This window comes from Diceros bicornis, chromosome 17 (genome assembly GCF_020826845.1).
Source record: "Diceros bicornis minor isolate mBicDic1 chromosome 17, mDicBic1.mat.cur, whole genome shotgun sequence".
Lineage (NCBI taxonomy): Eukaryota > Metazoa > Chordata > Mammalia > Perissodactyla > Rhinocerotidae > Diceros > Diceros bicornis.
In genome coordinates, this window is record NC_080756.1 from 56681716 (window position 1) to 56753804 (window position 72089).

Here is a 72089-nt window from a genome sequence, read left to right on the forward strand (position 1 = left end):
CATCTATTGCATTGACTGTTCCCCACAAGCTCGAGCATCCCCAGGTTGTGATCTGCACAGTGCTCGCTGCACTGGACGTAGGGGACAACCTGGTGTCATCACGGGCTTCTAGGCCAGTGCTACTCCAAGTGTGGTGTCCTGACCTGCAGCATCAGCCTTACCTGGGAGCTTGACAGAAATGCACGTTCTTGGGCCCTTCTCAGACCTATTGAATCAGTAACTCTGGGATTTGGAGCCTAGGAACCTGCATTTTTACAAGTTCTCCAGGTGATTCTGATCCACGTGAGAAATGAGAAGGACTGGCCTAGACCAAGGGTGCCCTGGTATTTTGCTCCTATTTTGCCCAGAAATCTTTCTTGACTATTAAGGCACTGGACAAAAAGAAATCTGAAAGACGCTTCTTCCTTATTCCAGTCAATACACTATTGATTGGAATAATGTATTGATTGGAAGAAGGAATACCTTCTCCCAGGTTTGCCTCTAAGGAAACTCCCCCCTCCCCTCCCATGGTCATCCACTTTCTTTTTCATCAAAACGCAGTTTGGAATGGAGTCTGAGTCACTGAGGCCTCTGAGAGACTAAGCAGTGCTTGGAAATTTAGGGTAATGAGGATGCTGTCACCAGGATGTGAAGCAACCTCCCAAGCCCCCAGGAGCTGGCACTAGCCCATCAAAGGTAAGCAGGACCAAAATGGAAACTAGATGGGAGGTAAGTGATTGTTGACTTAGAAAGTGTAGCCCTTAGCCCTGCTCTCGGACTTTTCCAGACTATTGCTGTGAAATGCACCAATTATTGTCGACACTGTTAAACACGGAGGGCTCAGATGAGCTGACTGGTTCTAAGAGGTCAATTAATTTTATTTTTACTGGTATTTTTTAAAGATCCTTATGTGGGGGAGGGAAACCACTTTTAACATGCTTCAAACTGCGGAAAGCAGAACGTTGGTGACGAATGAGCCATAATGCAGAAGGACAAACTGAACACACACTGTTTCTTGCAGGAGGGGTCCTGGAGATCATTAAAATCAACTCCTTGCTTGACAGGAGGAAACCGAGGCCCAGAGTTGAAGACTTGCCCTGGAGGAGAAAGGTTGTGTACAATGTCACCTATCCATCTGTCCCCTCCTAACTCCAGGTCCAATTACCAGGTAGGAGTTCAAGATAATTCAGCCTGATTCTTAGCCTGGTAAGGTTCCAGAAAATCTCTGTGACTGAGTGGTATCTGAACTGGAAAATCATTTTTCCAAAAGACACCTGATGTCTTTGCCCTGTCATCTCCTAGCCTCTACAGATAATTTCCCTCCACAGACAGCAAATTAGCAGAAGTCCCCAGCATGGCGGGCCTCTGTGTGGAGTTTCCAGGGAAGTTTCCTGCTGCTTCCCTCTGCTCTGTTGCCTCTTCCAGGAGGTTGGGGACACCCCACAGGCAAGAGCCCCTCAAGCTGCCCACTTGACTTCATGGGCCAGGGCATCAGGGGGCTTTGAAACTCTGGCTCTCTCCCTATCTTCTCAGCATCTCTGAGCAGCTCTGTTTACTGCTGCCATGTGCCTGCATGGACAGGGGTGCAGGTCATTGCCAAATTCACTGGACATCCAGCCACATCAGGACTGTTGGGGAGGAGAACTCGACCGATTGCCCTGGAGGGAGGGCAGTGCAGACTCCAGCCCTGAATGGATTCACACGGCAAGTTTGTTTGGTCATGCGAGGACCCTGTGGAATGACCTACGTGCTGTGTCAAGAGCTCTTCCAACTAGGAGGTGCCATGGGCAACCAAGGGCAGCTCTGAGGGTCCTTGCTTCTCATCAGGCCTATGGGAGATATACAAGTGGTGGTGGCTCCCTCTACTGGAGTTGTCAGAAATGGAAAGTGGCTCTGGAGCTTACATGCAAGGGGCACCTGCTGGAAGACACTGAGCTGATGAGTGTGGCCCAAAGGTTCTCACACACATCATCTCAAGTAATATGTAGTTTTTGGAGGAAGTCGGTTTTTGTTTTGTTTTGTTTTGTTGTTGTTGTTCTTGTTGTTGAGGAAGATTCGCCCTGAGCTAACATTCACGCCAATCTTCCTCTAGTTTGTATGTGGGTCACCACCACAACATGGCTGACAAGTGGTATAGGACCCCACCAGGGATCCGAACCCTCGAACCTGGGCCACTGAAGCAGAGCATGTGAACTTAACCACTACAGCACCGGGCCAGCCCGTTTTTTTTCTTTTTTTAATCACCTCCAGCACAGGAGGCTGTGGCTACAGGGACAAGCATGCTTCATCTCTGGCTGTAGGCTTCAGGGTGAGCAACAAGGCAGAAGCCAGAGGGCCAGGAGCACTAACTTCCTACCCAGGAAGCCTCTTCCAGCCCCTGCCACACTGGGGACAAACCCCTTTCTCTTCTCCAGAGCTTGTTTCCCTCCCTACGTTGAGGGGGGTGTGTGCAGGTCAACCAGCTGATCTCCCGTCTCTGAGATGCTCTCAGATGAGCTCACAGTCGACTGCTCATCCAGGAGGAAGCCACAGCTTTGCTCATAATCTCCCACACCTGGGGGGAGCCTGACAGCCACCCAGCACCTTCATGAGCATCACTGCACTTTGCTCTCACCACGACCACGTGACACACCTTATCCTGATCTCCCCCACTCTGCTCCGACCACCAGGTCGGCTTTGTGTTCTGAGACTGAGCTGAGAGATGAAAGGATCCTCCTCTCTGGCCCAGAGAGCCAAAGATTCCAGGCCTGGGGTTCAATCCGGGTTGTTGGCTTGAGTTTGGAGCCCCATGAAAATGAGACTGAGGAATTCCACTCTTCCTTAGCAGGAAAAGAATGTCCATGTGACCCATCCCATGATAGTTATGATAATAGTAATGATGGTTAACACTTAAACATGCCCACTACAGGCCAGACACAGGTCTACACACTTTACTTACATATTAACTCATGTTATCATCACAACAACCTATGTCATAGGGAATCCATAAACTGGCCATTCTTGCACAGATACCAGAATAATTTTAATAAGAGCCAAAGTCATCTGGTTATTATAACTGTCGGCCACTGAGTATAGATGTTCTATAAGAATTGAATCGGGCCGGCCCTGTGGCTTAGCGATTGGGTGCGCGCGCTCCGCTGCTGGCGGCCCGGGTGCGGATCCCGGGCGTGCACCGACGCACCGCTTCTCTGGCCGTGCTGAGGCGGCGTCCCACGTACAGCGGCTGGAAGGATGTGCAGCTGTGACATGCAACTATCTACTGGGGCTTTGGGGGAAAAATAAATAAATAAAATTATTAAAAAAAAAAAAAAAGGATTGACTCAACATGGATCTCCCCAGGCAAGAGGGAGGAGAGGGCTTTCATTTTCCATCAGGTACCTGGAAATCAGTCTACCCTCCATTATCCACGTTGTGATACTGTGATTAATAATAAAGAATACATATTTGGTCTTCGTCCTGTTTCTGACACAGAGCTCCTAAAAGGTTGACATTTCCTAAGTGATGAATGTGATAAACGTGTCTTTTGTTATCTTGTTGAGGTGACATGTGGACTGTGCCTAAGGATGAGGCTGGTTGCCAGGAGAAGCTACCGTGTGATTAGAGGGTTGGTACTGATGGTGCTCAGGGCAAGCTACCCCAGGAGGCACCACTCTGGTATGCGGATTATTTCGAGCTGAAGACAATAAGGACTCAGAGAACTCAGGAAGAATATTTGAGTTTCCCCTCCCAAACTGCCTAAAGAATTTAAAATAAAAGATCTGTTTCAGGAAGGAGTTATTATCATGATGGCTGTAAAGATAATGTAGGATAGAGGTTACAACAGGAAAGGCACCAAGCCTCTTTTATCAAAAACTCTGTCTCTCCCTGACCACATTATCTATAGATGACCCTGAAAAGAATTGTCTTCCTGGCCTCTGAAGTCCCAGACCACTACCCACCCCCAACACGTTCCTCGCCTTTAGTTGCAACACTTAAGCGGGCAGCTTAGACAGAGGGACGAGTTGCTCATTTCTGAGTTTCTCCCATGTATACATGTTATTAAACTTGGTATTATTTTCTCCTGCTAACCTGTCTTGTTGATTATTTGGCCAGCCATAAGAACCTTAAGGAAAAGGGCAGAGGGAGATTCTTCCTCTTCCCCCGACAGTACTTTCAGTCTCCCCCCCTGAACTCTGGGGAGGGGAGAGGGGCTGGAAGGAATCAGTCACCAGTGGCCAATGACTTAATCAACATGCCTATGGAATGAAGCCTCCATAAAAAGCAAAAGTACAGGGTTCGGAGAGTTTCCAGGTTGGTGAACGCGTGGAGATTTGGGGAGACTAGTGTGCCCTTTAACCTGGGGTATCTGAGGCTATCTCCAGGTAGATGGTGTCAGAATTGAGTTGAATTTTAGGACATCTTGCTTGTGTTGGAGAATTGCTTGTTGGTGTGGGAAAAACCCACACACATTGTAACTGGAATCAGAATCATACTTGTGATGGAGATAAAGATCTCAGAATTACTAAGTGGGAAGAGACACTGGAGATCATTTGGTCCAATTCTCCATTTCCCAGATGAAATGGATGACTGGGGAATAAAGAGGTGAAACCTCATGACGTGCATCACGCAGTCCTAGCGGCAGGACTAGGCCTGGCCCCCAGGTCTCCAGACTTGTCCCACTCTACCACGTCGTGGTGCCACACACTTGAGCAGATGGCAGCACTGAGACCTCCCCTTTCATGGCGCAGGGGGCTCCCTAGTCATCAGCCAGCCAAACAGAGCTCAAGAAGCAGAATCCTCCTAATACTAGCCTAAGGCACCCAACAGTGGCCTGGTAAATAGGTCTTCTGCTACCTCACCTAAAAACTAAGACAATAGTCACCCCTGGAATGGTGACTTCCAAAGGCTGACAGATGTCAGGGAGCAGGGACAGTCTGAGGGCAGCTTGTGACATCAGACCCCCTGCTGTCCTTTATCCATCCACTCTGGACAAGGCATCCATGGTCCCTCTCTAGGAGCTATTATAAAGGCATTCTCCACCTCCCACTGACTTTTCTTCTTCTCTCAAAGTGATTTGGGGTTCTACTGCTGGTGCTCTCCATGCACCCCACCTTTTCCTTCCCCCATTGTCCCTGCCCTGGGGTATTTTGGTCTCCTGCTTCCCATTTTGGTTTGGTTTCCACCAGGATGTGACAACACCTCCCCTGTCATTTCCAGCTGGAGCCAGTGCCAGACATGTCCCCAACTTCCCTAGCAGTGGGCTGAGTGGAAAGAGAAACTTCTGGACCATCTCTTTTTACTGCTCTGTGACCAGAGACTCAGGTGGCAGTCTCCTGGTTGGAAGGTACTGGAGAGTTCTTTGGGCACTTTGCTATGGGTGTTCTGTCACTTGGCTGAGAAGCAGGCTTCTCTGTTCTAGTCTCAGTGGGGAGGGTGAGGAACGTGTAGAGGGTAGAATAAAATCAAGGGGTGGGTGTGTGGAGGGGAGAAGAGTGAGAGACTGAGAATGAATCATGGAAACAGAGATGCAGCCCATCCTAGACGTGGGGTCAGGAAGACAGCGGGGCATGGGCGACCACAGCTGCTGCTCTCCCACTGGCTTCCTCCAGAGAAGGATGTGGGGCTTCGAGGCAGAGTCACACTCCCGGGACTGCTGAAATGGGGGAGGAGTCGGGCGGCACAGCTGCTTAGCTGGATGAGGGGCATCCTGCCGGCCAGCTTCTGGGACGGGGTCACCGGGCCTCCAGCCTCCAGGGCTTTCCTTTCTTGCACACAGCCCTCAAACCCACAACATGGAAGTTATCCTTGCCTTCACTCTTTCTCTCACACTCCACTCCAATTCCTCCTGTCGGCTCTCTCTTCAAAATTATCCAGAATCTGTCCACTTCTCACCACCCCCAGTGTTGACAGCCTGGCCCAAACCACCATCTGCTCTCACCTAGATTATTCAAACAACCTCCTAACTGGGAATTCTGTTAAAATTGAAGGCCAGTCCTATCACTTCCTTGCTCAGAACCGTGGAAGAATGGCTTCCTCTCCAATTCCGAGTACAAGCAACGTCCTCTCAGGCTCTGCCTGCTCAGCCCCACCTGCCACCGCCCAGCTCTCTGGCCTCATCTCCTGCTCCTCTCCTGCTTGCTCACCTGCCCTCCAGCCACACTGGCCTCCTTGTTGTTCCTGGAATGTGCCAGCGACACTCCCACACCAGGGCCTTTGCACTTGCTGTTCCCTCTGTCTAGAATGTTTCCCTCCAGGTCCCTACCTGGCTCACTTCTGACCTTGGCTCTTTACTCAAACGTTACCTTCCAGGTCAGGCTTTCCCTGTCTCCCCTATTTTAAGCTCATCTCCACACAGCCCCCTTTCTTGATTTTCCTCTCTTGTATTATACTCATCTAGCAAACAATATATTTTAGTGATTTATTGTATCGATTGCCTGTCTCCCCCCATCAGGGCCTAACCTTCACAAGGGCATGGGTTCTTGTTGGTTTTATTCATTGGCCCAGTGCATAGCAGGCACTCAGTAAACACCTGAATGAAAGAACAAACGAATGATAGACACAGCTTGGGAAGTAGACCTTCACAGGAGATGTCAGAGTTACAGGGTCTCTGTAGTAAGAAGAGAAGCCTGGGAGAGAAAAGGGTGTCTGTGTGCATGTATGTGCGTGTGTGTTTGCACATGTGTGTGTGTGTGTGTTGCAGGGATCCTTGACAGCCACCTTCACTTGTAGTAAACAATTTGTGAGTCCTTGCTGATTTGTACCTAAGTGTTTTAACCGTATGGACTAACCAGAGCTGACACGTCGCTCATCCTCGTCCTCACTCACTCACTCACCAGACATTTTACGAGTGATAACTCTGTGTCAGGTGCTCTGCTAGACATAGGTGGGCATGTGGCTAAGAATATGGTCCCTGCCGTCAAGACTTCTACAGTGTGGTAACCAAGCCCGGGTATGCAGAACATATCTGGGAGGGCCTGGGCATTAAAGCAAATTGTCACTCCAGCGACCTCTCATTAGGAAAGTAAATTCAGGGTGAGAAAATCAGCCTTATGTGTTTTGCCACCAAGAGGAAAACATACTTGGATGAGTGGCTGCCAGTGGGAATTTCCCTGGAGCACACCCGAAGGGTGCTGGAGAGAGGCAAGTGGTGAGAAGGAGGTCTCCCCAGGAGTGACCTTGCTCTCCTGTCCCTGAGGACAGGCCAAGAGCGAAGAGCTGTCAACAACAAGAAGAGCCATGCAGGTTACATACTAGAAAGAAGTCCTTCCTGCTCCTGGGATACCCACACACAGCATCATCTGTGCCCTGGGTATGCCACGGGGAACACGACTCTGACCTGACGTTTGCCAACAGGTGAGTATATGCAAGAGGCAGACAACTCCCGGACCACGGGTTACACATTTTGCCCTCTTGGAGAACATCCCCTGTCCAGGGTGGGGTCGCTGCAGAGGGCAATTAAGCACTTTTCCTGATGATCTGTGGGTGGCACCTGGAAAGCTGACCACTGCTCTGGCATCTTAGATACCTGCCTGCTTTTGTGGGCTACGACTATGTGACTTGTCTGCCTAACTTAGCTGTTGATGCTTTCATGCAGTGAAACATATAGCCTGTGAGACTTTCCATATGTTTATTTGTTAGTCTTCCACAACAACCCTCTTCCTGGGTGGGTCTGAGCACAGCCATGCACTTTCTGGCATCTCTTGAACCCTGACCTCCCCGTACCTGGTCTCTTTTGCCCACACCACCAGCTTTCACCTTCCCTCTACAGCCTCACCCCAACATCCTGGGCCCCATCTTTAATGCCAGCGGGTCCGGTCTCAACTTTTTCTAGCCTGGTCACTGCTTGTGGGAGGCCACTGGAGGGGTGTCAGGCCCAAGGAGCGGTCTCGTTCGTCTTCTGGAGAAGCTGAGGGTCCGGGCCCTCTCTGTCCAGCTGCTACCAGAAATGTATGTGTAGGTCTCCTTGCTTGGACCTCTGTGCCAGCCTTTCCCTGCCAGGGAGGAATCAGAACAAAAGAAAGTGTAGTTAGTGATATGAGGGTGAGCTGCATGAGGAATGGACCAAAAAATGGGAATGCCCTCTGGCTTCTCTGCTCAGCTCCTGCGGCATTCGCATAGTGGTCCCCACCCAGCCCTTACTTCTGGGCTTTCTGGTTTGCTCAAGCCATACCTCCCATGACACAGGCCCTACCCGGGCCCCTGAAAGGCATCAGCCACTCCTGCAGAAGTTGTCTTTATAGACTGCATCATTAACTCTCCACTTTTAGTGGCCCGTTAGTCCTCCAAGAATCAAGTCCAAGCAATTTACTCAACCGCCAGGCCCCACAAAGTGAAGCCTCATACAATCGACACAGCTGGGCTCAATGCACTCTAACACCCAGCACTATCCACCTTGGTCCCAGGGGCCCGTCTCTGACCCTCAGCATACGTCAGGCATGTCCTCCCTCCGTGAAAGAGTTCCTGCCGGCCTCCCTCCTTACCCACCACCAGAATGTTCTTGTTCTCCCTCCCACATTCCTCAGTCGCACCATCCCCCAGGCCCAGCCCAGCCCCACACCTTCATGAGCCTCTCCCGCCATCCCAACACGATCCATCTCTCTCCCTGATTTCCTGCTGCCTTTACAGTCTGGCCCACAAGACAGTGTACGTAAGTGTTTTCTACTGGAAAGTAAGTGAGATCTGGGGCCCAAAGTCCTGTGTTCAACCTCTGCTCTACCATGCCCTGAGCAAAGAAAGTCAGGCCCCTCCCTCACCCATCCCGATGCGCTGCATGTCTGTGACTACCAAAAGGCCCTTCAAGAGCCGGCCAGGGTTTGGCTAAAAATAAGTAAAACCAATAATTGCTTGCACTTCTGTTTCTGTGTAAAACAGGGATGACCTTGATGAGGTGTGTTCTGAGCTTCTTAGGGTCACCACCATGAGGACCAGATGTTTGCGTAGCTGCTTTGGAAAAGGTAAGAACTTACGAAAATGCCGGTAGACACTACTGTGCCTGTGCAGTAGACCCCTATGGAATGAAAAGAGTGACTATTTGTAATTTCTGTTATTTGGGAGCAAGCCCCAAGGTCCGTAACATGGAGTAATTTGTATTTTACTAAAGCACAAATGTGACCCAAAAGCGCACGGAAAGCCTTCTGTCCTGGGGCAGCGTTCGCCCCACAGCTGGATGTCGCTGACCAGCTAGTGTCAGGCTTACAGGACACCTCCTGAGGGCTCTCCCTTGGCTCCGTCCATGAGCAGTAACTTCTGCAGAGTAGTGAAAAATGAAATGAAACAAAACAAAAACCTTTGTTTCTTTGTGAAATCCCGATGATCATCAAGTGAAAGATAACACTTTAGCACATGGTACAAGTGCAGTTTTGTTGTTTCAAAAGCAGTAAACTGCTTGCTCTCCTCACACATTCATGACCGAGAGGAGCCCGTACAAGCACTTCTGCATCCAAATACGGGCTGTGTTAGGTGTCTGCACACAGCTTCCAAAGGCCGAGGTCTGCATGAGGCTCAGTCCTCAAGATATGAATGTAGATTATACCCCGTGGGCTTTACCCCAGGGCTGCCCTTAGGCTCCACCTATAGCTCTTCCCATGTTCTCAGGGAACTCATGACGCAGGAAAGCCCATCTGACCTAGAGTTAAAAGTGGCAGATTAAAAACATGGATTTTTTTGTTTTTTGGTTTTTTTCTCCCTCCTGAAACCCTACTAAAATAACAGTGAGGGAAATTTTTAAAGGGAACAGGGAGGTAAAGTTACAAAGACAAATAAATCAAGCTAGTGGATAAAATATAATTAAAAGCCAATTTGTAGATGACAGAGAACCATTGGAGGAACAACATCTGACTTAGAAGAGGGGAAAGATTTGAAATCTGAGTGCCCGCAGATGAGGGGCCAATGGGATATGATGACTTACCCCCAGGGAACCCATGGAGGCTCAGGAGTTGGAGGCACTGGGTACCACAGAAGCAGAGTCTAGGGGCAGGGCGAAAAATTGGTTGCAGTTAGACATACTCTTCCGGATCTCCTCTCCAATTCCACGAAGCCAAACACCTACCCATCTGCCATCCCAACAAAAGAGGGGAGTTAAGAACAAACTTGACTGGACAGGGCTGGACTCAAGGTCATCTATCATCATGTAAGGCAGGGATGTGGCACCGTACTGAAAGTAGGGGGGTTACATGCGATGTGAGTGACTAAGTACTGGATGGTGAGATTGCCACCGCCCCTGCTCCGCTCTTCAAATACAATCAGGCAGGCAACTGGAGAATTCTTCCCAGGAGAAACCAAAGATTCCAAGAGAAATGCCTACGGACATTGATATCTAGAGTTCCCCAACCAGATGGCCTGGTCCCAGCCTCATCGCCCTGCAGTGAGCTCACCACTGAGTGAGCCTCACAGACACAGAGCTTCCAATCAGCCTTTTAGCACTTCACTCTTGAAAATAAACCAATATCCTCAAATCACAGACATCTGGGGAAGCCTCAAACAGGTCAAAACAGACAGAAGACAGAAACTCAGAGGAAACAGAAAAGGCCAGAAGCAGGGGGAAAAAACTTCAAAATATTAAAAATCCTCAGTTAAATAAGATGGAATACTTTGTCCATGAAACAAGAACAGGCTGCTATAAAAAAGGAACCATCCAAGGAGAAGAAAAGAATTCTTGGAAATTAAAAATATGATAACCAAAATAAAACTTAAATAGAAGGTCTAGGAGATACAGTTGAGGAAATGTCCCAAAAAGTAGGACAAAAGTATAAAGAAAAAGAGTAAAGATAAGTGTGATGTTGTGAATTATAATAAGAAATATATATTTGGTCTTCCTCCATGGTTCCCAGTTCACAGCTCCCAAACCCCAAGTAGTTTCCTAAGTATTAGAGCAATGGGGCATCTCTTGTTATAATATGTGGTTTCTGTCCTAAATCCTTGAAATAGCTTTAGAGCCATAAAGATGAAATGAGTGTCTGTTATTCATAACAAACCCATTTCAATCATACCTAAGTTTATGTTAATGAGGCGACTTTTGGAAAGCCCCTAAGGATGGGGGCTGGTTGCCAAGGGAATGAACCAGGATTAGAGGGTTGGAACTGTCAGTCCCCGCCACAACTCGGCCTACCTTCCCCCACCTCCAGGGAGAGGAGGGGAGCCGGAGGTTGAATCAACGGCCAATGGCCAATGATTTAATCAGTCATGCCTATGTAATGAAGCCTCCATAAAAACCCAAAGGATGGGGTTCAGAGAGCTTCTGAGTTGGTGAACATGTAGAGGTGCTGGGAGAATGGTGCACCTGGAGAGGGCATGGAAGCTCCAGGCCCCTTCCCATATACCTTGCCCCATGCATCTCTTCCATCTGGCTGCTTCTGAGTTATATTCTTTTATAATGAATCCATAATCTAGTATGTTAACTTTTCCTGAGTTCTGTGAGCCACTCTAACAAATTAATTGAACCCAAGGAGAGGATTATGGAAAACTTAGATCTATAACTGGTAGGTCAGAAGCACAGGTAACAACCTGGACTTTTGACTGGTATCTGAAGTGGAGAGCGGAGCAGTCTTATGGGACTGGGCCCTTAACTTGTGGGATCTGAAGCTGTCTCTAGGTAAATACTGTCAGAACCGAGGTAAATTGTAGGACATCCAGCTGGTATCTGGAAAAGCTGATAACTGCTTAGTTTGGGAAACTTCCTGCACACACGCACTTGGTGACCAGTAGTGCTGTGAGCGTAGTGGCAGAGTGGGGGAGGGCTGGCCCTGCGGCTTAGCGGTGAAGTACACGCGCTCCGCTACTGGCGGCCCGGGTTTGGATCCCAGGCGCGCACTGAGGCACCACTTCTCCGGCCATGCTGAGGCCGCGTCCCACATACAGCAACTAGAAGAATGTGCAACTATGACATACAACTATCGACTGGGGCTTTTGGGGAAAAAAAGGAGGAGGATTGGCAATAGATGTTAGCTCAGGGCCAGTCTTCCTCAGCAAAAAGAGGAGGATTAGCATGGATGTTAGCTCAAGGCTGATCTTCCTCACAAAAAAAAAAAAAAAAAGAGTGTGGGAGACACACAGAGGAGTGCTCTCCTTAGAACACAGAAATTTGAGAACCAGTCCAGGAGATCCAAAGTTGATTAACAGGAGTTCTAGAAAAAGAGAACAGATCAAAAAATAATGGAAGAAAATCACTAAAGAGAGAAGTTGAGAAAATGTCCTAGAACTGAAAAACAAGCATTTCCAGACCACGAGTGCCCACTCAATGCCCATGAAAATGGATGAAAGTAGACCTACGTGAAGGCACAGCATCATGAAATTTAGGAATTAGGATGACATCAGATTTTACCAAAAGCAAACATGAGAAGCTGGAAGACAATGGAGGTGATTTTCAACCTAACATGTTATACTCATCTAAGCAAGAAACTACCTGTCACAGAGACGTGAGGGGAATCCCTGGGTACTAGTGCAGGGCTGTGCCAGGACGGCAGGTGTGTGGTGGGCCTGAACCACACTGGGCCAGAGGATGGAGTGGCCCAGGCCGTCAGGACGAAGGGGAAAGATAGCCTGGTGTGTCTGCAGTTAGTAGGGAGAGATTTACAATTCTGGTGGTAAGTTTACTGAACCTCATTCTCCTTTTGGGTATCAAATAGTGACAGGCATATAGAAAATTAAGCAATGAAAAAGAAGATATTGAGTAACTCCAGAGGAAAATAAAAAGTACAAGAAGTGAAATGTAACCACAGCACACACACTACATAGCTCAAGGAGGAACAATATTTACAGTCATAATAAAGTAGGACTGCATATAAGCTAATAAATATCATGACACTTACACTAGCGTGGGTTGAGAAGCTAGCGTCTATATTGTGGAGAGTAATGGTGGATGGTGTAAGAAAGCTAAACCCTTATCTTCCATAGTAGTAAGCTGAATTTTTTAAGATTTAAAAAATAAGAAAAAAAAAGCAATGTTAGTGCATTATTGAGAAATACAGTGGTAAATCTAGAAGAAAGAGCTAAAGAGTTGAAAGAGATTATTTCTGGGAGGTGAGAGAGAGGGATGGAGAGGGAGGAAGCCGGGGACTGCTATTTTTAGTTATAAGCCTTGTTGAAATATTTTATCTTTTTTAAGCTTAGACTAATATTTTAATTTAAAGGAAAAGAAATAATATGTGAAAATTTCCCTAAACTTGAAGAAGAGTCTCCAGATTGAAAAGCCCAAGTTCTAGGGTTGCCAGATTTAGCAAAAACAAACAAAAACAAAAGAGGACACCCAGTTAAACTTGAATTTCATCAACAGTGCATAATCTTTTAGTAAAAGTATGTCCCAAATATTGCAAAAATTACTCATAGTTTATCTTAAATTCAAATTTAGCAGGGGTCCTTTATTTTATCTAGCAACCCTATGCCCAACACAGGCATACTAAGATACATAGCTGTGATATCACAAAGCACCAGGGATAAAGAGAAGATGTTAACAACTGCCAGACGGGAAAAAATGTCACATACAAAGAAATCAGAAAAGCATCGACTCCTCATAGAAAGACTGGAAGCTTGGAAGCAGCAGAGCAATGCCTTCAAAATTCTGAAGAAAAATGATGTCCATCCTGGACTCTTACATCCGTCCAACCATTAGTGAAGTCTGAGAATTGAATAAAGGCATTTTTAGGCATGCCAAGTTTCAAAACCATACCTCCCCTTCACCCTTTCTCGAAAAACCACGAGGATTCGCCCCGTCAAGAGAAGAAACAAACCAAGAAAGAAGAAGACATGCAGTGCAGGAAAACAGAGACCCAGCGTGGCAGAGAAAGGAAATGAATCCCCAGCACAAAAGCTGTGAGGAGGCAGACACAGCAGACAAGGTTAGAGGGGGAATGCAGGGCTCCAGAATGCAGGGCTCCAGAATGCAGGGCTCCAGAATGGAGGGCTCCAGAATGGAGGGCTCCAGAATGGAAGGCTCCAGAATGGAAGGCTCCAGAATGGAGGGCTCCAGAATGGAAGGCTCCAGAACGGAAGGCTCCAGAATGGAAGGCTCCAGAATGCAGGGCTCCAGAATGGAAGGCTCCAGCAGGAGAAAAAAAAAGACCTGAGAGAGAGCCTGATGCATTTGATCACATGGAAAATGGTGTTTACACGGGTTTTCCAACTCTGTTGGAGATTTTGGAAAGAATTTCAAATAGATACACAGAAAATTAAGCAGGTGAAGAAAACGAGGCAATTATTAACAAAATGTTTACAAGAGATTAAATGAACATTATCATAATATTCTGCTTGGCAATGCAGAAAATAATATTTGACACTGATGAAATAAACGCTGAACGCTGATTTAACTGAAAAATTATGTTGGAGGCAGAGAAAGTGGGTATATGGTTTCATACAAAGACGAGAGGTAATGTTCCATCACCCAGGGTAAAGTCAAAGTCCGTATAGCAGCCCACAAGGCCCTGCACAATCGTGTTGCCCCCCCTTAGCACTCTGATTTTATCCCTTACGGCTCCTCCTCGATCACTTGTTCCAGCAATAAGGCCTCTTTGCTGTTCTGTTCCTCAGTTACACCACATGTCCTCCCACCTCAGGGCCTTTGCTCTTGCTGTTCCCTTTGCTTAGAACGCCCTTCCCCACACATCCACAGGGCTCTCCCTCGCATCCCTCAGGGCTTTGCTCCGATGCCACCTTCTCAGTAAGGTCATTCCCTTCCCCCACTCCCTTATTTGACATTGCATTTCTTCCCCCACATTCCCTACATCACTCCCACGGATGCTCATTTTTATCCATATCGTCCATAACCATCTCTCTATATAGAGATGATATAGATATCTTATTTAAATGTTTGCTTATTCCCCCACTGCAGGGAAAGCTCTGTGAGGGCAGGGAATATTGGTCCCTACATGTATCCATCATTTGTTCACTAATGTACCTATGCTGAGTGACCAGCACACAACAGGAGCTTTATAAATATTTGTTCAGTGAGAAAAGAAATCAAGAAATAGCATTGTAAGCATTTACTGAGAAAAACAAAGGTAAATACCAGAAACAAACTGTTCAAATAATTGAAAGTAGTTGTCTCTGAGGACCTGGTCAGGAGAGAGGCAGGGTCTGCTGGTTTTCCTCGGAAGCCTTAGAGTACTATTTGGCTTTTCCAACCCTGCACATGTATTACTCTAATAAAAATTTAAAAGATTTTTAAAATATGCTGAGCCAGCTCTGATGGCCTAGTGGTTAAAGTTCAGTGCACTCCGCTTCAGTGGCCCGGGTTCGGTTCCCCAGGCGTGGCACCACACCACCCATCTGTCAGTAGCCGTGCTGTGGTGGCAGCTCACACAGAAGAACTAGAAGGACTTACAACTAGGATATACAACCACGTACTGGGGCTTTGGGGAGAGGAAAAAAACCAGGAATATTGGCAACAGATGTTAGCTCAGGGTGAATCTTTCCCTACAAAAAAACAAAAATAAATAAGGTTGTTCTTGTCTGTTAGAAAAAAAAAGAAAAATATGCTCGCTGTTTTCACCCCCCCAACCCAAATCATATTTCATTCCAATACCAAAAGGAAGTGACTACTGGACTTCCTATTCTTTTGTATTATTAATCCGAGAAGTCGTCCTTCTCCTCTCACCACCTCTTTCCCTCTAACTCATCACCTCCAATTCCTGAAGCCTGAAGCTCTCACCTCCTCCATAGCTCTCAAACCCATTCCCCTCTTTCTATTCCCATCACTATTGTCCTAGTGTCATCTTGCACCTGGATGTTGGCAAAAGTGTTGTAACATCCACCTACATCCATCCAGTCCATCCAATCCATTACACTGCGGTCAGCCTGATATTTTCAAACACAAATTTGATCCTACCACTCCATTGCCACCTGCATAAAACATGCCTATGGCATCCCATTGCTCCCAGGATAAAGATAAAACTCTTAACCCTCCAACCTTGCCCTATGCTTGCCCTTTCCCTTACCACCCCAGTCTCTTGTTCTCACCATGTTAACCCCACCACAGGGCCTTTGGACATGCTGTTTCTAGAATCTTTGCCTATTTACCTCCTGCTCATCATTCAAATATCAGCTAAAAAGACAGTAAGTCAAATCCCCTTATTTTAGGCTTTCGTAGCACAGGTATGTGGATATCTGTACTTTGTAATACTTGTCATGGTTGCAATTTTATATTTGGGCTTATTGGATTAACACGTCTCCACCCCCACCATCAACACACACACACACACACACACACACACACACACACACGCACTCATAAGTTCCATTAAAGGAGGAAACCATCTGTTTCACTTATCATTATATCCCCATTGCCTAGTACATACTAGGAGCTCAATAAATATGTATTGAAGAATTTGTTGAAACACTACCTTTTCCTACTGCAACAACCAATATGCACTGCTTGGGTGTAAATAATATTCACGGGCCAGCCCGGTGGCATAGCAGTTAAGTTCGCATGCTCCACTTCTGTGGCCCAGGGTTTGCAGGTTCGGATCTCGGGTGCGGACCTACACACCGCTTGTCAAGCCATGCTGTGGCGGCATCCCATATAAAGTAGAGGAAGATGGGCACAGATGTTAGCCCAAGACCAATCTTCCTCAGCAAAAAGAGGAGGATTGGCACAGGATGTTAGCTCAGGGCTGATCTTACTTACCAAAAAAATAAATAATAATAATAATAATATTTATTCCTCTGTCTCATCTCTACTCTAAAATTCTAGGACTTGGAGACTGCATGTATTTTTTAAAGCCATGCCACTCCCTCCTCTCTCTACTTTCACATCCCATCTTCACATATAATTTCTGAAAATGTGTATTGACATAAAATGTACAAGATTATGTGCTGTATGGGGTTTCTATCCTGGAGAGCTAACATTATAAAATCCTTCCTTATACTTTGCCTTTTAGACACAATCATCCCTGATCCATTTCTAGCACTTCACATATGATTTTGAAATATGTCATCTTCCTTCACAATTGGCTGAATTCCAGGGAACATCTGATTGAAACTAAAGATTCAGCACTTTAGGCAAACCTAAAGATTTTCATCTTGTCTCAATTCTATTAAGTTTAACATCTATGCTTTGTGCTATAGATTTCTCCGTTTTCCCCTCATTTTTATAAAATAAGGGCAAAAAATGCAACAGAAGTAGCCAAATTATTGCCCATACGTTACTACACAGAAAAGACAGTGACACTGGCTGGCTGACAGGGCCACCATGAGAAGGACCACTTGTCACTTAATGCACAAAATCCCAAATCCAGCATAAGACAGGGCACTAGGGTTCTAAATTTGAGCATCTAATGCGGGGCACCACTTGTTTACACTTCCTGTGCAATTAGAGACTGCCTGATAATCCAATATTAATTCAACCCTTTGCTGGGTAAAACAAGTCTAAATTTATCCATTTTTTTCTTTCTATTTATTCAGAGTTGTATGAAAAACCAAATATTCTTTAAAGTTCCTTCTAAAGAATAAGACTATCAGGCTGTCTTCCTTTACATTAACTCCTCTTCAGACACAAGCTGCAACACTCAGGGGGAGTCCTAATTTTTTATGTCTGCAATTAATGCAATTGAACAATTAAACTGGAGACTCCTCATGCGTGTATTTTTAAAGCATCCTTTCCTTTGCCCCCCAAATCAGTCTCTGGCCATAACTATGTGAGGTCACTCCCCAGAGTGTGGGTCATGCCACAACAGCGGGAGAAGGCTGGGACCAGAATCTGGGCGATCCTGCCTCTTGCTGGACCCAGTGTGAACCACTGATCATCTCAATCTTGTGTCTACACTTGCTGCTCTTGTCACTGTTTTCAGAATTAGGCTCAACAGCTGTTTCCCAACCATTCTTGCCATTTCTGTGAGTGATGTGAAATTTGGAATACCTGGAAACCTTGAGCTTGATAAAATTTTCTGCTCCTCTGGGGTATGTCACCAAAGCCCCGTGCATTCCCAGAGAGGTGGAGCAGTGGCATTCAATGAGTGTAGGGCTGTGGCTGATGCTGCAGACACCATAGGAAAAGTGCCAGGATGCTCTCTAGGCTTAGTGTTCACCATGATCTCTTTTTTCCAGTTTTATTGAGATATAATTGACATACAGCACTGTGTAAGTTTAAGGTGTACAGTGACCTCACATACGTATATTGTGAATGATTACCACAATAAGTTTAGTTAACTTTGTGAGGAATCAGAATTGGCCACCTCAAAATACGTCTCTTTGGGACGGCCCCATGGCTTAGCGGTTGAGTGCCCATGCTCCGCTACTGGCGGCCGGGGTTCAGGTCCCGGGCGCACACTGACGCACCGCTTCTCCGGCCACGTTGAGGCCACGTCTCAGGTACAGCAGCTGGAAGGATGTACAACTGTGACGTGCAGCTGTCTACTGGGGCTTTGGGGGAAAAAAAAACAAGGAGGATTGGGGGAAAACAAAAGGAGGAGGATTGGCAATAGATGTTGGCTCAGAGCTGTTCTTCCTCAGCAAAAAGAGGAGGATTAGCATGGATGTTAGCTCAGGGCTGATCTTCCTCACACACACACAAAAAATACATCTCTTTACCTTAATTATTTTCAAGAACAAATGACTCTGAAAGAAACTTTAACCTCCCACCCATTAACTGCCTAAAAGAATTTAAGATAGAAAGCCTGTCCCCAGGAAAGGCCATCACCATAGATAACTCTGGGTATGGATAGACTGGGAGTGTCCTTGCTAAGCCCATTCTTATCAAAGTTCTGTTTACCAAACATTTACATTTGTAAGGGAATCTCCATTTGTAAAGGTATCTCCCCCTCTGTACTGCGAAGAGGGGGGATGACCTCATCTCTAGAAACTTGTCAACGGGGAAGGTGAGGCCTTAAATCTGCATAATAACCTTACTCATTTACTGTGCTTTTCTGGTAATCTCCTATAACTGACTCCCTCCACCCCCAACATCCTCTCCTAAATATGCTATTTAAGATGAGAACCTCTGCCATTTGTCGAGTTACTCAGTTTCCCTGCTCTCTCCCATGTATACATGTTATAAAGCTTTGTTTGATTTTCTCCTGCTATTCTGTCTCATCTCAATTTAATTTGTAGCCCAGCCAGAAAGGACCCAGAGCGAGTAGAGGATAGTCTTCCTTCCCTTCAACATCATCTCATAGAGATACAAAAAGGGCTTTTTTCCTTGCAATGAGAACCCTTAGGATGTACTCTCTTAACAACTTTCAAATACAGCATACAGCAGTGTTAGCTATAGTCAGTCACCACGTAGTACATTACAACCCCAGTAATTATTTATCTTATAACTGGAAGTTTGTACCTTTTGACCACCTGCATCCAATTCCCTCCCCCACCCCCCACCTCTGGTAACCACAAATCTGATCTCTTTTTTTACGAGTTTAGTGGTTTTTTGTTTTTGTTTTTTTTAATTCCACATATAAGTAAGATAATACGGTATTTGTCTTTCTCTGGCCAACTTATTTCACTTAACATAAGGCCTTCAAGCTTCATCCATGTTGTCACAAATGGAAGAATTTCCTCCTTTTTACGGCTGAATAATAATCCACCATTATCTTTAAGAGTGAGTACATTATCATCATCAATAAAATGCAAATTAAACAAGATACTACTTAATGCCAATCAAATTAACAGTCCCCACTCCCAACTAGAATATCCAGAACTGACTGGGTGCCATAAACACTCGTTCAGAGCAAGTGATTTCTTCTCTCTGTTTGTCTCTCAATTTCTACAACCACCCATTATCATTTTTCAAGATGGAAATAATTTTTTCTGACCCTAAAAAATACATACTCATTGTAAACAACTCAGGCACTGCAGAAAACTATTAAAAAGAAACTGAAGGGGGCCAACCTGGTGGCATGGTGGTTAAGTTTGCACACTCTGCATTGGCAGCCCAGGGGTCACGGGTTCAGATCCTGGGCATGGACCCACCCACCGCTCATCAAGCCATCCTGTGGCGGCATCCCACATAAAAAATAGAGGAAGATGGGCACAGATCTTGGCTCAGAGCCAATCTTCTTCAGCAAAAAGAGGAAGATTGGCAATGGATGTTAGCTCATGGCCAATCTCCCTCACCAAAAAAAAAAAAGAAAGAAAGAAACTGCAAATCACACATATCCCTTCAACACAGAAAAAAAAACATTGCTGTTGGAGTCATGCAGAGCTGGTCTTAGCCCAGTTACTTACTTGGAGGCCTCTTCTGATAAAAGGAAATAGTAACTGAAGCTGCCTCACAGAGTGATGACTTAAGATCATACTTGTATATGGCCCAGCGTTCAGTAACTGGTAGCTGTGACCATTACTGTTATGGATATACTTCCAGTCTTTTCTTATGCATATTTGCATATATGTCTGTGCACTTTTTATGTTCCCACAAAGTGGCTTTTGTGTGTCAAAAAGATTATTTAGAAGATACATCATTTTTATAAATAAATATTCAATTTATTAAGGTTATAAATCTTCACACTGAGTTCTTCCTGAAGCTCTTGAGTTCAACTGACAAATTTTATTCCTCTGTTCATAAGCACAGTTTGCCTATTTTGCTTTTCAAAAGCCTGAACTCCTTGAGAGTCTCTGAAAGCAACAAGAAGAAGAAAATACCTTAAAGAGTCTGTGTTATGCACTAAACGTTTGTGTCTCCCCAAATTCACGTGCTGAAGCCCCAACCCCCAGTGTGGCTATATTAAGAGATGGGGCCTTTACAGAAGTAACAAGCTTAAATGAGGTCATGGGGTGGGGCCCTGGTCCCCTGGGATTAGTGTTGACAAGAGAGTCTCACATATTGAGGTAGATGGGGTAACTATTCCGGGTCAAAACTGATTTGGCGTGAACTAAAAAGCCTGACTTATGGCCTATCAAACATACATTGTAAATCTGCTTAACCATTAAAGTAAAGAATGCCCTCTGTGAAGATAACAATGCATACTTCCTCTCCTATGCCCTATTGGTAACGCCCTAATTAGTCACTTTCCTGACATCAGTCATGTTGACCTGCTAATTTGCAACTAAATATCTTTGAAATCTTGATGAAATTGTATCCTGGGTGTGTTTAATGTATGTTCTTTGTTCTAAAAAGATATAAGACTGTACTGAAAACCATGTTTCTCCGGAACGCTTTCTAAGGCCTCCCCAGGTTATAATCCTCACTCTGGCTCAAGAAACTCACCTTATTTCTCTTATCTATAGAATGGTCATTGGTTATTTTGTGTCGACAGTGTCCTTACAAAAGAGGGAGAGACACTAGAGCTCGCTGGCTTGCTCTCTGAGTGCAAGGAGGAAAGGTCAGGTGAGGGCATAGCAAGAAGGTCAAAGGTCAGCAGTAGGGCAAGAGCAGGGACCCGCACACCACCAGATGAGAGCATCCCTGGACGTGCGTGGCCAGATTTTAGAGCGAATGGCTGTTGGGTGCACTAAGGTAGCCAGACGTGAGGCACAGGGCTCCCAGCCCAGCAGTGAAGCCACTACCACGTTTGCCAACTGAGATTTATACCCATCCTTGGAGTTGCCAGAGTAAGTAAATAAAAATACAGGATCCACAGTTAAATTTGAATTTCAGATGATTTTGCAACATTTGGGACATTCTTATACAAAAAATTATTCACTGTTTTCCTAGAATTCAGATTAGCTGAGCATCCTGTATTCTCTCTGGCAACCTGACCCAGGACAGGCACAGTCTCCTGGGGGGCGTTTTAGTAATACAGGTCAAAACATTTAAGGCATATACAATTGTTAGCACAGCAATTCCACTTCTAGAGATTTATTCACAAGAAATCATGAGATAGATAAATATGTACAGGTGAGGATAGTTATCAGTGTATTGCTTATAATCATGAACAACTGAATTACTTGAAGAGTGGTTAAATAGTTATAGTATTTTTGTTCAAATGTATGCAGCCTTAAAATGATACTTTTTTTAAATCCACATTTACTAATACGAAAAGATGTCCAGAATATATCATTAAATTTAAAAAGGTAAAAAAGCAATTTTAAGTTGGATTTCATTTTTAACTAAATATTTTATATGTACCACACATATACACACACAAAATATCTGGATGATTATAGCAAGATGCTGACAGAGGTCATCTCTGGATTGTGGGATTATTGGTGACTTTTACTTTGCTCTATACACCTTTATGCATATATTATCTTAATTATCAGAACAAAACAAGAAAGTATTACAATTTTGAAAAAAGTACTAGTAACTTCAAAAAAATTATGCAAAAGCATAATTCTTTGATAATTATTCTTTGATAATTCTATGATCTTAAAGCCTGAAGCAGCAAGTCCATGTACGGATTCTGGAATTCTTTATCTAAGTCACAGACATGTTCCTCGTCCTATTTTGGTGTTGATTTATCTAAGCTACAACACCTTTTTCTTGCTAAAAGAGCCACAGATGAACCTGAATGCAGTAGGTACTTGCTATTTTTGTTTGTTTGTTTAGGAGGAGGTGTTACCTTTTTGGCTACCCAACATCCATTTTATCCCTTCTTTTCATTACAGAGCACCAATTTTCCTCTGGAGAAACCATCTCCATACTTCACGCTCAGGCCACATGTTTTGGGTAAAAGTGACTCCAACCTTGGCTCCAAGGGTGTACGTGTGACCCAGGTATGTCCAATCAAAACATATCATTCCCCTGACATAATAATTTTCCCAGATAAGAGGATGAGGAATTCTGACCAATGAAAATCAGCTCTTGGATTTTATCAGGTCAATAGAAGTTTTCTTTATTTAATTGAACTAGAACCTGGGAGGATATATGTCTGGAGTTACTAGTCATCTTACCACCATCTGAAGCCAATATGGACAACAGAATTGCATTAAGAGAGATGAAAAATTTTTTTTACCTACTGGATCATACTGTACCTGAAGCCCAATTTTATTTTATCTTTTAAAAAATTTTTATTATTTTCAAGTAACATAGTATAGACCTTAGATTTATCATGAATTTTCCAGCAAAGGCTCTGGTTAATTTAATTGATATGAGAATGAAATTAATTGAGTCTACTAGGACTAGCTGAAAACACTGCTTATAGGTATGGGTAGAACTTCATGGGTGGAAATACCTTAAGGAGTAGGGTTGCCAGGTATCCTGTATATAGAGGACATGTCTTATATTTAATGATTTTGTCCTTCTTCCTGTATTGGCTTTCTCGGGACACCCTAAATGTCTCATATTCAGTGTTTTTCAAGAAATTGCAAAATACAGCAGTTAGCGCTATTTATCAAATTCATCTGGGCATACTGTAGTTTTATTTGCTAAATTTGGTGGCCCTACTAACGAGTCATTCAGCCCCTACAACCTTCCATGCTCCATCCTGCTCTACAGTATCTCTGCCAACTGAAGCCTGGTTTTAGATGAAGTCATACAAGTTAATAAATTTTGAGTTAATTAAGTTGGTTTGAGCCAGATTTTTAGTCTCTTGTAACCAAAAGAAAGCTAACTGGACCCAATTAATTATAGAACCACCAACACCTAATGTCTATAGCCGAATTATAATAATAGCTACATTTTTTAAATCACTTACTGTGTTCAAGACATTTTAGAAACATTGTCTCATGAATAAGCCAACTCATCCTTTGAGATAGACATTATTTTCTCTGTCTCACAGATGAGGAAACTGAGGTTCCACCAGGTTAAATAATTCACCCCAAATCACACAGCTGGACGGATGGAACAGGATACCAGACACCAATTCTACATTCTCCTGCTGCACCACACTATCTTCTAGTCTAGACTTAGAGATGTGAACTCTGATCTCACATCGTAGAGACAGCTGTCTTACTGGGCTCGGGTTCACTACCCGTGGAGGTAAAATAACCACCAGGAAGCTGAGCTTCCCACGAAGAGCGCGGATTTGAAGCCGAGCCTGTGAAGGGCGCACAAACAGAGCCTCGGTTTCAAGCGAGTGAAGGAAGTCCCCTCCATACAACCGTTTTCTCGAATTTCCAAGCAAGGGTCGAAATCTGAAAGCAAGTATGTGGCTCACTTGAGTAGTGTCATATGCCAAACAGCATTGTGCAGCCTCCAAACGAGTTGACCGCCTTGTTGAAATTAACTGGATAACTGCAAATTTTCCATTTTATACAGACACTGCCTAAAACTGTCTAAGCTGGAAGTGAACTGCCTGTGCATGCAGATCTGAGACAGAGGAACCACCAGATTTCCAACAAATCATTGCAGTTTCTTATAAATGTATAAAAATATATAAACAAAGTGATCTGTGCACATTTACCTGTGACCTGCCATGTTATGTGCAGTTCATCTCCTGTTTGCTATTTCTCACAGTAACCCCATATCCGTCTCAGGAAACCGAGGTACAGCAGATGGGTGACAAGCTCTGTTCCGAGTCAGGCAGCAGGTCAACAGCAAACAGGACAACATTTCTCCCTTTTCAGAGGCGACTGAGTCACTGGACCGCATATCACGCGCTATTGAGGCTGCACTTAACAGTCAGAGGTCAGGGAAAGGCCGTTGCGGTCCCCAGTCTCTGCTCTCCGAGGACAGCACCCGGACTCCTGGCAGCCCCTGTGTGGGCGGCAAAGGCAGGAGGCCTGGCTCCTGTGGAAGCCTGAGGAATGGAGGCCAGCAGGCAAAGTGTTTCGGTTTCTTTCTGAATAAATCTATTTGTCAAACACCTCCACTTGACAATGTCCTGGCAGCCCCGAATATTTTATGGAGGAAGTTGCAGGAATGAAAGAGAGGTTGTTCCCGACCACCCCCTCCAAGCGGGCTGAGGGAGGGCTTCTCCTGCTCCTGGAGAGGGTCAACGGGAGATCAGCGTGGCCGAAGGAGAGGGAATTTGTGACACTACGTTCCTGAGGTCAGTAGGATGATGACAACCACCCCCACCTCCACCCCACGCCCTTCGAGTGCGCATGCGCATTTTCCACTCTACAAAAAGGGAGAGCCAGTGTCTGCAGCCTGGCGCGGCGGCACCCCGAACACAAAGGTTCTTTTCAAATCCACTCTGAACCGCAGAGCCCACACTCCGCGCGTCAGTCCCTGAGCTCCTAGCAGACGCTCAGGAACTGACTGTACCCTCTTCTACCTGGCTTCCTAGAAGAGCCTTCTGTTGGCGGCACACCAAGGGCAGAGCGCTGAGAAAGGTCTGCCCCCTACGGGCAATAAAGGGGTGCGCTGTCCGCAGAAGATTTAAAAACAATAATGAAACTGACCAAAAGTTTTTTCACGTGTGCCAGCAATTATAAACAGTGTCAGTGATAAACTCTTCCTCCCAACTAGGGTGGACCACCTCTCCCCACGACTGGCCATGCCAGCCCCTGCTCCCACCGGGTCCCCACCCTCCTCTCTTTCCCCCTCCTGTTCTCACTTCAGCCACAGGGACCACTCCAAAATGGCACCTGCGCATGTCAGGCCTCTGGTTTAGGGCTCTCGCTTCCCCCAGGGCCTTCGGAATGAATCCAACTTCTAGCAGCTTCGGGGATCTTCACAGAGTCCAACCTATTTTTCCAACCTCCCCTGCACCCTTTCTCCCACATCATGTGTCCCAAGCTCCCAGTTCTTTGAACACATTATCCCATCCTCGGGCCCTTTGCCTTTGTTCAAGCCATTCCTTCTATTAAGAATTTTCTTTTCAATCTTGAAAACTCCGACTCATCTTGCAAGGCCCGGCTGATGTGTCAACTTCTCTGTGAAACCTTTGCTGACTCCCTCCAGTCCTGGAAGAACTCACTACTCTTCTTCCCTTGCCCGGTGTGCCTGCTACGTGCCCCACTGTGTCATTTACTGCAGGGTCCACCCCTTCTGCTGCCATTGACTAGTTTTCCCCAGACAGCCTCCAAGAAAGATTAAATTCCCAATTCCAGTCTCCATGAAATCAGCCGGGAAAGTGGACTTAGAGCTACTTTGGAGTCTTGCTCTGTGTCTCCCTCCTCCAAGTCACCCCTAAGGGAGCTGGTCACAGATTTTGAAAGGAGTAAGGGACCCCCCTCCCCACCCTTGCCTGCAGTCCCAGCTGTGTGTTTCAACTCAGCCTTTACTCCAGAGCCCTGAGCTGCAGGTAACGGGGTGCTGCTTTGGATGCTAATAAAGTTGTGCCTTGATTCCTGCATCGGTCTTTGCCTGTCACTCCCTCAGTCAGAACCTGGTGGTGAGGAGGGGCTAACAACAGGGCAGGATCTGGGCCCTCATGTGAGCCCTGAGAGCCTGTCCCCCAACCTCTGCCACCTGCCACCCTGTACTACAGGCAGTTGTTTACTTGTGTCTGCCGTCTACCGTGATCTCCTTCCTCAAGAGGTTCAAGGTCTGCTCACCTTTCTCCAGGGCCTGGCGCCTGTAGGCTTAATACATATGTCTATTAAAAACAACAAAGTGTGGAGGGCGGCCCGGTGGCATAGTGGCTAAGTTCGCATGCTCCTCGTGGGTGGCCAGGGGTTCACAGATTCAAATCCCCGATGCGGACCTACGCACCGCTCATCAAGCCATGCTGTGGCGGCATCCCATATACAAAAAGAGGAAGAGAGGCACAGATGTTAGCTCAGGGCTAATCTTCCGCACAAAAAAAAAAAAAAAAAAGAGGAGGATTGGCAACAGATGTTAGCTCAGAGGCAATCCTCCTCACCAAAAAAGAAAAAAATAATAAGTAGGTACAAGACACGTGTAAGGTACTTCTTCCACACCCTACAGACTGCCATCCCCTGCCCCTGCTTCATTGCTCCCAGAATCCCAATTTTGTTCAGGTTTCTAGAAGCCAAATTCTCCAAAGAGGCCGGGTCCCTCCCTACTCCTACAGGTGACTCTAGCTGAATCTCAGCTGATCATGGTGATCCTACCCACCTCTGCCGAAACTGGTTGGGATGGGTGTGTCCTGACCGCAGCATAAGAGAGGCTAGTGGGAGAGGCCTTGGGAAGGTTTCTCCATTCTTGGAAAGGCTCGCCCCTTCCTGCCTTGGGACATGGTGGTGTGAGGACATGATGCCCGGAACTGCTGCTGCCACCTGTGGGCATAAGTGGGAAGCCAAGCGAATCCCAGAGAGCAGAGTCCTCTGAGCCCTGACATCATGGTGGTGGCAAGCTAATGGCAAAAATGGTTCAAACTCCCACCCTGCCCTTTGCGATGTGACTTTGAAGCTCCTGCCAGAGTCTATTGCCCACTACTTGAGTCTGGGCTGGCCTGGTGATGAGTTTCAGCCAACAGTAGGCGGCAGACGTGACGGCACTAATTCCAAACCTTGGTCTCAAGTGGCTTTGATGCTTCTGCTCTTGCTCTTGGGCCCCTGCATCCACCGTGAGAAAAAGCCCAGGCCACCTTCTAGAGGGATGGGAAAGCTGTCTCCCTGGCCAACAGCCAGCGAACTCCCAGACGCGATACCACCTGATGAACCCAGAGCTGACCACAGAGGCACGAGGAAGCACAGGTCAGGGGAGGACAGAAGAGCTGCAGCTGAGTCCAGCCTGAATTGCTGACCTGCTGAACTGGGAGCTAAAAAATACTGGTTGTTGTTTCAAACCCCTGAGTTCTTTTTTTTTTTTTAATTTATCTTTCCCCCTAAAGCCCCAGTAGATAGTTGTATGTCATAGTTGCACAGCCTTCTAGTTGCTGTATGTGGGACGTGGCCTCGGCGTGGCCAGATAAGCGGTGTGTCGGTGCACGCCCGGGATCCGAACCCGGGCGCCAGCAGCGGAGCGCGCGCACTTAACCGCTAAGTCACGGGGCGGCCCCAAAGTATTTCAGTCTTTTGTGTGTGTGTGAGGAAGATCAGCCCTGAGCTAACATCCATGCTAATCCTCCTCTTTTTGCTGGGGAAGACTGGCTCTGAGCTAACATCTATTGCCAATCCTCCTCTTTTTTTATCCCCCCAACGCCCCAGTAGATAGTTATACGTCATAGTTGCACATCCTTCTAGTTGCTGTATGTGGGACGAGGCCTCAGCATGGCCGGAGAAGCGGTGTGTCGGTGCACGCCCGGGATCTGAACCGGGGCCTCCAGTAGCGGAGCGGGCGCACTTAACCGGCAAGCCATGGGGCCGGCCCTCAAACCCCTGAGTTCTAAAGTTACATAGCAATAGCTAACTGATTTACTGAGTCTGGAGCTGCCCCTTCTCCAGACTCCATGTTTTATGAGATAATAAATGTTCTTTTGTTATTTTGTTTTTTGTTTTTAAACGCCGCTGTCTAATGCAGCCAACAGCCCCCTGATATAGTGCTGCTGAGGAACGAGAAGAGGAGACAGGGCCCCTGCCTTCAAGGATTACAGCCCAACTGGACTTAAGATACATATTTTTCAACTAGGCTGTCAACCCTTTGAGGTGAGGGACTGGTGCTCTGTGTGTCTATGGAAAGGAGAAGAGTCTGAAATGTGCAGAGCAATACGAGGTAACCTCCACTAAGCAAAAGTGAGTGTGCCTGTCCATGTGAAGGCTAGTAAGGGAAGCTGGATTTGAAGGAGGTTAAGGATTTAGAGAGATGGACACAAGGGAAGGCAGGATCCTGCCTAGGCCTGGAAAGATGGATATTCCATAGGGATTTGTTCCGGGAAGAGGTGAATGACTAGGAATCGAGTTCAGACGTGGTGATTTAGGGCATGAAGGACACAACGAGAAAGAATGGCTTTCTCAATGCAGGCCCAGCAAATATTCCTTTTATGAGGTCACACGGCAGAGCTGTGGGAGGTACAAGCCACTGTCCTCTGTAGCCACCCTCAAAAGAGTTTCAAAAAGCACATTGTCTCAGAGGTCATCAGGCCAATGCCCATGACCTCAGAAGTGACCAGGCCGGAAGAATCCCTTTCCACCTGTGAGTCCCTGTACCCTTCACTCTCTCTCACCAGTGGGCTTACTGATAGCCTGGCGGGCGGGCTGGCGGGAGGCAGGGGTCACAGAGTAGGCCTTTAATAAAGGTTGGATCATGGGCTGAATGGATTTTACAAGCCTAGAAAAAAAGTAGTGGAGAGCTACTTGTTTCTTTCAAATTGCCAGGCTCAGCCACATCTCTCTTCACATCTGAGCTGCCTGAGCCTGAGAGGAATGGTCATGGGCCAGCAGGATGACATCTGGTATCTGTACAGGGGCATTCCCCTTGGGACCTGGAGAAGATGCAAGAGGAAGCCCCCTGTGCTCTGGTCCCAGCTGCAAACAGGAAGGCACTAAATAATTCCAAAACCAAACCAGCTTCAGAGTTACAGCACAAGGAAGGAGGAGCTATGATTGATTTTGCCAAGAAGCCTTCTTTCTTTATTGAGCAATGACTGTGAGTTAAGCACGTCTTATCCTCATTAGAAAACCCTCACAATATTCCTGTGAGATGATCCCATTTTATAGTTGAGGAGCACCAGGCCCCGAGAGAGAGAAACGCGCCCAGGTCTCACCCGCCGCAAGTGGGAGGGGCATTCCGAACCCGGATCCGTCTGATGCCGAAGCCTGTGCTGTCTCTACGCAGCCCCGTGCGGTGCCTGGCTACTGCGATTTCTTTAGAGTCGGAGCTGAACACGAGCTCTCACAGGAGGTTATCTGTAGAGGCATGGCGTCTTAGCCAAGAGAGTAAGTAGGTTAATGCTGTGGACTTCAGACCAGCTCTGCTGTAAAGCAGCCACGGTATCCCTGTGGCCTTGGGCCAATCAAGCCATCTCTCAGGACCTCACTGGTTTTTTTACTTTATAAAAGGAGAAAGTGAAGCTGGATGATGGATCAGACCCCTTCCAGCTCCCACGGTCAGGAGGTTTTCCATTTCCTCCGTAGAGACTGGCCCAGCCTGAACCAGAACCTTCTGTCCCAACTAACAGTTTCTAGGAAAGAGGCTCTGACTGGCTCAGGCTGCACCCTCCTCCAAACACCAAGTCAGGGCACAGGCCAGGCAGTACCAGCTTGGGGGCTGGAGGCTCAGCCTTGTGGGTGATGGGGCAGTTAAGGGGGTAACTGTGAAGGACGCTTGGACCCTCTGATAACCATTCTATCTGAGGACATCCAACCAGATGCTAAAGACTCTCCAAGTCAGCTGTCTGGGCCACGGGAAACTGCACCCCTGCTTCCTTTGCTTCAGGAAAGGCAAGCTTGTCAATCCCATCCCCCTCTCCCCTCCTCCCCAATCCTCTCACCTGGCTGAAAAGCCACACAGGTTGTTGTATAAGAGGAGGAGGGCAGAGTGGGGGCCAGCCTTGCTAGCAGAGAACATGCCTTTCCCGAAAGTCAATCCTGGGGGATCAAAGTCATTGAGGACACTGATTGACCCTCCACACCAAGCCACCAAATCAATTAACAACACATGATGCGCAGGCCCTGGGGTGGGGGGGGGAGAACAATATTGCTGTGGGAATCTGCTAGGTGGTGGCTTCGTCTCAGGTACAAGGCTGCTGAATAGGTCAGTAAAGGGAATTCAGGGAACCAGCATTTGTCCTCTGCTGCCTGCATTGCCCATAAGGCAAAACCCCGCCTCCTCCCCACCCCCTCCTCCCGCATCGCAGGGTAGAGGCTGCAGGATGCTGACACAGAGAGCCTGCAGTCACTGGGAGCCGCTCCAGGACACAGCCTGTGCGAGGGGAAAGGTTTGAACAGGGAGAGGGAGAGTAATGGGGAACAGAAGTCCTTGGTCTGAATGGGGAGAGAGTCTGAGCCAAGAGCTGGTTGTTGGGTGGAGGATGGTGGAGGGCACATAGTTATGTTCTTCTTTCCTTGCTCTACCTTGCTAAGCTCAAATCCATTCCAGATGTCCAGAGTGGGGACTCGCCACTGCAGGGGCCTCCAGCCCTCAGAGGGGCCTCACAGGAAGGACTCAGGTGGGCTTTAAGGCTCTTGGGGGGCAGGGGTGGGAGGGGAGTGGGGGCAAGGGAGAAACGCCGCGGTGGTGAGTGTGAGAATTCCGACGGGAGGTGACAGTGGGGGAGAAGAGACTGCAGCTCTGGGGCAGCGGCAGTGGGATGGGGCTCTCCTTGCTCCTGCAGTGAGCTGCGCTTTCTGCAGGGGGTGAGCAGTGAAGGCCAGATCTGGGGCTGAGGATCAGAGCACTGTGGGTGACATGCACTGTCCAGGCCCCAGGCCTTCTGTCCCTCAGTGCCATTATCTAACTGTTAAGTGGGATGGAGCTCGGGAGAAAAACGTAACTGCACGTTTCACAAGGAGGCTCTCTGAGAAGGAACATGGGTGAGAATGAAAAGCAAGAGCCTCTTGAGTGCCAGCCCCGGGTGAGGCATCTGGTGGAGGCTGAGACGATCTGTCCTGGAGGATATTCAGGGGAGGCGAGGTGGCCCTTTCCCACAGGGCCTGGCAGGACTGGCCTGGGCTGAGCAGAGAACAGCTGCTGCAGCTGACTGAGGAACAAGCTGTGCAACCTTGGGCAAGTCAGTCAACCTCTCTGGGCCAAGGGCAATCATCATAATGCCTGCTATACTGACCTTAGTGGATTGTTATGATGTTCAATTGTGAAAGAGATTTGTACAATGTGAAATGCACTTAAATGTAAAGGTATAAAATTATTATCACCAGAATTTCTTAGACTAGTGGTTCCCAACTCTGGCTGCACACTAAAATCTCTTGAGAAACTTTTTAAAATGCTGCACCTGGAGCCAACCCTAGACCAGCTATTTAAATGCGGGAGAGACACGGGGATAAGACAGCAGAGGAGGCAGGAAATGGTACTTTTTAAAAAAGCATCCCAGGTGATTCTAGTGCCCTGTGACGGCTGAGACCCACTACCTAAGACTTCCCCAAACTTCCTGAAGATTATCACTGGGAGCATTTGTCTTTAAAAAGCAGACTCGGCTTCTCCCAGATCTACTGACTCAGAAGTTCAGGGATTTCTGGCAATCTCTATATTGAGCGATAAAGGCTCAATGTGGACGTGACACTCCAGTGACAAGTCTGCCTGGTATCTACTTCCCTACAGGATGAGCAATCACCCCCAGCAATGCTCTTGACAGCGAGGGCGCAGCAGCTCTGGGGGAAGGGGTCCTCCTCAGACAGTGTGTGCAGACATGTGCTTCTGGGATGGGGTCGCTCTAGACGGCCAGAACCAATCCCATTCCTGCTTCGCTGGGTGACAGTCCAATTATTAAATGACAAATCTCCCAGCCAAAGAGCCTGAGAACCTTAAGATAAAAAGGAAACCATGACAAGTTATCTATAACTAATAGCGGAGATTACCAGTGTTTTATTGTTTGTCTATGGGCTGTCCAGGCTTTCTTATTTCACACTTTCTGCTGACTCTGTTCCACGCATAAGATTATATAAACACACACACATACATGCACACTCACACACAGAGACCCCAACCTCATCAACACACAAACAGAGGGATGAAGAGGATGAAAGGAGCCGGTGAACTCATACCAGGCCACTGTGTTCCTTGGGAACATGGATGGCCAGTGTAGAATTGAATAATGCAGGTAATGTTAGGACCAAAAGGTACCCTGGGGGCTGCTGGGTTTAGTTCTTTCATCTCACAGGGGCCGGATTCGCACAGCAGTGAGAGCACGGACTCGAGCTAGACTGCCTGGGTGGAAATCCTACCACCACACCTCCTGGCTGTGCCACCGGGGGCCAGCTCCTTGCGGGAGACGGAAATGCTCACAGGGCTGCTAGGAAGACTGAATGAGTTCATACATGTAAAGCCCTTACAAATGTGCCTCGCACACGACACGCTAGGCAAGTGTTTGCTGCTATTAATTATTGTTGCTTTATTTTAGGTGAGGAAGCTGAGGTCTAGAAAATTATTCGTTCATACTTCTTGACTCTTGTAGGAATACAACCTAAGGAAATAGTCATAAATGTGAACAAATATCTATACTAAAAATGTTCACCGTAGCATCACTTAGAAGAATAAAAAGCTACAAACAACCTAAATGTCAAAAAATAGGGGAAAAGTTACCAAAATAAGAGTGCACTATATGACGGTTATAGAATAATTGCATGAGATAAGTAGAGATATAATATGAAGTTTTTAAAATGACATACAATATGATCTCTACGGAGATATAGAGACAGAGCTAGTCTGGAAGAAAAACACAACAAAATGCCAAGAATGTATGAATGTCTCCAGTTGTGGGATTATGGGGACTTTTATTCTCTTCCTTACACTTCTCTGAACTGTACTAATTTTCCATAATGAGCAGATATTACTTTTAAAGTCAGAAAATAAAATGTTTATTTTAAGCAACTTGCTCAAGGTGAAAGGGCGCATTAGGAGCCCACGCAGCCAGGCCCCGCTGTGTCGTCGGGCTGCACTGGGAGCCGGAGGGGCAGCTAAACGGGAGGGGGAGGAGGAGGAACAGACAGCAAGAAGCACCAGGACCTGGCGGAGCCTGCGGGCTGGGACCTGGCTCAGTGGGGCCCCTGGTCTGGACGTGCAGCGCCGGCTCCCAGGGCTGAGCTGGAAGGAAAAGCCAGATGCGTTCTATCCAGCCAAGACCGTCTGTCCAGAGCCGTTGACGGCACCATGGGGCCACCCCAGCACACAGTCCAACGCCTGCCCTTGGGGTCACTGCCCTTTCCCAGAAATGGAAAGAGCTAGCTTCTACTTTGTCTAAGGATATCAAAGCCTTGGACCAACTTTTCTTTCCTTTATTCTCCTTACAGGCTCCCTCCACCAGTGGGGAGCCTGACACCCAGAGAACCCTGGTCAGCACCAGCTGGTCTGCATTCCCCTGCTTCTGCTTAATATAGACGTGCCTTTCCATGCCCAGCATGTTTCCAATCACAATGCCAAGGTGCTTAACACAGCCAAGACCGAGGAATGTTTATTTTGCAACTTTGAAATAAAAAAGATCTGGAATCACTTAATAACCAAGATAGACCTCATCTGAGAAAAATAGGAAGGAAGGGAAGGAGGGAGGGAGAGAGGGAAGAGAAAAGCAGAGGGAAGAGATTTATTATACTTGGTATTATATAAAAATTATTACATCTCTTTTAAAACTTTGCTACAACCTGCTCATTATATTTTTAAGTGTTAAGTTCTGATCTTTGTAAAATAAGAAGCTGGAGGAGATGACGTCTAAAATTCAACGATTCTATATAAAGTTGGGATTTTAGTAAATCCAACTCTCTTTTTAAATGATTATTCTGGTGGCAAAAGACAAGCAATAAAGTTTGCCAAGTTATCAAGGAACCAGCTGTACGTTTAATGAATAAGCTTGAGCATCCATAGAATTTTTAAGCAAAAACTCAAAAATTGTCTAGTCTAACATCTAACTTTACAGATGAAGACACTGGGCCAGAGAAGAATCCAAATAGCTAAAATTTCCTGGGTGCCAGCCGGGTGACTTGCTCAGGGGCACACAGCAGGTCAATGAGAGATGCAGAATCAGATGCGATTCCTGCCTTCCCCACAGTCAGCTTGTTCTGCCTTTTAGTGGATTTAACAATGAAAGAAACAGTCAGATATCAGAAATTCCTCCTCACAGCCCAAGACATCCAGAGAAGAAGCAGGTGCAAACGCAACAACAGGCCAAGAGCCAACTACATCCTTCCTCCTTTTCCATCTGAGCCCAGAAGGGAAAACACTGAAGAATTTCATCCTGGGCCAGCTCTGGAGGAGCAGACAAGAGCGTTGGGCTTTTCCAGGGATGAGCAGAGAAGAGTCAAAGATAAGAGCCCTCGCCAGCACAAAGAACACGCAGCAGAAAGAGCTTCCCAGAGAACTTCAGTCCCAGCACTGGAGGAACGAGATCCAACAGGGAGGTACCAGCGCCTGAAGTTCCCTGGGAGAGAGAAAGAGTGTGTCACGCTTGAAAACAGTGTTTATCAAAATGGGAAAGAAGACTGAACACCTGGTTACTTAGAGCTCACTGCTAGTACTTCCTTGTGTCTTGCTCAGATTGTGCATAAGGTTTTATAAATATGATGATCAGTAAAGGTGTGCTCGAATGCTTTCATTAAAAGGTCCAGTTGAGTTAGAAAAGTACTTGTAAATAGAAACACACGTTATAATCTTTGATTTGATTAACAACATGCGTGGAAATTGGGCAGTTACATCATAAGACACCACCACAAGTCATCTATCTGGAGGAGTGCATCTGCAATATGGACGTTTGCTAGCAAAGTAGAGCAGAAACTCAAAATCTAACAAATAAGACCAGCGCTTACAGTTATTTTTCTCTATTTAAGAAGACTGTGAAGGTCAACAGGGGAGAGGATGTCCTCTTTCACATATTCAGAGCTTGACCAAAACACTGATTCTGTATGGCTCTGCACAACTCAAGAGGAGTGTGGAGAACTTCAAGAGGGTTGATAAGAAACCACAAAATGGTCCATTTGAGGAAACTTTTAAGGGCTGAGTCTCCATGGATTCAAATCCATCACAAAGAGTTTCAGATCTCTTTTGAGTTTCTCAAGATGTATTCCTTGGATTACAGTTTTTGTGAGATGTGAACAGAAGTTACCCCAAAAAAGGGGGTGGAGACTCTCCGGTAAAAATAATTTGAAGAACATGGGGTTAAAGAAGTGAAATAGGTTTACTTGCTGCAGGACTTCTCAGAGCCTTTAATCTTATGTTCACATGCACTGTGTATCTCCAAGACACAGCGTTTGTGAAATGTAGTGCCTGGGAATCTCGTGAAGGACTAGCGCTCTGCAGATCACATTTGCGGAACTCTGGCATAAGAAGTGTTTCCAGGCAATAGGGTCAGTTGAGTACCCATTCAGTAGAGGACGAAAGAGAAGGAAGGAAGTTTAAAGTACAGCAGAAATGTGTAACCGAAACAGAAGGGAAACATCCTGATAGCTAAAGTTGTGGAGCTCAAACCCGAACAGTTTGAAGGAGTCTGGGTTATGGATGCTCTCTCTGGGGATGTTTCAGAACAGGCCAGGGATCAGTAGAACTTGTTCTCACGCGGTAAGAGCAGGAGATTCCGTGACTTGTGGAAGTCTCTTCCTGCTCCATAATTGCACGTGCTTTTGTCTTATTCTCTACTTACACGTCATTAAGTGACTTCAGCCGACTTCCTTGCAAATTAAATATATTCCTGAAACGTATGCAAAGAAACACAGTATCTGTAAATTGAGCCACATTTTCCCCAGGCTTGTAGTGTAATTCCAAAGAACGTCGACCCCAAACACATCACGAAAGGCACATTGATGAGCCTGCTCGGCACCAGAGGAAGGCTCTTCCTGGGTCCCTCTACCACCTCCTCACAGCTCACTCTCCCACCCAAGGCCAGCTCTAAAGTCAGGCAAGTGAACAGCAAGCCACACAATCTGTCCACACTCGGTTACCCGACCTGTCAGGTATTCCTAAGTGTGTTGGAAGTTCTCACTGCTCCCAGGGGTTTTGAATGGACAAGTTACCTCATTGTCTATGTTTTTTGTGTGTGTGTATGTGTGAGGAAGATTAGCCCTGAGCTAACATCTATTGTCAATCCTCCTCTTTTTGCTGAGGAAGACTGGCCCTGGGCTAACATCTGTGCCCATCTTCCTCCACTTTATATGGGACGCCACCTCAGCATGGCCTGACAAGCGGTGTGTCGGTGCATGCCTGGGATCCGAACCTGGGACGCCAGCAGCAGAGCACGTGCACTTAACTGCTATGCCACCAGGCCAGCCCCACTATGTTCTTCTTAAAGAAATTTATCAGAATCTCTGGATATTCTTGTCTGTTGGCTTTTTTAGCACAGAAGCTAAAGTCTAAAAGGGTTTATTAAGCCCCTTTCCATGAGTCACCTCTGTTACGGCCAACTATCTGATGATTGAATAGCTGAAGCACAGTCAGTGTCAGATCAGGAAATCTAAATCTACCAAGTGAGAGAAACTATTACATATATGTTTCCCTAAAGACTTCGACCTATGAGAGCATTGAGTGGTTTCAACGGTTCCTAAAGGTCAGGCAATTTTCAGAGGCTTGCCTGTGCCTCAGTACCCCACTAAGCAGACAAAGAAGAAAGAGACATGGAAATAATAACCCACTTTTATTGAATGCTTACTACGTGCCAGGCCCTGGGATGCCCCCTGGTTGGCATTATCTCATTTAATTCCACCAGCCACCATGAGGGACATTATAACAGCCCATTGTACAGAGGAGAAAACTGAGGCTCAGAGAGGTTCCCAACATTCCCAAGGCCACACAGTTACACAGCCAGGGGGCGGCAGACTGGGCGCTGACTCCCGGGTCAGCCGACATCGCCCCTTCCAACATGGTCACCAGAGAGACTGGGGCCCAGAACCGTGTTTTCATTTCTCCCATCCTACCTCACCTGACACAGCTATGGGTGTGGGACATGCGATGCTGCATACTTGCCAATTCATCACCTAGAGAAGCAAAGCACAGTAAGAAAAAGAGAAAATGGTAATAGAGTTTCTCAGAGTACCCACTTTTAAACGTATATTTTGAAAAATATCCCCCAGTTCCTCAATGGATAAAAAGGGTCTTGCTTTTTCAAATCTGGTCAGCATCCTCACCACTTCTAATACCACAGCATTCCCTTTCCTTCCATTGGAGGAAGGAATTATGATGGAATGAAGTATGCCATCAACTAGTTTAAGTTCATTTTTCTATAGATTGTATACTCTCTTTTAAGGTTAGCTATATCGTGTGAATTTTAAACACGAAAGGGCCCCTTCCATTAAAAAGCACCTCTGATAGGAAAATGATTCTATTATTTCTATTTGCACATGCACACCCACACACACACTCATGTCAAAAACAACAGCAATTTTCAGAAGTGCATCTATTGGGAAAAGGGAAGCAGACGGGCATTAAGACGTAAGGCCCATGATGGATTTTCTTTAAGCCCAACCTGATATAATTTTTCTGCACTCCTGGAAAGGGCAATTTTGGGGGGAGTTTAGGGAGGGTTCTAGAATCCTTTTAAATTTGGGTTTTCAGAAGTGGAAGCTGTCCCCAGTGATAGATGAGCAGTGTGAAATCCACTCCCCTCCTGGAATCCTAAGGATTCTGAGCTGACTCTAGCCCAAAGTGCTGCTGAGACTCTCCTCCCGAATTCTGGCCCTGAAATATTTTCACGAAATTACAGATACAGCAAGGAAAAGAGGAGAGTCTTTCTCATCTCTCTCCAAAGGCAATAATGTTGGACACCGTTCCGTCTCTACAGTCATTTAACTTTTGGCCAGGAAGCTTCACAGACAGGAGAGTCCATGTGAGAGCTGAAACCAACTGGGAAGAATCCAGGAAGAGAGGCAAGAAAAGATCTCAGAATGACCACGGGGCTCACGAGATTGCACAGACAACCGAACAGATGCCCGTGGCTTGGTGGCCAGCCATTACCCAGGAAACCCACATGATCCCACTTATGAATCCCTGCTTTTCACTCTCTCTCAATGCCAGCCAGCAGGAAGAGAGCGATGTCTCATTACCCAACATCACAGAAGAGGGAGGTTATCCTCAAATCTGGAATATCCAAACACTGAAGTTTGCCTTTTTCTCATTTTAATCATTTTAGATGGAAATCCTTAATTGCATCATATATTTCCCTGCCTGCTTAACTAGACAGAGAACATAACTTAGCACGTCCCTGATTCCTGCGAGGTCCCTTCTCTCCTTGTGGCCTCACAATTCAGTGTCTCATCTGGAGCTGTGACTGTCCCCTCCACAGCCCGTCAGCCCTTGCTTCTGCTCTCCCTCTCTGTTTCTAACAACCACACCTACTCCATCCCCACCTTACAGTCCACTGCGACTCATCATAAATGCGATCATCAAGGAAGGCTTTCGAGAGTGGCCACATGCACCAGTGCCCCAGGGTTTTCCTACACGTGCACCTTCAGTCTTCGATTTTCTAGCTTTTGGTAGAAACGCACACATAGGGAAATGTTTCCCACCTACAAGAAAAACAGAGCTGTGGACGCGCTGAAAACGACAGGTGGGCCCTGCCTCACTGAGCACTGGGCATAAAAGGACCCTCTGCCCTTCTGAAGGGAGCAGCTGGGCTCAGCTCCTGCTGACTGAGGCCGGAAAGCAGAAATGCAGGATCAACGAGACCAGACCTTTTGTTTTTCAAAAGAAACCAAAAATCCAGGTCTACATGTGAAATCTTCCAATGCTTCTTGTATTTTTATTTTTCCAGCTTTATTGAGATATAATTGTCATATCCAATATTTCTTAACATTGTGTCCTATTTGACCCACGAGTCACTGACTTAGGACCTCTCATCAGGAGCACCCTGCAGTTTTAGGTTAGGTGCTCTGTGATTGCTATTTGGAGTTCTGCAGGCATGTAAAACCATATACCAGAGGGTTGCAGATGCACAAAAGTAAATAAATAAATAAAACAAAAAACAAACACACTTCCTGAGGAGTAGAAGGCAACTACCAGGAGCGGAGTCTGGCTGGGTGTGGGTGAAGCCTGGGTTCCCCGTGTGTACACATGGGTACTGCTCCTGGGCAAATGTGACCCCTCCCCCAAAGCACAGAGAGCAGTCCTGCAGGGGACATAAGCTCTTTTCCCAGCGTGCCAGGCTCTTCTCTCTTTCTAGCCATGCCAAATTGCCTCAGAGCAGCTGGGGAGCGCCTGGCTGATTTATGGCTCAGCTACCATGGCTTCTGGAAACTTTGTTCTTCCTGACCCTAGTCCTGTGATTTACAAAAGAGATCTGTAACCCAACAGTAATTTCTCTTTCTCTACCAGGGCAATAAAGTGCAGGGAAGAGTCTAGAAGCTGGCTTCTATTTCCCAGGGCATCGGAGTTGGCACTCGTGGGTAAGATGCTAACCTGCTACGTTTCTTCCTTCCTCCATAAAACACATGTCTCAAGTAACCTCCTGCTTTCAGGATTTCCAATCTATGACAATTTTCTGCAGCCCAGCCACTAAATTTAACAGAAAAAGTAAAGCCCTAAAAGATCAAAGAAGCTCTTATTCAGTGACATTAGAAGCCCAGGGCTTGGCTGCCCAGGCCAGAGCCTGCACATGAGCCTCTCTGTGCCCAGTGTGAAAATTTCTTTGGCACTCGCAAGACTAACAATTATTAGTCCCTCCTTAAGAATCCAGGAGCTGGTCATCTGATTGAGGATGTCTCTAGCTAGGCCTGCTGCCTCCGCACCCTGGAAAGTCAGCGGTGAGAGGGATGAAATTTAAAAGCACTCAATTCCATTTCCCACGGACTGCTCTGCTAAGGAGTTTGGTTGGGTAGGAAATGAATAAAGTTGGTTAAAAAAAAATGTTTAAGTAATCCTTAGGTTTCCATTTTCCATGGAAAAAAATTCTGGTGTTGGAGTCAGAAAATGTGAGTTCTAGACTCAACTCTGCCCCTGCTGGCCTGTGTGATGGTGGGTTAGTTATTCCACTTCTCTGCATCAGGTTCCTCCTTCATCTAGGGAGGCATTTACGGCCCCTCCCAGCTCTCATGCTCTGTCCATCTGTGACCCTGGAAATTGCCCTTCGCAGTGCTCTGCTGCTCATGGGAAGGTTTGAGTGAGAATCCTCATTCTACTTTGGTTGGAAACTAACTATTGAAAAAAATATGACCAGTATATCCATCCTATTCTTACAAGATATATTCAGATTATATTTCTATATATTAAATCACATCTTAAGTGCAATTATTTAAGGAGATTCTGCTGTGAATCCTTTAGGCAAAGAAACTTCTGGTAAAATAGCAGCTACCCTGAGTCTGTTTTTTATGTCATATTTCATTTATTTTTTTATTTTATTTTTTTTTAATTTTATTTATTTTACTTTTCCCCCCATAGCCCCAGTAGATAGTTGTATGTCATAGCTGCACATTCCTTCTAGTTGCTGTATGTGGGACACGGCCTCAGCATGGCCAGAGAAGCAGTGCGTCGGTGCACGCCCGGGATTGAACCCAGGCCACCAGCAGCAGAGCGCACACACTTAACCGCTAAGCCACGGGGCCGGCCCAATGTCATATTTCATTTAAATGTTTGTTTCAGAGAACAAACCTGAAGTCTGCAGGGACCCTGCCTCTATCTGAGAGTGCAGGTGGCTCCAGCCCCACCCCCAGTGGCTGTTCAGTGTCACAGAGGCTGCCTGGCAGAGGGAAGAGCCCAACTCTGCTGAGAGCCTATTTCCTGCTAAACTCTTTAACTTGCAGCCTCCTCTGAGCCTCACAACAACCATGTGAGGCAAGTGGAATCAGCTTCCTTATTTTGCAGATGACAAAACCGAAGCTTGGAGAGGTTAAATGAGGTGCAGCTGATGCTCAGTGATTCAGACCCCAGTTCTCTAACTTCTAAGGCAAGCAAGCCAAGAAACCCCGAGTTGAGAATGGGGAGGGCTGTCCCGTTGCCCTGCGCTGGGCTGGGTCCTCTGTGGGAAGCCGCAGTGGCTGTGGGAACAAGCTGAGGGGGCGCAGAGCATTCAGGCCTGAGTAGGGACCCCAAGGAGAGCTGAGGCAGCTGCTCTCCAGTCACGTGGAAGCAAAGGGAGACCCACAGGAGTAGAGCGAGCCGGCTTCTTCTGCCTCCGGGTCTCTTGTCTCCTCTACCTGACAGGAGGAAAGGGAAGCTGGGACACACCCAAGGAACATTACAGGGTACCCCCACCTGCAAAGTGAGCAGGTGGGTGCAGTGGACGTGAAGGGGCCAGGGAGAGAAGGGGATGCTGAAGACGAGGACCAGGGTGGGTGAGATTTTGAAGACCACTGTAATAATGTACAAAAACTCTGAACTGGAGTCTAACTTATGGGTTCCATCCCTGGGGCTACCTGTGAGACCCTGCATTTGTCCCAAGGATGAAGATGCGAGGAAGTGTATGAGGAAGGCTCTAGTGGAGTGCCAACCCCCTGGAATGTTAAAATGTGAGGGGAGGAGAACAGCAACGGTAGTAAGGAAGGGCTCTAGAGAAAGACATATACATACAGCTGTGTGCTTTCAGAGCCCTACAGGGGAAAAAGCACAGGGCACCTGCTGGTTTTCCATCAGAGAGAGAAACTAGAGTGTAACAAAAGCCTATATACACATTTAGGAACCATGAATTCATTCGCTCTTCTTGCTTAGTACCAATCAGACCCTCACAGTGTCCTGTTCTGTTACATCTCCCCTGAGGACGATGGGCCACCCATTAGCTGTATGCCCTTGAACATGTCACATTCCCTCTGAGCCACAACCGTCTTATCTGCCAAAGAGGAAAACAATGCCTAGCCTACCTGCCTCATTTGGTTATTGTAGGGTAATACTGATGATGATAACAGCCAATCTTTGTATAGTGCTTACATGCTTACGTATTGTTACATAGTGTTACACATTACATAAACGTTGTACATATATTAACTCATTTAACCCCCAAAACAGCCCTATGAGATTGGTACTATTATTATCCCCCACTTTACAGGGAAGGAAACTGAGGTACAGGGTGGTTTCAGAACTTGCCCAGTGTCACCCAGCAGGTTAGTGGCAGAGGTGGGATTTGAACCCAGAAAATCTGGCACAAGAGTCCGTGCTCCTAACCTCTTTGTTCTATGACATGATGTCTGAGGGCACTAAATGCATTTTCAGTGGACGGTGCCGTTCTCATTCCTGCTAGGACCACTCCCACAGGGGAGCATGAAAGCAGAGGAGGATTCAGCAGGCGAGGACAGCGCCTCCAGCCTTGGATCCACGGACCCCACTGGGCAGGTGCAGAGCTTCTAGGAGGAGAGGAAAGGAATGGCACATCCGCCCGGCCCTTCCCAACCACAGGACTGTCTTCCCATGCTCTTGTTCAAAGCAGAGTATCTCTGCTGCCAAGAGCGGGTTTGTCTGTCTCCTGGAGACAGCGGTTGTCAAGCCCTGAGAGAACAGCAAGCATGTCAAAAATAGCAGCGCCAGCAGACTGCGTGGCTTCAATTTCCTTTTGAAATGTCGGTTTTGCTCTCACCAAAGAGCCGGGGTCTGTCTATGCTTCCTGCAGCCTGCAGTGGAGGCTGCTTAAGGTTCCAAGATGCTTGCTAAGGGCAGGCAAAGAGTATCTGCTGGGGCCCATGACAGACTAAGGAAAATCCTCTTCATAGTAACAGTGATGAGGTTGGAGTTGTGTTAAAAAAAAAAAAAATAGTCACAAACCCCACCAGGGCTAAGCGAAGTGATAGACAAGGTGAGACCAGTATTAATGACACTTACTATAATGTAGGCCCCTTTTCTCTTTCGTTCTGCGAATGAGGGAGTCACTGTCTTATTTGGATAACCCTTCACAAGGGGTCACCAAGAGGTTTCCACTCCCTCTTTAGGATACCAAGGGGATGAGGACCAAGAAGGGACAAAGAGGCAGGTGAACTCCTTTCTCCAGGAGTTCAGAGCAAAGGATGTGAAAGACATGGCAATCTCCAACCCCACAGGGACTTCAGGCGCAGAACAGGAAAGTGGTTCATCGGGAGACACGGTAACACGAGAACCAAGAGCCCATCTGTCGTCATTCCCAGTGGCCTGCATCTGGGAAGCTCCTTCTCCTGCCAAAGCCCCAAGCTCCAGGCCTTATTCTGCCATGAGATATCTGTGCAACCTGAGGCAGCCGGTAGAAAGTGGGATGAAGAGATGAAATCCTACAGTTTCAAGAATGGATTTCTCTTCCTTCCCTGAGTGACTCTGACAAGCTGAAATCAGACCACACTCTGTTCCTGGGGAAATAACCTGCAGTCAAAACCAATCAGAGGCGGGATGCCAGTTCCAGCCAGCGTGTCCCCGGAGGACAATATTCTCTGGGAATCTATCCGGCATTTGTGTAGAGATGTAGGGGAAAGAAATACTGTCAAACGCAAGGGCTCAGCTAGTGGAGAGCAGCAGTGACAAGCAGCAGGACCGGAAGGCATCATGTGAGGAAACGCACCAAAGGGAGAGAAGGAAGGGATCAGCGAGCAAAAGGCAAGTAAGAGCAGGAGAACAAAGTCTGCGGAGCGACAGGGGAGAAGAGCGAGTGGACGGAGGGCTGTGATGCCATGTCCTCTGTTTACCAAAGCGCCAAGGACCGCTGGCCCCAGCAGCGGCCATAGAGGGTTAATGGCTCTGAAGGAGGGAGGTGGTGGGGTCGGGAGAATAGAACAGGGACTCCCGGGCAATTTCTGAAGGAATTGTGAGTTTACAGGTGCAGAGATGAGGTGGGGGTTTGGGTTTGTTTGTGGGGTTTTTGTTTTTTGTTGCTTACCGGGCAAGTTCATTGCCCTGGTCCCATGTAATGAATAACGTCCATCGCACTCATCCTAGTTCACCATGTGCTGATCACGCTCTGCACTTAGCAAAATGGCGTGACCTGACTTCAGAGCAACGAGAAAAAAACCATGCACATCCCACAATGGTTTGATTGTCAAAATTAAAACAAAAAACAAAAACAGTTCTTGGCACTGTGCATGAGTACAAGGAGGAGCTAAATGGAAGCTCGCAAGTGTCCCCGTGTGGCAGAAGAAAAAAATTGTCATTCCATCCTGATGTTCAAGCTGGGCCATCTTTAGAGACGCTAAACCTCTAGATTTATAAAACCAAGCCATTCTCCCAGCCAGGATATGAAACTCCCAGGTTTTTAGCCTCGTGTCACTTTTTTTTTTCACAATTCAATGACTTTTTTTGGTTAATTCATAGAGTTGTACAATTATCACCACAATCCTGTTCTAGAAAACTTCCATCATCCTCCAAAAGTCCCCTGGTGGTCCCTGTTTTAATAGCACAATCTTCGCACCCCTCCCCCGCCAGCCCCCCCCCCATGTCCTGATGCGGGTGGGACCTACCCTCTGCTCTACCATCTCCGGCAAGAAGAGTGCACAGCTCTCCTTACGGACCGGCTGGTGGATCTTACGCCATCTTGTCAGGGAGCGTCCCCTCTACCTTGCACCACTGGGATTTATGGCCTTTGCTTTTGTCCTGCCTTCAGTGCACAAGAGAGACAGCAGGGTGCTATGTGAACCTTAGAGGGAATTAAGGGCAATCAGAAGGCCAGCCTCCGAGTTAGGGCTTTTTCCAGGCTGGTTCCACTCATGCCTTTCTCCTAAATCCCTTTTCTGTGTTTATTTTACTATTTCTACTGTTCGTCTGTCTTGAACCTCTCTGTAAGCTTCTTAAGGTTGGGGAACCCTACGGTGGACATATTGCAGTGCTGTACAGCAGAGTATGTATCTGAGACTTGTCAGGTCCTTTCTCTCTCTCTGTCTCTCTCTCTCTCTCTCTTTCCCCCTCTCCCCTCATCTTATCCTTGCAACTTCAGGAAATTTCTGCAAGACATTTTTCTAAACCCACAGCAATCTCATCTTGCTTCATAAGTTCAGGACGTCCCCCCACAGAGGTGAGCATGGTAGGAGAGGCTGCTATACTGAGATGGCAGGGAACAGGGGGATCTCTAGCCAGAGAACAACTTCTTAGCAAACACCCTACGATCCCAGCTGTCCTAGAGTTCACAGCACGATCTCAACAGAAATGCCATAGGTGCTCCCACCTACTGAAAGGTGGAGAGAGGGAGAAGGATAGAAAGATACACATAGAGGGAAGAAGAGGTTAAAACAACAAAAGGGCAAAAACCAGAAACGTGAGAAGAAAAAAATGCAGAGAAAGTGAATAATGAATAGAAAGAGGAAAATGCAGAGAAAAGGAGATGATTAGAAAGGGAGGGAGGAGGCAGCAGTGAGGGCACAGAACTGGAGAAGGAGACTAAAGTAGATAGAGTCAAAAAAAGACTCAGAAAGGGCCAGCCCCGGTGGCTTAGCAGTTAAGTGCACGCGCTCCGCTACTGGCAGCCCGGGTTCAGATCCCGGGCGCGCACCGACACACCGCTTCTCCGGCCATGCTGAGGCCGTGTCCCACATACAGCAACTAGAAGGATGTGCAACTATGACATACAACTATCTACTGGGGCTTTGGGGAAAAAAAAAAGGAGGATTGGCAATAGATGTTAGCTCAGGGCTGATCTTCCTCACAAATAAATAAATAAATAAATAAATAAATAAATAAATAAATAAAACTGTTTAAAAAAAAGAAAGAGAGTGAGGTGGCCACTGAGGAAAGGGAAATCAAAACCTTGCTTGGTCCCAAGTGCATGCTCTCCCGCCATCCCTCCGCCCCTCCTCACCCTGAGTTCTACTTTAGCTCAAAGGACTGAGCCAGGAGTGAAATTCCCCAATAGTAGAACCTACCTCAGATGCAAAGACGGCCAGCTGTCTGTCTCTCTCCTTGGGGATGATCAGGCTGGAGGAATGTCTCACATCTCAGCCAAGCTGACAGATCCAGGAGGCCCTCTGGGAGCTCCTGCTGCCTTGAGTCAGGTGTAACGATGAACCCTGCCTTTGCTGGCAGCTCTAAAATCGCCACCCCAGCTGTCGCAGCAACAGAGGCTGAATATTCTCTCGGTGCACAGGGCACAAAATCCACATGAAGAAGCTCAGAGTCAGAGAAGGATCGCTTGGCAAAATCCTTCCCAGAAACTAGGTCAGGTCACAGCCTCTCAGTTTTTCTTCGACGTCTTAAGAAGAGCCACCTACAGGATTCCTAGGAGCAAAGCTAGACTCTCTGGAGAAAGGAATATCATTTTTCTCTGTCTCTCTTAGTGCTGGGTGGAACCTCACTCTGAGGAGTCGAGAAGTCCATGATACTGTGGACTAAAACTATTATGACTCTCGGCAAGGCCCAGCCCAGCTGCCTCTCCAGGAGCATGTCCCCTCCAAGGCTCCCCTTGTCATTTTGAAAAAGATAATATTGACATTGGTTTAACTGGCAGTTGCTTAGCATTCAAGTTTCTGGAGAATCAGGGGTGAGATGAGGCAGCTTCAATGACTGGGTGGGGAAACCAGGAAGAAAGGGCCAGGGAGGAAGTTTTGGCGACCTGCTACCCCCTCATTTTCCGAAGGTCACACATCCCTGTCCTGTCACTAGCAGTCCCTAAATCAATATGTGGGAGGTGTTCCCATTTCAGAAGCTGAGAAAATGTAGTCTCCTGTTCTCCCTTGCTGCCCAAATCAGAAGATAGAGAGAACAGTCTGGAAGGTTGATATGGCAACCAGAGTCCCTGGAGAGCCCAGCTTTCCACAAACCCTTACTTTCAGGCATGCTCTGACTTGAAAAGGAAATGTTTGATTAGGTGTGGTGATGAGGATGATCACATGCACATATATAGAGATACATGCATACCTGTTCCAACAGTTACCCTCAGCTGGAAGCATCCCTTTTGCCTCTGGAATGGGTCCTTCCTTTCCCCAAATAGCCAGGAGTAACGGAACAGATTTGGAAAACCAGCACTTGATGGCCTCAGAGCAGCTTCTGAATCATGAACTCCTCTCTCTCCTACTGTATTTCAGGTTTGGAGAAGCCACACTCCTAATCAAGGTGGCCTCTGGCCCTGGAAGCCTGGCCCGCTAAGCCTGTCTAAAGTGTATCCTCCTTGCAGAAGGGTAAGAAGAAAGACTGAGGCCCAGTTGAAGAGACTAAAGAGGGATTTAAGGAGCTAATGCCCAGAATGGCCTATTCTTGGACTTTGGATCCAAAGCAGGACCTCTGGGGAGAGGCCTTGCCTTTGGGAGATAGGGAAAGAGGATAATGAACTAAAAGTCAAGTCTAAAATTCACACATTTGCATAGCATCATTCCCAGCTTCCCAGGTGAGTTCGACATTCTCCATGAGGTAGGGAGGGGAAGACATTAATGTTCCCATTTAATGGGTGGGGAAACTGAGGCACAAGGAGGAACTGTGGCACCAAAGTTACCCTGTAAAACTGTGGTAAAATCCAGATTTAGATCTGGCACTCACAGGAGCCACAGTGTCTCTCAAGAAAACCCTCAAAAGGCCATCTTTCATAAGTTGCTCGAGAAAATAATTTTTTTTTAAAAATTCTCACAAAGAGTCTTAAAGGATAGATATAAAATTAAAAACACGTTAACAGTCCTTTCGGTTTCTGAACTGCACCCAGAAGAGCTCAGAACAGTACATCACAGTTTATCAAGGCAACAAACTAATGATGATGCTACTAGGAGAGAAATGGGGGGAAGTGGACGATGGGATGGAAGGCAGCGGTTTCACGATGCAAGAGGATGGCTTAGTCCCGGTGGTACCACCCCTACATTACCTTACCAGGGAGAACAGGTCGGCTGCAGCTCTGAGGGGCAGAGCAAGCGAATGTTTGCTTGACTCAGCAAAAAACCTCCAACAGTCAGGCTGTGAGCAAAGGAATAATGCTTCTTCCCACTCTAACCACCTACTTCATTGCCCATAAAATGGGCAGAGACCCAGGCTGGCACCCAGCGTGTGCTCCCTCTTGTCTCTGGGTTTCAGCTGGAGGTTGCTTTAGAAAGGCTTCAACTGCAATCCTAAGTCAAATCCCCAGGAAGAAGGGTGGAGGGCTAGAGAGGATTAGGGGAAAGCAAGTGAGAGAGATTTGCCTTCTGCAACAAAATTCCTCTGCCCCTTCAAGATGACAATGTCTAAGTGGCACCTCTCTTCACAAATGCAGTCAAGCCAACTGCTTGACTCTATTCACCCTTTTCTACTGGCTCTGTGGTTCCCTTGTTCCAGTTCCTCTGCACAGGAAGGCACTTGCACAAAGAGAGTATTTGGCTCTAAGAAGGAACCTTCCTGGAAGCTAAAGATCAGGGGATCAGAGTGGGGAGGACTAAACACAGACCAAAAGCTGATGTCTACTGTGCCAGAACACACCTGGAGAAATCCATTGCCCCCTCTGGTCCAGGACTGACTCTAATGTCCTCCAAATGGCCAAATTTAATTGTAGTTTCTCTAATTCTGTCCAATATTAGAGATGAATAACATCTTTTGAGGCTGCGCAGCTAAAGGCTCTACGGAGGGTCTTCTGCAAAATGACCAGCGGGTGTTACAGGGCACTGGAATAAAACAGCAAGATGAGTATTCTTTCTGTCCTCCAGCTTCTGCTAGTCACCACATGGCCAGAAGCTAAGACAGGTGCATGCCCCAAAGCTAAAGAGAGAAACAGGACCCATGTATGCTTGGTTTCCATCCTGTTGACATCTCTGTTCTTAGAGATATTACAAGTCCCAGACATGAAAAAGCAGTCTTGAGGGATGGTCAGATGGAAATCTCATCCATGTGACAGAAGATGGGCATGAATGGGTGGCACCATTAGAATTTCAAAAATGTCACTTAGATGGATAAACCTTGAATGCTGCAGGGATCAAGCAACAAGGTTGACAGTCCAGACTGCCATCCACTCGGTGGAGGAGAAGGGGTCAGAAAGTCAACTGGAGCCAGGGTGAGAGTAGTGGAGAATGAGAAGGAAGGCTAAGAGATTGTCTGCTCAGTGCCATCCTTCTCGTGCAGGCCCTGCCTGCACTGGTCAAACCTCAGTGAGCATCCTTTTCTCTGCATACACCCGATGTGGAGTGGGAAGGTAGCTGGGTCTCCGTTCCCGGGGACCCTCGGAGAATTCAGGCTTGCCAAGTCCATTGTCAGCTGCCTTCAGGTCCGGTGCAGGCTGCCCACAAGTGACATGGGTATACTGGCCTTGCTCCTCCTGCTCCGTCTCCCGGTGGTAGAAGTAGTTGAAGTTGGAGACAATGACAGGCACAGGCAGGGCGATGGTGAGGACCCCAGCGATGGCACACAGTGAGCCCACGATCTTGCCCCCCACTGTCATGGGGTACATGTCCCCATAACCCACCGTGGTCATTGTTACTACTGCCCACCAGAAGGCATCCGGGATGCTGGGAAAGAGCGAATCATCATCATCGGCCTCTGCGAAGTAGACGGCACTGGAGAAGAGGATGACTCCGATGAAGAGGAAGAAGATGAGCAGGCCCAGCTCCCGCATGGAGGCCTGCAAGGTCTTGCCCAGGATCTGCAGCCCCTTGGAGTGGCGGGAGAGCTTGAAGATGCGGAACACCCGGACCAGGCGGATCACTCTGAGGATGGCGAGGGACATGGCCTGCTGCCCGTTCTGGCCCCCGCCTCCACTGGCTGACTGCTGCTCCTGCTGCTGCACCAGCTCAGTGCCCAGGGTGATGAAGTAGGGGAAGATGGCCACCAAGTCAATGATGTTCATGATGTTGCGGAAGAAGGCTGGCTTGCTGGGGCAGGCGGAGAAGCGCACCAGGAGCTCAAAAGTGAACCAAACAATGCACAAGGTCTCCACCAGAAAGAAGGGGTCAGTAAAGAAGGAGCCCCCAAAAGTACTTAGTGAGGATGAGCCCCCTGGCACCATTCCTCCAGGGGTGATGCCAGGATGAAATGTATAGGAATCGTCTTCATCCTCCTCTTCCTCCTGACTGCCCCTGGAAATTGGGGAGACTCTGCTCACACCACCACCATTGCTTCCAGCTCGACCATCTGCACGGAACTGGGGCAGGGTCTCCAGGCAAAAGATGACGATGGAGATGAGAATGACCAACACGGAGACGATGGCTATGCCCCTGGCCGGCCCAGAGCTCTCTGGGTACTCGAAGAGAAGCCAGACCTGGCGCTGGAAGGGCTGGGAGGGGAGCGGCTTCTCGTCCTCACCACCCTCGGGCAGGCAGCCCTCATCCTCCCGGAAGGCGGCCAGGGCCTCATCTCCAAGTTGGTAGAAGCGAATCTCCTCCAGGAAGATGTCCAGGGGCACGTTGACCGGCCTCCGCAGGCGGCCCCCCGACTGGTAGTAGTAGAGGATGGCGTCGAAGCTGGGCCGGTTGCGGTCGAAGAAGTACTCGTTCCTCAGGGGGTCGAAGAAGCGGACGCGGCGGCCCGGGTCTCCCAGCAGCGTGTCGGGAAACAGCGACAGGGTGCGCAGTTGCGTCTCAAAGCGCAGCCCCGAGATATTGATCACCAGCCGCTCGCTACTACATAAGCCCCCGCCCCCGCCGGCCTCCGGGAAGTCTCCCGCGTCCTGCTGCTCCCCCTCCGGCCCACGGACCTCCCCTGGCGCCGCCAGCGTAAGGGATTTCTCCGATCTCATGTCCCCTCCGCGGCGCGCTCCCCGCCACTAGGACGGCGCCCACCGCACGACCTCTGGAGTCGGCACTGCTTCTCAGCTCCCAGCTGCGCCCTCTTTTTAGGGTGGGGCTCGCGCTCCTATGGACTCGCGGTCTGACCTGGCTATTGGGTCTGTGAGCCCTGAAGCCCTGATCCCTGCAACTCTAGGTCTGGGGAGGTGACCTGGGCGCAGAGGATTTAGCTCCGCGCCTCCAGTTATCCGCGTCTGGGTGCTGGAGATTACTGGGATACCTGGAACTGCAAACTGGTGCGTGTGAACTGGCTCCCCGAAAAGACGTGTGGCTTCGCCCCTTGCCGTGCCTGAGACTGGGCTCCGGGACGCAGGGGTCCGCCGTCCAGACGGGTTAGATCTTCCCAGCTCCCACTGCGCTTCTCCAACAGCTCCAGACCCCCGGCTACCGCTAGTACCGAAGCGCCAGATGCGCCTCCCTCCGGCTCGGCAAAGACTCCTGCCGGGGCTCGGCCTCCGCCCTACGTCCACCGCGGGCTCGGTCTGGACAAGGTCACCGTTCCCGCCGCCACAGCCGCCACCTCCTCCCAATGAGACGCTCCGCAGGCTTCGGAGAGGGCCCTGGGGCTGCCCCGGCGCCGGGGCGCGGGGACCCTCCTCCCCACCGCTCGAGCCTTCGCTGCAGCCGCCGCAGCTGCAGCGGCTGGGCTCTCGGCTCTGCCCTTCCTTCCCAACACACACTCTCCAAGTGACGTGGCAGGCCCCGCCTGCTGCCCCCTCCCACCCACTCCCTCATCACACCCCTCGCCCAGGGGCTGCTGCGAGCCAGGACGCTGGGGAAACAGACACATACTTGCCTCACCAGTAATCTTTCCCGCGCTCTCCTGGCACGCCTCTCCTTTTCGCACGTTCACATTCACATTCACGGCCCCTCTAAACAAGCACCAGTACCCTGATACCACACCCCCTCCACCCCCGCAATCAGCCTTTCTCTTTTCGGTTTACGGAGTTGACCTGCGCAGTGCATTTGATCAATAAGAAAACATGTCCCGCCCGCCACACAACACGGAGCACTGTGCCTCCACTCATCCGGAAATTTAATGAAAAAATCAAATCATATTTTGTTCCTCTGTACTTACCAAGACCCATTGCCAGCTTCTCCAGACTCTACTTAAAGAAAAAAAATAGAAGAAGCATTTTTGAGATGTCTTGAGAGCTTCCAATTTAAATCCAATGTAAGTTCCCAGAGAATCCCATTCCTCCGTTTGCAAACCTGGGAGGGTGAGGCTGCAACTCTCCTAGGATTGCAAAGTGACAGTAGAGAAAGGAGTGGGACATCTCCCATGCCCTTCCCATCAGAACTTTTCCAGGGGAGTCCTGGGAACTTAGGCAGCAGCCCCAGTGAAGAAAGAACCAGAAGATGGTGGCATCTCAGAGGTATCATAGTCCAGGAAAGTACACCTTTGAATCTCTTTGCTCCCAAACTCCCTGGGAACAAATCTGGAATGCTTATTGCACAGTCAAGAAAAGGGAGGAGGGGGTGAGCGGAAGGGGTATGTAAGCGTGTTGACAAAAGTAATAGCTGCATTTACTGAGCATCTGCTATGTCTCAGCCACGTTCTAGGTGCTTTACCTGTACTATCTCATTCAATCCTCACAAGCCTGGGAAAAAGAGGGCCTCTGCTCCTAAGTAACGTTATGGTGAAGACTCACCCCACAGTATATGGGAGGGGACCACGGTTTGTTGTTAGGGACTCTCCAGGAGGGAGGAGGTAAGAATGGCTCTCCATCCATTTCTGCCAGAGACCATGTAGTCTTTCATCGCTAGAACAGACAGCTTGGGGTCTGGTGAGGGAGGGTTGGTTTCATTTTTTCAGACTACCACTTCCAAGTAGGATTGACATTTGCTCCTCTGTGCCTCAGTTTCCCCCTTTTTGGGTGGCTGTAGCCAAAATTAACTGGCTGACAACTACAAGGTGTTTTTGTGTAGCTTCTTGTGCATGTTAGATCATTAGTAAGAGTTCATTGACGATAATGATGGGAATGATACTTAAAACTGCTCTCAAACCACAAGACACGTGTAAGAGTTCTTTGTATTGCACAGAGTGTTTTAAAACCACAGAGGTTCGCTCCCAGAGAGATGGGGGAAGTAGAGAGCTAAGGCTCCTGAGTATATGGAGAAGAGGTCAGGTAGTGAGTGAGTTGGAGAGAGGCTAGCATCTCACTGCGTCTTCATTCTCTAGGCTTGCCCCTCACCAGGCTTGCCGGGCAATAGTTTCTACTTCCTTTCCTGCTTGTACTGTTAATTTCCACTCCCTTCTCTCACCTTGCGTGTTTCAGTGAAAGGTGAGAGAGCAAGTGTACAGAGTCACCCAGCTGATAGTTTTCCTATTTACAGGCTGTGTAATTAAGCAATTTAGACTTTACGCTAGTAAGTTGCTCCATTCAAAAAAACAAAAATTGAAAGGAAAGAAAAGGAAATCAACAACAAATACAATATAGACGATACTCTTTTACCCTTGTCCAATTATCTGCAATTATTTTCTGGGTCGTAAATTGATTTACTCCTGATTTTCTTTTTGTCTTTGTTTTCAAAATTTATAATGAATTATTTATTTGTCTGTTTGTTTTCATCATTGCCATTTTTATTCATGAGGTTGTCAACCAGGTCAGTAACTCCTCAAAACAAACCTTGGAGAAGCATGGGAAGGAACCTGCATTCTGCTAAAAGGGTGCACAGTCTCATATAGTGGCAGGAACCACCGTTTGAGTACCCTACCCATTGGGTTCAGCCTGCCAAGTTGCAGGCAGAGCTGATGTTCCATGGTTACTCTCACATCAGACATAAAGCTGTGCCCCAGGAGAGGTTTCACTGTGCATGGGGAGGTTCCCTTGGAGGGAAAATCCATTAGCAAATTCATGAATCAGAGTTCTGTTTTTAGTTCTTTTATGAAAGAGACATTTCTTAGCTTTAGAAAAGCCCTATGCCTGGATCATTCTTCTCAAGTACATATTAACAGTAAGTGCCTCACACCTTTAGAAGCGCCAGCTGCCAAGTGAAGGAAGATAAGAGGAACAACGTCGTCCATAGACTGGAACGCTGCTTCCAGTGACAGGTGAACACTTCCCCAGCAGTCACTAAGCACCAATTTCTTGTCAGATAGGTTTTTCTTGTTGTATCTAAATTCAGATATTTGTAATGACGGTAGGGGTCATTCATATATTTAACAAACATTTATTGAGAAGCTACTGGTGCCCATCATGGTGCCAGATGCTAGGGATTTAGAAGTGATCTAGACAAAATATCTGCTCTTAGGAGCTCACATTTTCATGCAATAAATACATTACATTCTAGATAGAAAATTTTAACAGTAAACAATAAAGAAGATATTTACATATTGTAGTAAATGCTTTGAAGAAAATAAGTGGGATGCTATGTCAGAAATGAATCTGGCAATTCAACTTTGAAGAGGGTGGTTGGTAAAGTTCCCTCTAAAGAGTTAATATTTCAACTGAGAGTTCAAAGACCAGAATGGGCCAGCCAAGCTAAAAGCAGGGGATGAGCATTCTGGGCCAACAAGTGTGAAAGCGCTGAGCTGGAAAGGTCATGAGTGTCTAAGAAGGAAAAGAAGGCCACGTGCTGGGAGGAGAATGGTCATGGGGAGAGATGACAATGTGAAGCTGCAGAAGAAACTGAGGTGTTCAGGTTTTATCTTCAGGGCAATGGATGCGAAGCTAATGATGGCTCTCAAGCAGAGGAGAGACATGCTGATTTACGTAGAGGCTGTGAGGAAAATGAATTACAAAGGGGCAAAAGAAAAAATAGAAAGACAAGGAAATTGCGGTAGTCTGGGGAAAAGATGATGGTGACTTGAACTAGAGGAAAGGTAGAGTGAATAGAGGTAGAGTGGGGAGGAGACGGGATTGGAGGGTGTTTGGGAGATAGAATCAGTAGGAATTGGTGATGAAAAGATCATGAGATGAAAAGATGATGAGACATAAACAATGAGTACCAGGTTTCAGGTTTGAGCAACTAGATGAGTTGGTGGTGCCATTTATTGCGACAGGGAAGATGAGGGGTTATCAAGTTGGGATTAGTCAAGCTCTCATTTTTAGACATAGTCAACTGGAGAAGCAAATTAGACATGCAAATGAAGATGTCAAGGAGGCAATTGTTTATTCAGGTCTGGAGTATGGTAGGGAAATTTATGATATATGAATTTAAAATATTTAGAAATATTTAAACCAATGGCACTAAAATCTTCTAGAGAGACAGAATGTGGACAATGAAGAGAAATATACCCAAGACCGAGTCCTTCACAGTACTCTACAATTTACAGTTCAAGTTCAAGAGGAAGAGGAGCCAGCAAAGGAGACCAAGGGGTTGTCAGTGGGGTAGAAGGAAAACCAAGAGAAGGGACTGTCCTGGAAACCAACAACTGGGACCAGACCCCAGGGCTCCCATCCTCGCAGGCCCATGCTGACCTTCCAACTGAACACAATGTCTGGAAAGGAAAGGGTGCCAGAATGGAGGAACCACCTAAAAATGGATGTAAGTTTCAACCAAGATGAGCACACAAAATGTGGCACATAGTTTGATAACCATTTATATTCTTATCTCTGCCTTGGACCTTAAAATGTACTTATTCCAGGTATATAAATGATCATTCTATTCTAATTTCCAGGCTGCTTTTATAACATTTTTACTTTGTGTGTGTGTGTGTGTGTGTGTGTGTGTGTGTGTGTGTGTGTACATGCGCCATGCACTTGTCATTATCCCTCAGTAGGATCCTTGTAGTTTTCCCCTGGGGAGAGAGAGTGGTGGCAACAAACTTAGCCTTGTTTCTCTGAATAATCTCTGGGAATGGTTCTTTTCACTGCCCCCTCACCCTCGGGCCCCTGTGGCAGGAAAGAGTGGTAAGTGATCAACTCCCTCATTCCTACTGAGGAAACACCTGTGCACAAGTATACATACCCTCTCCCTGAGAAGAATCACCCCTCTCTGTAGCTTTCACTGTAGAAGGCAAACTACACAGAGATAGTTGTGGGCAGGGGGCGGTAAGTCAGACACTGTGTCTCTCATCTGACTATCCCACCTCTGGGCAAGGCTCACTGCCCTGGTCCTTCTGTTCTTCAAGACAGCCAATGTGGAAGTTCCTCTCACCAGAAGACAGTGTCTCACACGACCCAGCCCCCTTCTTCCTGCATCATTTTTACTCCTTCTCTTAACCTTCCCCCATTTTCTCTGCTGGGCAGATGAGGGAAGGAAGCTTTAAATCCTGGGGGAATAGGGAGAATAATGGATGATTGGGTGATTCTATACTTTACTTTGCAGACAATTTTTGCTACATTCCTTTGGTTCTCCTCCCTCTGCACACACACACACAAAATTTGATCATCTAAGAGTTACATTTAAAAGAAATCAGTGTCTTGAATTTCAAGGGTTAATTTCCTGCCAATAGCACCCACTGGCTCTACAAACTAATTGATGTCCCCTGCCCACATTTGATAGCGTAACTCTTAGACCTAAAGTCCCCTTCTATTAATTTAGTCTTTGGAAGCACTATGACCATTTCCCTCCTTCTCCGCTTTCCCTGGGACAAAAGTGGACAAGGAGAAGGACAAATGCAAATACATATTCTGTAGGTAAGCATCATTTATAATAAGCTGTTTAGTCAAAGTTTTCAATGATGATGATGATATCAACTACAAAGTGGTAATGGTGGTGATGATGCTCCAGAATTCACTAGAGAAAAATCTAATAGCTTTTGCTTGAGTGAAGCTGTATATTGGAAAAGGAATGCATTAGACATCTGTGCCATGCAAATCAACAGACTTAGGAAGTGACTAACCACGCCAAGAAATAAATCTATAAAGAACTCCTTATCTTTCAGGGAGGATCCCAAGAGAGCTTGTTAGTATCACGAGTTTGCAGTCTGCTTCTTCATGCCCTACCCCTACCGTGGTAGTCATTAGCGCTGTCTTCCAAATATCTCCAGTTCCCTACCTTTCAGGAATGTTGGAACTGTATTCTCTAGCTCACTTGTGGTTGGAGCAGGCAAGTAGTTGTGACCAATGAGTTGTAAGCAGACATGATACGTGTCACTTCCGGACAAAAACACTTAATTACCAATGTGAAAGCCTCTAGAGATTTCCTAACCCCGGCCACAATGGCCAGCACTGCTCAAAATGGTGGCTGCTCTGTCACAGTAAGGTGGGTTCCAGAGTGAGGTGACATGGAGCTGGGCCCCCAGCCAAACCAATAGCAATGTTCGTGAGTGAGAAACAACTCTTTGGTGTTCTAACTCTCTGATGTTTTGGGATTGATTTGTTACCACAGCATAATCAAGTCTATCCAAACTGATTCAGCAGAAGTAGCCAGAAATGAGAAGCTGCTATAACCAAAAACCTACAAGTTGTGACACTGGATCATGGACCAGATCATGGGCAGTGAAGAAACTTTATTGGAGGCTGTTACACACAATTCATGTTATAAGTGACAAAATAATTGAAAATTTTTGCCTGCAATAGCTTAGAAAGCAGATAATGTACCCAAAAACTTGTGTATTTAGGAGGAGGTTTGAAAACAGATCATTAGTATTGTATAGTGGCTACTATTGGCTGCATCTGACAATGTAGTAAGAACATCGAGGAGCTTAGAAAAGAATTAGCCAGTTAGCAAGCGGAGATGAAATAGACAAGAGAGAGTCCAGAAATGTGGGAATTTTCAGGGTTGACAGAGGCAACTGCTTCTCATCCCCAATAAAAAGTAAACAAAATTTAAAAGACCTCTGTGCAAGAAAGGCTGATTAGGACTCAGGCTTGCTTCATAGAATAAATCAAGCACAGGGCAGTCATGCCCACTGTTAATACCTCTGAATGGAATAAGGGGTTTTAGAGCAAAAACCTAATTAAAGTTGTGGCTCCTCCCTCCTTGGGAAAAAATCATGTGAATTGGACGAAGTGGCTTAGGGGAAAAAAAGAGACTAGATGTGTAGACTCCCACAGAAAACTGGTAGACTCAAATTATCCACTGCTAGATTCATCTCAAGAAGAACCATGAGTGAGGCTATTGGCTATTGGCATATAGAGCCACCTGGAACAGATAGGTAGGAAAAAGCCAAAGAAGATTTTAAGACAGTCATACTCAAGGAAACGTGGCCTTGACTAAACCATTAATTAGTGTTCAAGACTTGAAACAACATTTAGGCCCCTAAATTTTTATGGTCAAGAAAGCTTCTCAATCCCCAAGGATGTTATCAGCTGCAATGCTCATCTCAGATATGACCAAGGAAGATAACAGAGAAAAAGGAACGTTTCAGAGGGAGAGGCTAAGAGACAGAGAACAGTGGGCTGGAGAACCTCCCAAGCAGCCAAACGAGGACCTAGTACTGCTTAGCAGGGCTTCAGAATCACTACGGACCAGTGATTGCTGTGCTTCTTCTATCTCTCGCCTTTCTAAATGGGAATATTTATAAAAGTTTTCCTATCCCAAATCAACCATTGTCTGTCGTGTTGTGGGAGAGGGAAAGATAACTTGTCTTTTTGGTTCCCTAAGTCTCTGAAGTAGGAGAAGCCACATCCATAACTGATGTAGAGACCAGAACATGTCACTCCCTAATATAAAGACTGCTACACACCATTAGAGACCCTACAACTTCAGCTTGATGCCAGGACTGGATAGAACTTTTGGATTGTCCCCCTTAGGGAGTTAGTATGCATATATTGCCTGTGGGAGCCAAACATTTCATGATCGAAAGGGCAGTTGATGGTAGTCATTGCTGCTATTTACCAATATTTCCAGCTCTCCACCTTCTGGGCACATGGTAGGATTGTGTCCTTCGTGGTCCATGTATGGTGGGGGGGAGGGGGGGTCATGTGACTAGTTCCAGCTGATGAGTTGTGACATGTGTCATATGGACCTGCAGCACTTAATTACCAGAGATTTTGTTCTCTGCCATAAGGGTCCAGAGCATTTGAGAAGGTAGCTGTCCATCAGTCTATGACCCAGATTAAAAGACACAGAGCAGACCCCCAAGAATACCAGTGATGGATGTGTAGTCTGAGCAATAAATAATCCTTCGACATAACCCACTGATATTTATGGGATGTTTGTTACTACAGCAGAACCTAGCCTCTTCTGACCTAGATACTTGCTTGCTTTCCTGCTTGGCTGATACACACAACAGAGGTGATTAATTTTCTTTTTTCCACGGCTACAAGAAGAAAGTTTAACATGAATCATGAAATCCACTTCAAAAGCTTAACTTGTGTGAACTTGTTTGCTCTTATTGTTGCTTACTTCTCCCCCTACCATATCATTCTGTAGAGATCTTCACACGTGTTTATATTGAACTCGTCTGAATTTTTGCTCTTCCTTGCCCATTTTCTGACCTAACTCTGTAGCACTGAGGTAGCAACAGCCTGTTGTCTAATTCTGGTGTCCTAGCTGGCATCTCCAATGGGGTCATGGACTACAGCGAAGCCTTATGATAAAAAGTTGTATGTACCTTTTGTTTAGTAACTTTTTAATAAATATTTACTAAAAATAGTGAAAGTTAATTATAAGCATTTAGTCAATCCTTACTACTTTTCTAAGAGCTGTGAGGTAGGAGCTTTCTCTACCTCCTTAAAAAATGAGAAAACTAAACCACAGAGAAGTTAAATAACTTCCCTGGTTGCAGAAATAGTGGGACCAGAGCAGGCTTCAAATGCAAGCAGGCCTGATTTCAGAGCTCGTGTGGTGGGCACTCTGTCCTTCGTTCCCCAACAGTATTCTACACAATTCTAGTTTTGCATCACGTTAATAGATGTTTACACACACACACACATACGCATATTCTCCAATTTAATGAGTTTGGGAATCTGATACTTTATCTCAGAGAGGTTTACAATAGACATTAGAATATTAAAGGTTCTGATATATTCTTTAACATTATTTAACCCAATGTTTCCCAAATGGATTTAACCATGGCACCCTATTTTTCACCAAACCTTACATTTTGAGAGATTTATGTACTATCAAACGTAATTTGAGAAAATTAAAGCACAGAAACCAAGCATTAGGAGTGACAGTGAACAGCACCTCACTCAACTGCATTATTTTGCTGAGGCCAGAATAGGACTTTAGAACCAGTCAATGACTTTTCCATGGTCTTATGGTTACAATGATTGGAATCCAGATTGCTTAATTCCCTGTTCAGCAGGATTTCTCCACCCCATGGGTTATAAATAGCAAACTCTTCTAGGATGAAGTGGCAGATCAGAGAGAAGCACAAGTTCCCATGTATCCCAATCATTATGAGGACAAGGACCCTGTCTGCTGTATCTTTTTCACCTGGCCTAGCACAATATCCTTCATATAACAGTTGCTCATCATGTTAGTTGATGAGTAACAATGAGGAACAGAAGGAAGATAAAGTATCCAGGAAGAAGAGAAGAGATATGTGGTCTACACAGAGGGAGTGTTGGTTACTAAGCAGATAACAGAAAAAATGCCACGAGGTCCAGAAAGATCTCCCTTCGCCTACAATAACACCATCCTTCTCAAGGCACTAATGGAGTAAAAGCAAATTCTGTATGGCTGCATATATGAACACGAATGTGTGTGTGTGCACGTGTGTGCAAGAGGGAGGGCTTGGGTGGTAGAAGGAAGGAGAGCTGAACAAGACACAGAAAGCCGCATATAATTGCAGACATTGCCCCAGATGACAGGCATGAGGGTAGACGGTACGAAAGCCGGTTCAGATTGGAAGAACAAGAAGAGCCATGACTTTCAGAGTATGTTCTGGAAAGATGGAGAAACTACGTTCCTGACTCTTCCACCACTGGAGTGAAGTATAAGTTCTTCGAATATGATCATGAAGAGATTGATCTGGAACCTTTGACCCAGTTAAAGAAATTATAGTTTTAAAGTTTGTATCTATTGTTGATTTTACTAAATGTAGAGTCAATGGGACAGAAAGTGCTTTTAGTTCTGAAAACAAATTAAAGGGCTTTATGGTTGAGAATGATGAAGCCCAGGACATGGTTTGGGATGGAGAGTTTAAGGCAAAGGAAGTTAAATTGCTTTGCATCAAAACAAAAGTAAAATGATTTTTAGTTTTCCCTCAGGGTCAGGAATTTGTGGACGCCTATAGTTGTCAAAGAGACGTTAGAGAAGGTCTCTGTTGAGTAGGAGAGGTCCCCAAAATAGGGTGGGAAGGCAAGGTCTCAAAGTCGTTCCCTGTAAGGCATGGTGTTGGTGGTATGCAGAGATTGGAATGGGGATGTCTGGTGTCCACTTTTAGTCTGTTTTCTCTTCTGGGCTTGAATTCTCCTTCCAGCCTTGGGGAATGAAGGGCTCCTCCAGGAGAGGAGGAGGGGGAGGTTAGGGAGGATCCGAACAGAAAGAGGAGAATCCACTAGGATCATTCACTCCCTTTCCCCCTATGAAGCAAATAGATGGGAACAGTAAGGTAAGGCTGGGGCCACTGGTTGCCTGGTTCCATCCAAAGCATCTATGCCACCCTCCCCGCAAGCATACTCCAGGCAGAGAGTCCCTGTCCCTTGCTGAGTGAGTCTAAGTTGTATGTAGTTGGGCCTCCAAGATGCCGTCTCCCTTTCTGAGGAGCAAAGACTGTGATTTTAATGTTCTAGTTCTTCTGTTTTGCTGATGTAATGAAATAGCTGGGGCTAAATAATGCAAAACTCCTGGTCCACTGATGGTAACTTCTCTCTTTTTTTAACTACAGACTCTAATTCACTCACAGGAACAAATTACATTTTATGGCCTTCTATAAAATATTCATTCCTTCTCCCAGTGCTCTCGGTAGTTCAGGAAGCCTGGAAATGGCCTGGTGTAAGGAGATCTCATTTCCTCCCAGACACAATTCACAGAGGCCAGCCGGGCTCTGACCACAGAGGGGCGACGATGCTGAACCAGGAGAGGGCAAGGACTCCAGCATTCTGCTCCCCAGAGAGCTGGACTTTCAGGACGCCTGGGGATTGGGGGCCAGGGAGGATGTCAGGGAGGGGAGGGGAGGGAAGGGGACTCGTGCGGCGCTTCTTTGGAACCCTCACACTTCGTCCATTGCTTCTGAACAGGTCGAAGCCTCACACACTTCCTTCTTCTCTGCACCCACTTTTCTGAAATGTATGTCTTGTGTCCCCACAGGCCAGGGTCCAAGACAACAACCAGGAGGCCAGAGTTTAGAGAAGGGGAGGAGTAGTGTGTGGGAGGGGTGCAGGGGAGGAGGGCTATGGCTGTTCTGGAGAGAAGGGAGAGTCTCAAACCCGCTCCCGTTTCCTCGCCATCTATGTTTCCCATCTAAGTGACCAAGCAAGGGACACGTGATCATAATAATCTTAGTAATGAGCTTACTCTTTCACGATGCTTCACAGTTTGCAGGGGACGATCGCATCCAGAGCCTTGAACGCTAAAGCGGAGTCAGGGAGCCTGACTTCCAGGCCTGGCATGCCACTGTTCAGCCCCCATGACCACACTTCTCTGTGCCTCAGTTTCTTCTCTTGCACAGTGAGGGCTCTGGGGTCCCAGGTAAATTATAATCCTAGCTCTATAAGTCTCAGATTCTGGATATGTGCTCCAAATGCTAGGTTTATACCGTTTCCGAGAGTCTCTGGGCATCTGCTCATTGACGGGTAGAGGAAACCATGTTTTCCCCAAGAACAACAGCAGCAGCGGTTCCCAATAACAGCAGTCTTCCGATTCTGGTCTCACACGGTGACTTCAGGCACCTGCCCCAGGCCTTTCCTGCTGGGGAGGAATGGGCTTCATGCCTCCTCCTGGCAGGCCCAGGACCTGGTTCTTGGAGGCGGTGCAAAGGAAGACATATGTTACCAGCTATAATACACACACCACACAGGCAGAGAGAGAATGCAAACACACTCATCACCCCAGTGCCATTTCCCTCTACTGCAAAGTATTTCTGTACCATTCTATATTGGGAGTGCTCGTCTGAGGATAAGATGAAGAATGGCAGAAGTTGAAGGATCTCACACTAACAGCCAAACTACAGAGAGGTGAAAATTACAGTAGAGAACATTTCCAACTGATTTGTCATCTAAAAATCTTAAAGTACTCTGTGTCTGCCATTTATTCCCAAATCCTATTAATCTGAAAAGCCCAAATTAAATAATGCAGGCATTTTCTATTATCCTAAGCAACAGTATAGCCCTGAACTCATCAAGGTGTATTAACTGCAAAATAAATAGAATTCTCCAGCCATTTCCAGGGTGAATTCAGTATTTATGTAAGTGGAGAGAACAAAAAGAAAGCTCCTTGAGCATCCTGTCCCTCTACACTCTTTCTTGTTACCATTGCCTGCTGTCTTTTGCCCATGCAAACTGGAGACTTGAGAAGAATTCATTCATTTGTTTAAGAAATAGTTACTCGGCATCTTCTGTGGACCAGGTACTGTGTTAGGCACTGAGTATAGAGTGTTGAACAAAATAGTCATAGCCCCTGACCCTCAGGACAGTCTACCTAATAAGGACAAAATATATACTTGCATATATACGTACACAGACACACATATACACACACACTTAGAGAGAGAGAATCTCCATCAGCCCCCAGCTTTTCAGCACTGTCATTCAAAGCACTGAGGCTGAGGCCCCAGTCATCGTGGAGCAGATACAGAACATCCCCACTGTGACTCTTCTGAATTCCTGAGTCACAGAATTGCGAGAGACAATAATAACAAATTGTCGTTTTAAGCCACTAGATGTTGGGTACCTTGTTATGCAGCAACAGATAACTGAAATCCTCAGAGAAGCCGAGTAACTTGCAGAAAGTCACTCAGCTAGTAAGTTATGCAGTTGAGATTCAAACCCAGCTGAGCTGCTAGAACAGACTATCTCCTGGGAAGTCAGTAAAATGTTAGAGCTCAAGGGTCCCAGTGCTCAACCTATGCATCTGCTTTCCTGAATGCAGAAGTGACCCTTCACAGCTTCCCTTTTCCGCACACACACACACACACACACACACACATATTCCCACAGACACACTTGGGCATCATATTACTCTATCTCATCACCGAAGTAAATTCTTACAGGAAGAGGATATGCATGCAGCCTCTCATTTAGGGAGAAAGCATAGGCTTAGCTAATCAAAGAGTCAGCAGACCTTCGGAATGCCAGATCTGGCTGATGTAGGCAGTGCTCCAGCCGTGCTCTGCAGCACAGAGAAACCAGACATAAGGTTCCAATTTGAATTCCATTTCCACGAAAAAAATTTCAGCATAATCATCTGGTCCTTCTCAAAGCCAGGAAGAGGCCCTGCTCTAGAGAAGTGCCCTCATCCTCACAAAACAAGCTCTTGCTCCCTCGTCAAAAATACGGAGATCAAGAATGGAGAAGCGGGTGCAAGTGGAGGGCTGGTCCAACACTGTCTGGAAATCCCACAGTTGGCATTCCTGATTTTGTCAGCTCAGGAATTGGCAGAGGAAGGGACATGGCAACGTTTGGGGCACAGGAAAGGGAAGTTGCGATTTTTGACACCTTCGGTGCGTCCAGATTCCATTTCCCACAGCCGCTTAGGGAAAGGCCAAACCATGTGAGCATCGTGGGTTCCCTTAAAGCGGTGGACAGATTGGGGGTGTGTGAATGGGATTGTGCCCCAAAATGTAAAGGAGAACATAGGGAGGGGTGTGGAGTCATTCACAAGACGGTGCCTTGTTCATCACTGCAGCCCCAATGCCTAACTGGGGTGGATGTAAATAATAGACACTCAATGTTTGTTGAAAGAACGAAAAAACGATCTCCATACAACTGGCTTGTTGTCAAGTTCCTAAAATATTTCAGAAAGTGGCCAGCTTGCTCTTTGTCCAGAAACATGCCTATGATCTTCTGACAAAGCGTGGACACACTGAAAGGGCAGGGATCCTTTGCCCACCCGTAGGGCTGAAGCTCCTGGGAGATTATGTGGAAGGAGTGCAGGCTACTGCCCCAGATGCCACTCACCAGCTGTGTAACCCTGGGCACATTTCTTAACCTCTCTGAGCCTCAGTGTTCTCATCTTTAAAATGAAGCTAAAACTTCTCTTCTTCCCAAATTAACATGAAGATATTTGAGATCCTTTACATAAAGTAGTAACTTATTAATTGTAATTCTTTTCTCTTTACTTTGGGTTGCCACAACTCCAGGGATAAATTTTGCTGTAAAAATCTATAACTCGAGGTTTTTCTGTTCTTTCTCTTCCTCCCACCACCTTGCCCTGGGAATCTGGCACACCTGACAGCCCAGGTGTACACATTCACTTTGGGATGGGAGGCCACACTGGAGTGCATTTGAGGCACTGATGAAACGCCGACTCAAAGGGCTTTTACAAGGAAGAGGCTGAGATCAGGCAGATTGGGTTTAAATCTCATCTTCCCCACTTCAGGCAAGTTACTTAACTTAATATGGACTACCAATCTCTCTTCTATAAAAAGAAAGCCTAATAGTGTCATCGTCGGCAGTGTTGAAAGGAAGCCACGTTATGAGCCGGCAGGTGGTACTCGGCACAGTGCAGCTGGCGTGAGTGAGGCTGAAATCCAGCCTGCACTCCATACACTGCACTGTGCTCCCTGGTGCAGGGCTGCTCACCCCCAGAGGAAGGGGTGTCTTCTTCTAATCTGCACAAAGGTACCCTAGGGGCTAAAGGTGGCACTGGGCTGGGATTAACAGAGATATAGCAAGAACATCACTTACCCTGGTTCATAATAGGAAGAGGCTTTAAAAATATGCTCCAGGGGAGAAGTCAAGATGGCGGCGTAGGCAGACTCTGAACTCACCTCCTCCCGCGGACACAGCCAATTTACAACTACTCGTGGAAAAATTACCCCTGAGACAGAACTGAAAACTGGATAAGAGGAACTTCTGCAACAACAGACAATCCTAACTGAGGTAGAAGAGGCAGAAACTCACTTCTGGAGAGGAAAAACGCCGCCTTCACAAGCCGCCAGCTTCACGGCCGCCGGGGAGCAGCCCACAGATATGCAGCCTCCCTGGAGGAGCGGGGCCCTGAGCCGGGAGCACCCCCACTGGGGGCATTTTGTGGACCCAGCACAATTGAGATGAGTGGCATAATGTCTGACTTTGCCTGCTACTAAAACATTGGGGAGTACCCCCAGAAAAGCTGGTTCACAAAGACATTAAAACCGGCTCTTAAAGAGCCCGCGTGCAAACTCACCCATTTCAGAAAGCAACCTAAAATCACCAGAAAGAAAGGTGCACAGTGCTTTGGTGAAAACAGACTCACCTAATAGGCCCTGTGTGCATCTCGGTGAGAGGTGAGACCTCTCCAGGGACTGGGACATTGGCAGTGGCCACAGTTGTGGCCTGGTGTGGGCGTGCTCACACAGAGCCATTGGAGTTTTCCCTGGGGCCTGCTAGCCCAGGGTCTGCCCCACCCGCTAGAGCACCGATTTAATCCAGCTCAGCCAGGGCAGGCAGCCCACCCTAGAGACTGGCCCCACCCAACAACAAGCCCTGAGGCAACTTGTGGGCCTGCATAGATTGGTGACTGGATTCTCTGCAACCTGGCAACTGAGCCGACTTCAGTGGGGCAGGGCGTGCACAAGGAGCTGGTGGAGAGCGTGGGGCAGTGGTGGAGTGTGTGGGGCTCCCACTGTGGAGAGACTGGGTCTGCTATGGGAGGTCGGGGCGTGCACGTGGGGCAAGACTGTGTTGAATGTGTGTGTGGACCTGTGGGCGGCAGGGCTTGTCAGCTGCAGAAGACTTGTGCTTCTCAAAGACCCACATAGGGGGTTTGCCCCACCTTCCAAAGCCTGAAACAATTGGGTGCCTAAGGCCAGCCCCACCCAGCTGTAATCCACAGAAAACTGACAAGAGGCCTAAAGGCTGGAGGCTTATAGCAATTGTAAGGCCCTGAGCCTAACAAAGTGCCACGCTAGGGGCCTACTCACTTAAAAGAAAGACTGCAACACAAATGTGGTATTAGAACTTGCAGCCAACTGTGCTGGGACTCCCCACACCTGATAAAGAGACTGAAGGGCCCACAACAACTACAAGCAGCTGAGCATTACAACAGCTAGCCAGAAGCATAACTCGGCCTCCCTGGGCACCTACAGGGAGAGCAAACAGGCCACAACAGAAGGACACACGTAGCCCACATAGGGGTCACCCCTGGAACATTGAGAACTGAGGGAAGCACACGGCAGGCCTCCTAAGCCATCACTTACATAAGGTCACCTATCCAAGAGCAGGAGACATAGCTGACCTACCTAATACGTAGTCACAAGCACAGGGAAAGAGGCAAAATGAGGAGGCAAAGGAATACATTCCAAGTAAGGGAACAGGACAAAACCCCAGAAAAGGAACTAAGTGAAACAAATGAGCAACCTACCCGACAGAGAGTTCAAACAAAGAGTGTTAAGGATGCTCACTGATCTGCGGAGAAGAATAGATGAACTCAGTGAGAATGTCAACAAAGAAATGGAAGATATAAAAAAGAACCAATCAGAAATGAAGAATACAATACTGGAAATGAAAAATTCACTAGAGGGACTCAAAAGCAGAATAGAGGATACAGAAGAACGGATCTGTGAGCTGGATGAAAGACTAGAAGAAATTACCCAAGCTGAACAGATAAAAAAGAAAAGAATTAAAAAGAGTGAGGACAGTCTAAGGGACCTCTGGGACAACATCAAGCGCACTAACATCTGTGTTATAGGAGTCCCAGAAGGAGAAGAGCGAGACAAAGGGGCAGAGAATCTATTTCAAGAAATAATAGATGAAAACTTCCCTAAGCTAAGGAAGGAAACAGACATCCAGGTACAGGAAGCACAGAGAGTCCCAAACAAGATAAACCCAAAGAGGGCCACACCAAGACACATCATAATCAAAATGTCCAGAATTAAAGACAAAGAATCCTAAAAGCCGCAAGAGAAAGTCAAGTTACATACAAAGGAAACCCCATAAGGCTATCAGCTGACTTCTCAGCAGAAACCTTAAAGGCTAGAAGAGAATGGCATGATATATTTAAAGTGCTAAAAGGAAAAAACTTACAGCCAAGAATACTCTACCCAGCAAGGTTATCATTCAAAACGGAAGGAGAGATCAAAAACTTCCCAGACAAGCAAAAATTAAAGGAGTTTGTCACCAAGAAACCAGCGCTACAAGAAATGTTAAAGGGTCTGATTTAAGGGGAAAAGAGAAGACCACAAATAGGAAAAATTATCTATTTCCATGATAAGAGGGAAATGGATACAAATGCACAAAAAAGAGGTCAGATATGATATCAAAAACATAAAAGGAGGGAGGAGGGGAGTTAAAGAGTAGAGCTTTCAGACGGAGGTCAAATTAAGAGACCATCAATTCTGTATAGAAGAAGGAAGGAACAGAGAAGGACTACTAAAACACTGAGAAAAAAAAAGTTAAAAAATGGCAGTAAGTACATACTTACCAATAGCTACTTTAAACGTCAATGGACTAAATGCTCCAATTAAAAGGCATAGGGTGGCTGATTGGATAAAAAAACAAGACCCATATATATGCTGCATACAAGAGACACACTTCAGACCTAAAGACACTCACAAACTGAAAGTGAAGGGATGGGAAAAGATACTCCATGCAAATGGCAATGAAAAGAAAGCTGGGGTAGCAGTACTCATATCAGACAAAATAGACTGTAAAACAAAAACTGTAAAAAGAGACAAAGAAGGTCATTACATAATGATCAAGGGAACAATCCAACAAGAGGATATAACACTTGTAAATATCTATGCACCCAATGTAGGTGCACCTAAATATATAAAGCAATTCTTAACAGACATAAAAACAGAAATAGACAGTAACACAATAATAGTAGGGGACTTTAACACTCCACCTACACCAACGGATAGATCATCCAAACAGAAGATCAATAAGGAAACATTGGCTTTAAATGATACACTAGAACAGATGGACCTAGTAGATATATACAGAGCATTCCACCAAAAACCGAAGAATACACGTTCTTTTCAAATGCACATGGAACATTCTCCAGGATTGATCACATATTAGGCCACAAAACAAGTCTCTATAAATTTAAGAAGATTGAAATAATACCAAGCATCTTTTCTGACCACAACGGTATGAAACTAGAAATCAACTATAGGAAGAAAATCAGAAAAGCCACAAATACGTGGAGATTAAACAAAATGCTACTGAACAACGATTGGGTCAACGAAGAAATCAAAAAATACCTGGAGACAAATGAAAATGAAAATACGACATGCCAGAATTTATGGGATACAGCAAAAGCAGTTCTAAGAAGAAAGTTTATAGCAATACAGGCCTATCTCAACAAACAAGAAAAATCTCAAATAAACAATCTAACAAGGCACCTAAAGGAACTGGAAAAAAAAGAACAAACCAAGCCCAAAATCAGTAGAAGAAGGGAAATAATAAAAATCAGAGCAGAAATAAATGAAATAGAGACCAAAAAAACAATAGAAAAAATTAATAAAACCAAGAGCTGGTTCTTTGAAAAGATAAACAAAATTGACAAACTTTTAGCTAGACTCACCAAGAAAAAAAGAAGGCGCAAATAAGTAAAATCAGAAATGAAATAGGAGAAATTACAACAGACACCTCAGAAATACAAAAGATTATAAGAGAATACTGTGAAAAGCTATATGCCAACCAATTCGACAATCTGGAAGAAATGGATAAATTCTTAGAATCATACAACCTTCCAAAACTGGATCCAGAAGAAGTAGAGAATTTGAATAGACCAATCACCAGTAAGGAGATCGAAACAGTAATCAAAACCTCCCCAAAAATAAAAGTCCAGGACCAGACAGCTTCCCTGGTGAATTCTACCAAACATTCAAAGAAGACTTAATACCTATCCTTCTCAAACTCTTCCAAAAAATTGAGGAGGGGGGGGAGCTCCCTAACTCATTCTATGAAGCCGACATTACCCTGATACCAAAACCAGACAAGGACAAGACAAAAAAAAAGAAAGTTACAGGCCAATATCACTGATGAACATCGATGCAAAAATCCTCAACAAAATACTAGCAAATCGCATACAACAATATGTTAAAAAGATTATACACCATGATCAAGTGGGATTTATTCCAAGTATGCAGGCATGGTTTAACATTCACAAATCAATCAACGTGATACACCACATTAATAAAATGAAGAATAAAAATCACATGATCATCTCAATAGATGCAGAGAAAGCATTTGACAAGATACAGCATCCATGTATGATAAAAACTCTGAATAAAATGGGTATAGAAGGAAAGTACCTCAACATAATAAAGACCATATATGAGAAACCCAGAGCTAATATCATCCTCAATGGTGAAAAGCTGAAAACTATCCCTCTAAGAACAGGAACCAGACAAGGATGCCCACTGTCACCACTCCTATTTAACATAGTACTGGAAGTCCTAGCCAGAGCAATCAGGCAGGAGAAAGAAATAAAAGGGCTCCAAATTGGAAAGGAAGAAGTGAAACTGCCACTGTTTGCAGATGACATGATTTTATATATAGAAAACCCTAAAGAATCCACCAGAAAACTTTTAGAAGTAATAAACGAATATGGTAAAGTTGCAGGATACAAAATTAACATACAAAAATCAGTTGCATTTCTATACAATAACAACGAAGTAGCAGAAAGAGAAATTAAGAATACAATCCCATTTACAATTGCAACAAAAAGAATAAAATACCTAGGAATAAACTTAACCAAAGAGGTGAAAGAGCTGTACACGGAAAACTATAAAACATTGCTGAAAGAAATTGAAGAAGACACAAAGAAATGGAAAGATATTCCGTGCTCTTGGATTGGAAGAATTAACATAGTTAAGATGTCCATACTTCCTAAAGCCATCTATAGATTCAATGCAATCCCTATCAAAGTTCCAACAACATTTTTCACAGAAATAGAACAAAGAATCCTAAAATTTATACGGAACAACAAAAGACCCCGAATAGCTAAAGGAATCCTGAGAAAAAAGAACAAAGCTGGAGGTATCACACTCCCTGATTTCAAAATATACTACAAAGCTATAGTAACCAGAACAGCATGGTACTGGCACAAAAACAGACACACAGATCAATGGAATAGAATCGAAAGCCCAGAAATAAACCCACACATCTATGGACAGCTAATCTTTGACAAAGGAGCCAAGAACATACAATGGAGAAAAGAAAGTCTCTTCAACAAATGGTGTTGGGAAAACTGGACAGCCACATGCAAAAAATTGAAAGTAGACCCTTACCTTACACCACACACAAAAATTAACTCCAAATTGATTAAAGACTTGAATGTAAGACCTGAAACTATGAAACTTCTAGAAGAAAACATAGGCCGATGCCCGACATCGGTCTTAGCAACATATTTTCAAGCACCATGTCTGACCAGGCAAGAGAAACAATAGAAAAAATAAACAAATGGGACTACATCAAACTAAAAAGCTTCTGCACAGCAAAGGAAACCATCAACAAAACGAAAAGACAACCTAACAATTGGGAGAAGATATTTGCAAACCATACATCTGATATGGGGTTAATCTCCAAAATATACAAAGAACTCATGCATCTCAACAACAAAAAAACTAACAACCCAATTAAAAAATGGGCAAAAGACCTGAACAGACATTTCTCCAAAGAAGGTTTATTTCTGGGCTTTCGACAGACACATGAAAAGATGTTCAAAATCATTAACTATCAGGGAAATGCAAATCAAAACTACAATGAGATATCACCTCATGCCCGTCAGAATGGCTATAATTAACAAGACAGGAAACAACATGTTGGAGAGGATGTGGAGAGAAGGGAACTCTCATACACTGCTGGTGGGAGTGCAAACTTGTGCAGCCACTATGGAAAACAGTATGGAGATTCCTCAAAAAATCAAGGATAGAACTTCCATACGATCCAGCTATTCCACTGCTGGGTATTTATCCAAAGAACTTGAAAACACCAATGCATAAAGATACATGCACCCCTGTGTTCATTTCAGCGTTATTCACAATAGCCAAGACTTGGAAGCAACCTAAGTGCCCATCAAGGGACAAATAGATAAAGAAGATGTGGTATATATACACAATGGAATACTACTCAGCCATAAGAAATGATGAAATCCAGCCATTTGTGACAACATGGATGGACATTGAGGGTATTATGCAAAGTGAAATAAGTCAGAGGGAAAAGGTCAATACCGTATGATTTCCTTCATTAAGTAGTAGATAACAACAACAATAAACAAACACATAGAGACAGAGATTGGATTGATGGTTACCAGAGGGGAAGGGGGGAGGGAGGAGGGCGAAAGGGATAATTCGGCACATGTGTGTGGTGATGGATTGTAATTAGTATTTGGGTGGTGAACATGATGTAATCTATGCAGAAATAGAAGTATAATGATGTACACCTGAAAATTATACAATGTTATAAACCAATGTTACTGCAATAAACAAAAAATTAAAAAAAAAATGCTGTGATAACTTTTTCTCTCCACTTTACTACTGCTCTCTACTG

The 72089-nt window shown here is 46.2% G+C and overlaps 1 protein-coding gene across 4 annotated transcripts; it reads right to left on the reverse strand.

The window, feature by feature from the left end:
* Positions 1-7569: 7569 nt before the first annotated feature.
* On the reverse strand, positions 7570-51283 carry KCNA6 (potassium voltage-gated channel subfamily A member 6). Of its 4 annotated transcripts, XM_058559011.1 has the most exons (4): positions 45865-51283; positions 37059-37113; positions 35615-35834; positions 7570-7949 (listed from the first exon to the last, which is right to left on the reverse strand). In XM_058559011.1, the coding sequence occupies exon 1, from the start codon at positions 50616-50618 to the stop codon at positions 49026-49028; it is 1593 nt and encodes a 530-aa protein (XP_058414994.1). In that variant the 5' UTR covers positions 50619-51283; the 3' UTR covers positions 7570-7949; positions 35615-35834; positions 37059-37113; positions 45865-49025. The 4 variants fall into 4 exon arrangements, with proteins under 4 accessions (XP_058414994.1, XP_058414996.1, XP_058414993.1 ...); XM_058559010.1 differs by lacking the exon at positions 7570-7949 and having other exon boundaries at positions 32713-35834; XM_058559013.1 differs by lacking the exons at positions 35615-35834; positions 37059-37113.
* Between the last annotated feature and the right edge of the window lie 20806 nt (positions 51284-72089).

Coding starts and splice junctions, on each gene's coding strand:
- KCNA6 (XM_058559013.1), bottom strand. CDS start 50,618: ATGAGATCGGAGAAATCCCTTACGCTGGCGGCGCCAGGGGAGGTCCGT.